General features: G+C 42.5%; 1 pseudogene; it reads left to right on the top strand.

Moving 5' to 3' along the window:
• The first annotated feature begins 46670 nt into the window (after positions 1-46670).
• Positions 46671-71382, top strand: LOC136131904 (parafibromin-like; annotated as a pseudogene).
• The last annotated feature ends 707 nt before the right edge of the window (positions 71383-72089 follow it).

Raw genomic sequence — 72089 nt, 5'->3', positions numbered from 1 at the left:
CTTTTGTCCTAACTAGAGACGGGGTATTGTGAAATGGGTCAGATCACAAAGGCCAGAATGGGGAGTTCAGATAGACTCACGGGCAGGTAGAGACCATGGAGTTTTACCATGTCCAAGAACATCAATGAAGGACAGGCACAGAGGATGCTAAGAACTGTTGAAATTAGGAGATCAATTTGAGGTAAAAGGAAATGTGGCCTATACAGGGCAAGCTGAGGTTGAGGACGAAATGAAGATTCAGGATTTGCATCCAGGTAGGGCAGTGGTTGGCTGCCCAACATCTTCATCAGTCATTAGGGAAATGCAAATCAAAGTCACGGTGAGACACCATTCACATCCACTAGTTTGACTGGAAAGAAAGAAAGAAAGAGAGAGAGAGAGGAAGAAGAAAGAAAGAAAGAAAGAAAGAAAGAAAGAAAGAAAGAAAGAAAGAAAGAAAGAAAGAAAGAAAGAAAGAAAGAAAGAAAGAAAGGAAAGGAAAGAGAGAGAGAAGAAAGGAGAAAGAAGGAGAGGAAGAGAGAGAGAGAGAGGGAGGGAGGGAGGGAGGAAGAAAGGAAAAGTTGGCAAGGATGTGGAGAAATCAGGAGCCTCAGGCACTGCTGGCTGCTGCAGGGGTTGCAGCGCCAGCTCTGGAAGTTGTGGAGGGGAGCTGTCCAGCCCCAGTCCCACCGTCCAGGCCCCCATAAGAGCTCCTTGACCTCCAGAGGCCAAGCCCTTTCACCCAGCAGTCACAAAGGCAAGGCCATTATACAATGAGTAGAAACCGTCCTTGGAAAGAGCTAGCTTTTACTGAACACGTATTCTGTGCCAGGCTGTGTGGCAAGAGGCTTATGTGGGCATCTCACCCAAAGCTTACAAGAACCCTGTGACGTGGGACTGAGAGATGAACAATCAAGATTAGAACGCATTTTGCACATCTTTTCTTCTCGTTCCAAATCCTGTTAGCTTGTTTAGCTTGGTTGAGATTCTGACCCGTTTTGCTGATTCTGATGAACAGTTGGGTCTTGGGAGAGTATCTGTATTCATATTTAATGGAGACATTGATCTATGTCTATATTTCTCTATATGCATAATTATATATATAAGTTATAGAAATGCCTATCTTACACATCCCAATGCATAACACAGCATCTACCATACAACAGAAGCTTCACTGGTGAGCAGAATATCATATATGAGCGTGCATACTCATATATTGTTCTCACGTATTCAAAGAAATTAGGCCATTAGGGAATGGACTCCATTTTGCCTTCCAAATTGATCCTCTTTATCAATGTTATATTTGGATTAGAAAGCAGAACAGCTCTGACTCAGTTAGCAAGAAAACAAAGATAAATGAACTAGCTGTGCTGGTGAGAAAATATTAGGAATTACTAGAGGACACGCGAGGACAATGCCCCTCAAATCTAATATGAGCTTAAGTCAAATGATTTATCCCTGCAGGGAAATATTTACTGCTCACTTCACTTTGCCAAGACCCATCCCCAGTTCCAGGGTTTCTGAATGAGCTGGACAAGGGCCCTACCCTCGTGAAGCTTCTAATCGAGAATGTAAACATATAACCAAGTTAGAAAAATTTAGAAACTGGTCATTGCTGTGGCTGAAGTAAACAGAGTGATGAGACATGGGTCCTGAGGTAGAGGAGAGTGTCTATTTCAGGTAAAGGATGGCCAGGAAAGGCTTATCTGCACTGGGGACAGGCCCACTGACATGTAGGAGATGGAGAGGAGCCAGCAAGGAGAAAAAGCTTTTGCGTCAGAGACACCGAGAGCCAAAGAGGAGAAGGGTGATCCGGCAAGAGAGCAGAGGCTAAAGGGTGTGTAGTGTGTGAAAGAAAGAGTGAAAAAGAAGTTGGAGGAAAGAAAATCATGTCATAGAGTGTGATATGACCATGGTGAAGAGTTCAGATTTCATTCCAGTGAACAAAGGGCAATGAAAAGTAATCAAAGTACTTTATATTGAAACATGTCAGAGTCTTATTTATGTAGCTGTTCTTCCTTAAGAAAAGATCCCTCTAAGTACTGTGTGGGGAAAGGAAAGAGATTTGGTGCAAGGGAAAGAGCTAGGAGTTCATTGCAATAGTCCAGCTACATGAGGGTGGCTTAAAGTAGGGGCCTCAGGGGAGAGGAGAGATGGGGGCAGAGTCTCCCAATTCTTCTAGTATAGGCTTAAAGAAGCTGGTGCAGAGATGAGGGAGAGTTGTTAATTTGGGGACATCTATTTGGATGTCTCTCCAAATGGATACGTCAAGCTGGCAGGTAGCTGTCTGGAATTTAGGGTAAAAGTCAGTGCTGGTGATGGAAATTTAGAATGTGATCTAAAGACTGTATGAGTGGCCACGAGACTGGATGAAATCACCTAGGGAGAGAGAGAAGCTAAAAACAAGGAGGGGTCTGATCTGAGGGTGGAGGGCCAAGGGAGGGGATGTTATAGGTAGGAGATTCTAGTGCATGTTCATAGCTTCAGTAGAGAGGAGAAAGGGTGATTCAGGAAAAAGAAAACGTCAGGAGGAGAGGAGAGGGGCAGGGAGCGCTCCACGGTGCCAGACAGAACGAGCAAGTGGGCAGTTTTAAGCATTGTCTCAAAGGGGAATAAGAGCCTGCAAACGAGGATCTCAAAGAGGATGCGGGGCTTTCCTGGTGGCGCAGTGGTTGAGAGTCCGCCTGCCGATGCAGGGGACACGGGTTCGTGCCCCGGTCCGGGAAGATCCCACATGCCGCGGAGCGGCTGGGCCCGTGAGCCATGGCCGCTGAGCCTGCGCGTCTGGAGCCTGTGCTCCGCAGCGGGAGAGGCCACGACAGTGAGATGCCCGTGTACCGCAAAAAAAAAAAAAGAGGATGCGATGTCGTATGCATGACCCAGGCTGGGAGTTTTAAAGGGGGAAAAATGAGACAGTGACTTGGAAGCGGCAATGGGGAGTAAGGCAGAGAACCTCCTTGCTCTCTGGAAAATGAGACGGCTGTGTGGGATAGGACAGTTGCGTGAAAACATTTACAAAAATATGGATGGACCTGGAGGGCATGATGCCAGGTGACATAAGTCAGACGGAGACAAATACTGCATGATGTCACCTATAGGTGGAATCTAAGAAAATACAACAAACCAGTGAATATGACAAAAGAAAAACAGACTCACAGATATAGAGAACAAACTACTGGTTACCAGTGGGGAGAGGGAAGCGGTGGGCAAGATAGGGGTAAAGGATTAAGAGGTACAAACTATTATGCATAAAATAAGCTACAAGGATATGTAGTACAACACTGGGAATAAAGCCACTATTTTATAATAACTATAAACGGAGGATAACCTTTAAAAATTGTGAATCACTATATTGTACACCTGTAACTTATATAACGTTGTACATCAATTGTACTACTATAAAAAACAATTTTTTTTGGAAGCATTCTCATGTGGAAAAGTCAGTACAGGCCAGTGTTTTTCAACCTTTTTTTCATAATCACCTCCCTACAGAGCCTTTTCAGATATTTTTATCCTCATTGCTCCACCTTCACCATGACATTTTAATACCACATGTATACTATACATCAGTTCATGGGTTAGGGAAAAGGAGTTAAGATATTTTTGTGCCCCCTCCCTAAGAACTACGTTTTGTCCTCTTGGGGGCAATATTGCCCCTGTTGGGAGAATGAAAAGAGTGTCTGAGGTGATCACAGTAGCCCTGTCAAATAAAAACAAATCCAGGATTAATAAGGAGAAACTATTCATAAGGGAGTATTACAAGGGGAGAAGGGACGGTTTTCCAGGAGCACAGGGCTCAGGTAAGAGTCAACATTGTCAGCTCCTTGATAGAAGCCTCCAAGGGAAGGATTTTTAGCTCCATGTAAAGACGTTTCTAAGAGCCAGCATTTTCTGAAAGTGAATGGGTCACTGTTCCTGGTGCTGGGACCAAGCGCTGGGCAAGGACGCTATCCAGGTCAATCATGTGTCACAAGATTAGCTCAAGACATGGACTCAAAGGCCCGTCTGAACCTGGGATTCTGTGGCTTTAAAAGCACAAGTTGCTGAGAACAAAACCATCCACTCTGGAAAGTACCTTGAGGGTGACCTTACAAATAGGTGTCCTCACCAAGCTTAATCTCAAACCCGAGACACAGCACTGTGTTTGAACTTCTTGCTTCCCTTGCCTTGTGAGGGCTGTCTACAGGCTCAGGGGAGGAAGCAGAGACTTCTCAGCCAAAGCATCCAGGAACCCTCGAAACCAAAAGAGAAAAGAGAGCTGAAATGTAAGCAGGTAAACTGAGTCCTGCGTTGAGGAGGGGCGTCTCTGCAGGGTGAGGGTAGGCCTGGGAATCTAAGGGAGGGAGGAAAGGATAATTGCAAATCAAATGAGTTAATAGAGGATAATGGGTGGGCAGAAGCTGTGGACACCCGCCTACAACACCGTCTGCCCACCCACGGAAGCTGTCCTAAGTGGGCAGGGTGACTCACAACAACGCAGGATTGGATCTGTCCTGCCATGCCCTTGGGCACTGTACTTAATTTATCCTCCTGGGCTTCTAGGTCTTGTCTGTCTGTCATATGCCCTAGATGGGCTTGGATAATCTCCAAGACCCCTTTCCAGTTCTAAAGTGCTAGAGTTTTTGGATTCTCTCATCTGCCGAATTCCTTTCAGATTCTTATTCTTCTAGAATATCAGCTATCATTGAGGTGGTTTTTTTTTTTGGAGCCAGACTCTTTATTACACATGGTGAGGTCATTTTTCAGTGTGTTTGTAAACAAGGGTCACAGTATCCTGTGTGGCCTCACAGCCTGTGCCAAGTACTGCCCCGTGGAGGACCGCAAACCCTCTTTTCCCAGTTGGCCTGACCAGGGCGCCCCTCTTGCTTTGGATAAGGACGTCGGTTGTTCCGGAATCCTACTCTGGAATTCCCTGAGCACACCTGTGTCTCCACATTCTGAAAGATCTGAGGAAGACGCCACTGTCCCTCTAGGGCCAGTGACAAGTGTGGTTTAAAGGCAAACGTCGCTGGAAAGGACAATCTCCCACCCGCCTGTGGAAACTGGTTCTGGTCAATCATGTGACCTCCTGACCCGTTGTCACTCAGGATAAAGGGGGGGCGGGTGCTTGCGAACTGTCCAATCAGGGGCGCAGCAGGGGAAAGTGGGTGGGCCACGCTCTGCAAACTGCGTGGACGCTCGTGGCCACGCTTTGCCTGGAATCTCGTCTGCGTTTACGTGTCTCAGGTGTGTCCGCCGCAGTGTAAATACGTGCGGCAGGGGCCGCGGGAGTCTATGGGAAGACGCCGGAGGAGCCCAAAGCCAGGAAATGGTGAGTGTGCTGGGCCAGGTGTCCCAGGACAGGGAGGAGGGACAGTCTGAACTGACCGTGGCGGCACGTGGGCCTCCCGGCGCGGTAAACTTAGGAGTCTGCGGACCCAAAATCGCAGGCGGCGCCGTTCAGACCTCATTCCCTCTGGCTGTGGCAGTGGCGGGGCTGGGTCGGCAGCTGGGACCCCGGGCGTCCTGTCCCGTCACTGCAGGCGGTGACTTAAGCCTGGAGCCTCTCTGGGCAGCTCTGTGCCCACAGCCCCGCGACTCCTCTAGAATGTGTGGTGACCATGGGGAGGGTTATCAGGGGAAAATCGTGATTCCGTCTCCGTGGTTCGTGCGTGGGAGGAGCTGTGGTCTGTGGGGTCCCAGTCCCTCCTTTCTCCCCAGGGGGCACTCGTTTTCTCCTGAGTTTTCCAAATGTTTGGAGAGCAGGGTCTCAAATCCAGAATACAGACTGATTTCCAGATTAGCCCCTCCTAAAACTGCCAATAAATCCCTAAATTTCCACATCCCTCCCTCATTCCCACAGCCAACTTTCCGTCTTCAGTTCAGAGCATCATTATCAACTCTTTGTTCTCCCCGGTTTATTTCAAACAAACCCAATATTTGAATTGTTTATCCTTTTTCTTTGTTTAAAAATATTATTTATTTTTGGCTGTGTTGGGTCTTCATTGCTAAACGCGGGCTTTCTCTAGTTGCGGCGAGCAGGGGCTACTCTTCGTTGCGGCGCACGGGCTTCTCATTGCAGTGGCTTCTCTTGTTGCGGTGCATGGGCTCTAGGCGCATGGGCTTCAGTAGTTGTGGCTCACGGGCTCAGTAGTTGTCACTCGTCGGCTCTAGAGCACAGGCTAAGTAGTTGTGGCGCACGGGCTTAGTTGCTCCGCGGCATGTGGGATCTTCCCGGACCAGGGCTCAAACCCGTGTCCGCTGCATTGGCAGGAGGATTCTTAACCACTATGCCACTAGGGAAGTCCCTATCCTTTTTCTAAAGAGTCACGGGTGGCTCTTTTTAAAGGATTTATACTTGCTGTGGATATTTTCCATGAGAGGAAATCTGAGAATAACCACCAGGAACTGAAACCAACCACCTGGAACTGAAACTGTGTAACTCAGATTGGGACTTGAACCCACCGTCTTTTAACTGAGATTTCACACCTGGTCTCAGGACTTAATGAAGCTCAGGTCCTTGATGTCTCATTGCAGAAAGAATTCAGTGAGAGACAAAGCGATAGGTAAGAAGTGGACACACTCCACAGACAGAGTGTGGGCCATATCAGAAGGTGAGAGTAGCCTATCATTGAGTTTTAAAAGACGCCTTATGAGTACAATAGGATTTATGTGCCCCATTTCTCACTTCTTTTGTGAAGTGTTTTTCCACCAGGATTTTCCAGAATTCTGAATAATTGTGTTTTTCTTTTACTTTTCTTGATTGAAAGAAATTTTGTGAGCTACATAGAATTTGTTTTGCAATTTCATTGTTTGACTCTACTGTCAGTAAAAGAGTTAAATACTGAAAATCCCAATTTGATTTTTGTTACTAAGTATATTTAAACATGTTCTATTTAGTTATCCAAAAAAGAACTCATAAAAATACCTCCTGTATTCTCATAAAAATATTGAATTTTAATTAAATATGGAATCTGGCTTCATGTCATGCATAAAGGGATAAAGCCACATCATAGAAAATTAAAGGGCCAATTTAGAAAAAAACTCTCATGAAGTATTTTTCTTAAAACTTCAGCTCTGAACTAAATATCACTTAATTCCTTTAGATAACCAAAGAACAATTAAACAGAAATTAAGAAAATTGTTTTTAGGAGTTTGCAGTTACGAATCCATTACATGGATTTCACTGGTCTTCCCTTGGGTGTACACAGACTGTTTTAAATGTTATACCTTAACTGTTGACTCAACAAGTGGGTCCCTATTATCTACCAGGCCAGGTGCTAAGAATACAGAATGAGTATAGCTGGTCACTGCTTTCTAGGTATTTACTCTTTTTCTGCTCCAACGAGGCAGCTGGGCAAATGGTTCATTTGGTTGGCTGTAGAGTGATTATCTGAGTCAAATTCCAGCCCCACCTTTTACTAGCTGCAAAATATTAGACAAGTTGTTCACTCATTCAGAGTTTTAATGTCTTCTTCTGCAAAAAAAAAAAAAAGAGTAAGCATAGAACCTCAAAAGAATGTTCTGGCTGAAATATTTGGAATAATGTTTAGGCTATGTTAAATATTTAGAATATGTTTGTGAAGATGTTTTGCTGTGTCAGCTTCGTTAGGCTCTAGCCCCCAGTGATTCAACCAAACACAAATCTAGGTGTTATGGTGACGGTGTTTTGTAGATGTGATTAAAGTCCATAATCAGTTGACGTTAAATAGGAGAGATTATCCTAGATCATCTGGGTGGCTCTGATTCAATCAGTTGAAAGACCTTAAAACCCAGGCTGAGGTTTCCCTGAAAAGAAGAAATTCTGCCCACAGACAGCAGCTTCAGACTGGGCAGGAGAGACCCAGCCTGCCCTTCCTGATGGCCTGCCCTATGGATTAGTGCCCTTGTAAGAAGAGACACGTCCCTTATATGGAACAGATAAAAAGAGTACTTACTTTCTCTTTCTCAGGAAAAGTGCTCTCACCAGAACCTGACGGTGCTGGAACTCCGATCTGGACTTCCAGCCTCCAGAGCTGTGAATAACTAATGTTTGTTGTCTAAGCCACCCGATCTGTGATATTCTTATTATAGCAACCAGAAATAACAAAGGCAGCAGGCCACAAATTCTGCCTGGAGATCCTGTAGCTCCCTTCAATCCCGTCCTCCCTACAGCCTGGTTACTCAGCTATTCTGTGACCTACTCATCAGGCTTCCAATAAGTTCTTTTGTTATCTATAAAAGAATTTATAGATATTTATTGGGCTTCTTTATTGGGCTTGTTTATTGGGCTTGTTTTCTCTCCTTGTAACTAGAGAATTCTAAGTAATGCTCTAGGATTTGGCCTTGAGTTCTCCTCTCTCCTCATTGCACATGACCTTCTGGGCATCCCACCCACTCCCATGGCTTCAGCCCACTCCTCGCTTTTATCTTCAGCCCAGAGCTGTCTCATGAGCTCTGTATCTGCACATGGAATTGCCTAACTGCCCTTCTGCTTCTTGGAGGGCTCCCAGACACCCAGAACCCAACATGTCCCAAAATGAACTCCTGTACTTTCTACTCCTCAATTCTCTAATTCAGGGATTGACACCACCATCCACTGGGTCACTCATGCCAAACACCTCCTCTTCCCCTTTCCCCTCAATGGACTAGCTTGATTCCCATTCTTAGTATCTCTCATATCCATTTACTTCTCCCGACCCCCTTATTCTTGTCTCAGACCCTCAGGGTGGCCTGGGATACTGTGGTCGTCCCCCAACTTTCATCCATTCTCATCTCCCTCTCCATCTATTTCCTACAGTCATACATCCGAGTCTTGTTTCTAAAGCAATCTCCAATCAATTATCTCCCGTCTAAAATCTTTCTCTCCTGTGACCCATATAAAAAGGCAAACTCAGCACGGCAAACAAAGCCTCCCAGAGCTGACCTCTGCCTGATTTCTCCATCCCTCTTTCCTCATTGTAATCCCTAAACTCTCATCATGTTGATCCAAGTGCACTTTACCTAAAATGTTACCCTGTTCTCCACTGTTCCTCCAACCCATCTGCCCTTCTGCTGCTCCCTTTGCCTGGAATGCCCTCCCCCACCCGCCCCCAGCCATCTGCCTGGGAAACACCTACCCACCTCCTTATCAAAAGACTAGAAATACTTTTTAAATTATAAAAATAACACATTTTTGTTTCAAAAAAGTCAAAAAGTACAGAGAAGTAGAGTAAAGAAATAAAGACTACCTAAAAACCCACCACCCAGAACTAAGCCTAGAATTGGGGTGGGTAAACATATTTTCCCATCCTAGCTTTTCAGCAAAGCCATTAGGGTAGAAATAAGGAGAGGGCCTGGGAACCAGCCTTCTAGAGGACCTGCATGGATGAGGGGACGTTAGGGAAGGAGGTGAGAATGATTTCATGTAAGGATCAGGTGTTATGGACTCTCCCTTCTCCTACTCCACTTTTAACATCGTCACTGCACACTTGTGAGTATTTATATTCTGATCGATATCCTTCAGTACCTTTTTCTCTGTAAGCACACACACACACACCCTCTCACCAAAATACTGCTTGATAATCTGCTTTAAAAAAATTTTTTTAAGTAGTTTCCAATTTTTCACTTGTTTCGTAAAACTACACTGTAGTGAATATCTTCACATACATTCTTTTGAGCATTTGTCTATTTCCTTTTTTAATTAAAAATTTAAAAAATTTTCATACAGTTTTTAAAGGTTACTTTCCATTTACAGCTATTACAAAATATTGGCTATATTCCCCGTGTTGTACAGTACATCCTTGAGCCTATGTTACACCCAATACTTTGTACCTCCCACTCCCCTGTGCCGTATTGCCCCTCACCCCCAGCTGGTAACCACTTGTTTGTTCTCTATATCAAAACAGATATAATTTTTAAATGCCAAAGTAAAGCATGTTGCTTTATATAATATTTTCTTTCTTTTTTAAAAACTTTATTGGAGTAGAGTTGATTTACAATGTGTTAGTTTCAGGTGTACAGCAAAGTGAATCAGTTATACATATACATATATTCATTCTTTTTCAGATTCTTTTTTCATATAGGTTACCACAGAATATTGAGTAGACTTCCCTGTGCTATACAGTAGGTCATTGTTGGTTATCTATCTTATGTACAGTAGTGTGTATATGTTAATCCCAAGCTCCTGATTTATCCCTCCCCCCGCCACATTTCCTCTTTGATAACCATAAATTTGTTTTTTATATATGTAAGTCTATTTCTGTTTTGTAAATAAGTTCATTTGTATCAGTTTTTAAATTAGATTCCACATATAAGTGGTATCATATGATATTTGTCTTTCTCTTTCTGACTTATTTCACTTAGTATGATAATCTCTAGGTCCATCCATGTTGCTGCAAATGGCATTATTTCACTCTTTTTTATGGCTGAGTAGTATTCCATTGTATATATGTACCATATCTTCTTTATCCATTCGTCTGTCAATGGACGTCTATTTCCTTAATTTAAATTTTCAGCAGTGGAATTTCCAGTCAAAGTGTACATGTGCTCATTTAAGAATTTAAAACTTATTTGCACACTGCCTTTAACAAAGATTGAACCAATCCCACCTTCCTCCATAGTGTTAGAGTCCCTCTTCCCTCCTAGCCTATCTTTAATTGCCATTATCATTCTTTTTAATCTTTGCTAGTCCAATAGGATAAAAATGAATCTTTCGTGTTTTTTTAACAGTTTTTAAAAACAGTTTTATTGAGATGGAATTGCATACAGTAAACCACACTTAAGAGTATATAATTTGATAAGTTTTGGCATATGTATACACTCATGAAATCATCACCACAGTCAAGATAATGAACATCTCTATCACCCCTTAGTTTCCTTATGTTCCTTTGTAATCCCTCCCCTTCACCTCTTCTTACTTCCTCCATCTCTAGGCAACCACTGATCTGCCTCCTGTCGCTATAGATTAGTTTGAGTTCACTAGAAATTTATATAAATGGAATCAGATTATAGAAGCCATGCATTCTCATTGTAAGAAAACACCAACACACAGGCTGTTATGAGCTGGATTGTGTTATCCCTCCCAAATATAGTTGAATCCCTAACCACTATACTCCGTGAATGTGACCTTGTTTAGAAACAGGGCCTTCGCAGATGTAATCAGTTAAGACGCAGTCATACTGGATTAGGGAGGGCCCTAAATGCAATGACTGGTATCTTTACAAAGAGAAAGAAATTTGAAGACACAGACACACACAGGGGAGAAAGAGGCAGAGACTGGAATGATGGATCTGTAAACCAAGAAATGCCAAGGATTGGCAGCAGCCACCAGAAGCCAGAAGAGACAAGAGAGGATCCTCCACTAGAGGCTTCAGACAGAGCATGGCCCAGCTGGCTCCTGGATTTCAGACTTCTAGCCTCCAGAACTAGGAGATAAGACATTTTAAGCCACTTCTTGGTGGTCGTTTTAAAACACCCAGTTTGTTGTTACTTTGTTAAGACAGCCCTAGGAAATGAATACACAGACCTGAAGAAATCAACACATTGACAGTGTGATGGATATCCTTCAAGAAGGCCCCTGAATCTCGTTTAAGATCAGCCCATGCACTGACCCCTCCATGAAGCCTCCTCTGTGCGTCCATTGGACAGTGGTAGGAAGCACAGAGAATGGGGAGGCCAGCTCTGTCTGCAGGGGCAACCTGTGTTGTTGTGGCCACAAGGTGGTGCTGATTCTCCAGTGGCCGTGGGGAGGTGGGGGGGGTGGAGGTGGCGCCGAGTTGGAACCAGAGTCCTGGGAGGTTGCCGGCGGGCACCTCTCCCTCCGCCCCTCCCTGACTCCCACCACCACACCTCTAGCGCAGCTGCCAAGCTTCCCTCCCTTAGGAGGGAAAGATATTTGGAGACCTAGATCCTGCCTCTTCCCCTGGAGCCTCTGCTGACTCACTGTGTTCAGGGGTGTCTCCCTGAGCAATCTACTACCCAACCCTCCCCAAGCACACGTTCACAGTCGTCCTGTCTGGGTCCGGGAATCCTGCTTCAGTAGCACAAACTCTGAGCCGCATGGCTTTGCCCTCTTCTCCTTTAGAGCTTCCCTCCCGACTCCAGGGTGCAGGAACGCCCCTCTCCGTCAGTTCCTCTCACAGAAAGAAGGGTGCCTCATTCAGGGTGCAGACCCCACCAATTTGCCAGAACATTTATTGAGCAAGCCCCTCCCTCCTAAGAAATGGGGAGGGCAGAACATAGGGGGGTCAGACTTCAAAAGGAGAGAAGGCAGCTGTGTGGGTAGATGCTTTAGGAGGGAAAGGGACTGGAGAGAACTAGGGCCAGTTTCCCTCCATGTTTCATTACGAAACATACAGATGTCATGTCCATAAGTGAGGAGAACAGTAAGTGAGGGTGAAGCGCTTTTGCAGAAAAGGGGGAATGCGGAGGGAGAGGCCTTGTATTATAAGAGTTAAAAAAAAAAAAAGAGAGATGAAGATATATCAGTGAACGAGTAGAAAAAAATCCCTGCCTTTGGGAAATATTCTAGTTGGGGAGGGAAACTAAAAATAAAGAGTAAGCATAATTGATTAGTAAGAACGGAACACTAGAAGGTGATGCGCGCTATGGAAATAGATCAGGATAAAGGATATCAGACGTGTGGGGTGGGGAGCTGTGACTTCATGTCAGAAGCCTTCTTGGTCCTCGAAGACTTGAAGGAAGTGATGGAGTTGTCCATATTGCTGTTGGGGGCGGGTGTTGGTGGAGGGGTCAGGACCAGCAATCCCGCAGAGAGAGCAGCGTCAGCTGCCTGGCATATAATGTCTCCCTTAGAATACGTGGGACGCTGGAACAGGAGAAGAGACAAAAAGGAGATGGTTTGGGCAAGATGGTGCAGGGCAGGTGAGGCAGAGGGATCACGGGGGAGGAAATTGAAGGAATTAAAGTGTGGTTCAGGAAACCGCTGATAGAGAATGATCCTGCGTTCCAGATACCCAAGGAGGGTGGAAGGAACTGGGAGGTCTTGTCGAAAAAGAAAGGAGACTTAGTGGGAGTTGTTGGAGTGGGAGAGGTAGGGAGAGTCTGTGGGTAAGCAGCGGGTGTCTGTCTGGGTTAGAATCTGAGACGCCACGGGTAGAGTAGATCAAAGTGATGACAAAACCAAGACTTGCGCTTTGGGAGTGAACCAAAGATGGCCTGGTGTGGGCAGACATCTGGGGCATCCCCAGGTCAACCGTGTTACCCCTGTGCTCTTCTGAAAGGGCGGCCGGATTATACAGAGCAGTGTAGAAAATGTCTCTCCTACTTTTGCCAATAGAATATTTTCTATACTTTGCACCATAGGATTCTATCTTCTCCCTGAAGAAGTTAGGGATGCCTGCTAGCTGAATGTCTGCTAGCAAATTTTATAGGATGAACAAATTTGCACTTACAAATGGTAGGAGCCTTAAATTCCCCACCGATTCACCCATTTCTCTTATAAGAGCTGGCCTATTTTGTTCTCTTCTAAGAGGGCGAGGCCTGTCTGTGTTTACGTGAATCTCGGCAGTGTAGGGGTGTTGGGCTTGAAGCCACAGACAGACAGACAGGTGGTGCAGGAGGTTGGCAGCTGGCAGCCTCCACATCTCTCCCGCCAACTCCTGACTTGAAGGAAGCGTTGCTGGAAGTGGCAAAGTGGAGGGTGGAAATCTCAACCAAGACCTCTGTGGAGGGAGATGTGAGTCTAGTTTCCTTCATCTGGGAGCGGCTTCCCTATTGCAAGTTTCCTTATCTTTCTCTACCGTAATGCTGGCCTCTCCTCTGCTCTCTTGTGAAAGAGGAGTCATTGTTGGGAGGTGGTGATGCAGGCAACTGGGTGGAAGGGAAATGAGAAGTGATGACTCAATCACTCGTTGGCTACTTCAACAAACATATATGTATATTTAAACTTTATATTTATTTCTGGCTGCGTTGGGTCTTTGTTGCTGCGCGCGGCTTTCTCTAGTTGCGGCGAGCAGGGGCTACTCCTCGTCACGGTGCGCGGGCTTCTCATTGTAGTGGCTTCTCTTGCTGTGGAGCACGGGCTCTAGGCACGTGGGCTTCAGTAGTTGTAGCACGTGAGCTCAGTAGTTGTGGCTTGCAGGCTCCAAAGCACAGGCTCAGTAGTTGTGGCGCACAGACTTAGCTGCTCTGCGGCATGTGGGATCTTCCTGGACCAGGGCTCGAACCCGTGTCCCCTGCATCGGCAAGGAGATTCTTAACCACTGCACCACCAGAGAAGCCCAACAAACATATTGAATGTTTCCTAGGAACGTGGAGGTGTTGCAGGTGTGGGCGACACATTCATGAACACAACAGAGGCCCAGCTCTTTGAGAATTACCTTCCTTTAAGGAGAAACAGAAAATACATAAAGGTGGTAGTGATGCTGAAACTTGGCCTCTGTGCACCAATGCTGAATTGAATCTTGGAGACAGAATTATGGGTGAAGTAGAAAATAGCTTTATTGCTTTGCCAGGCAAAGGGGGACACAAAGGGCTCATGCCTTCAAAACTGTGTGTCCCAACCCACGGAGATTTGGTGAGCAGATTTATAGCAATGGTTCAAGGGAGGGTTGCTGATAAGGATCAGGGTGTGTGCAGGACCTGCATTCCTTTAATCTGGTCTCAGGTGGTCTTCTGATGAGCTTCTGTGGTTCTCGAGGTTATCAAACTGTGACCTTCTCTCTGGAATGAGAATGCTTCATCAAGTAATTAACATTGTCCATTTGTTGGGGCTTTTAGTTCAGAAGAGCTCAGATGTCCTTATGTGTATCCCTGGAGGTTTCAAGTGAGATAAATGACATTAGCTTGGCTTATAAGTACCCCTGAGAAGACATCCTTCATTAGCAGGATGGGCTACAGAATTTGCAGTGGGGTCCTGTGCAAAGTGAAAATACAGGGCACATGAAAAAATTATCAACTTCATTAATTATTAGAGAAATGCAAATCAAAACTACAATGAGGTATCACCTACACCAGTCAGAATGGTCATCATCAAAAAGTCTACAAATAATAAATGCTGGAGAGGGTGTGGAGAAAAGGGAACCCTCTTGCACTGTTGGTAGGAATGTAAATTGGTACAACCACTATGGAGAACAGTATGGAGGTTCCTTAAAAAAACTAAAAATAGAGCTACCATGATCCAGCGATCCCACTACTGGGCATATATCCAGACAAAACCATAATTCTAAAAGATACAGGGCTTCCCTGGTGGTGCAGTGGTTAAGAGTCCACTTGCCAGTGCGGGGGACACAGGTTCAAGCCCTGGTTCGGGAAGTTCTCACATGCCTCGGAGCGGCTGGGTCTGTGCGCCACAACTACTGAAGCCCGTGCACCGCAGCGAAGAATAGCCCCTGCTCACCACACCTAGAGACAGCCTGCGCGTAGCAACAGAGACCCAACACAGCCAAAAATAAATAAATTTATTAAAAAAAAGAAAAGATACATGCGTCCCAACGTTCATTTCAGTGCTATTTCCAATAGCCAAGACATGGAAACAACCTAAAGATGTGGTATGTGTTTATATATACACATACACACATACATATATATAATGGAATATTCCTCAGCCATAAAGAAGAATGAAATAATGCCATTTCCAGCAACATGAATGGACCCAGAGATTATTATACTAAGTGAAGTAAGTCAGACAAAGACAAATATCATATGGCATCGCTTATATGTGGAATCTTAAAAAAAATGATATAAATGAACTTATTTAGATCCACAGGCATAGAAAACAAACTTATGGTTACCAAAGGGGAAAAGGTGGAGGGATAAATTAGGAATTTGGGATTAACATTTATATACCACTATATATATTAATCAATAACCAGTAAAGACAGCACAGGGAACTATACTCAATATTTTATAATAACCTATAAGGGAAAAGAATCTGAAAAAGAATATATATATATATATATATATATATATATATATAAAACTGTGCTGTACACCTGAAACTAACACAACATTGTAAATCAACTATACTTAAATTTAAAAAAATAAAATGGAAAATACAGGGCTTCCTGTTAAAAAAGCAAGCATTTCAAGATGGTGACCACAGAGCATTACATCAGCCAAGGCCAAGTTGCACACCCATGAAGCCAGCCCCTTTCATCAGAGAGTGCCTCAACTCTGTTTTTCTCTAAGGAAAGCTAAAGGCCTCTCAGTGCCTATGGACTGAGTCAAACCAAGTGGAGTTGGTGGCACAATTTAATCATGCACCAGAATCACAGCCCACCACACCGTCCTGTTGTATCTCAGAGACTTTGCTCTCTGGCTCCTATAAATACCATAAAAAGTGCCTTACTTTTTTGTATGGTCTTGAATAAAATTAGAGCCTTCTAAATATATATGCTAAGCTGATAGAAAGAAAAAAGTAAGGAAATGAGGCCATCATTTCCTTGAGAAGAAAATCCTACATGTACTCAGGATGGACAGTTACACAGACCCCACCATTTGGATGGTATCTGATGCGTTTGAAAATGCTCCAAAAACCAGAGTCCTGGGAGATGAGTGATATTTCAGAGGAAACAAAAGTTAAAACTTCACCGTTGGTGGGATTACTAGAATTGGACACCTGGTCACCTCAGCTTCCGGTCCTGCATTTTAAACTAATTTGCAAGGCAAATAAAATCTGGAAATGATCTCGGTCTCTCTACTTGGGTTCATGTGAAAGGTATTAAGAGTCATCTTTCTTTTGGATAGAGAAGAGTTGACAGTTGACCTTAGTTTTCTTTTGAATATGAAATACAGTTCCATAATTGATATCGAGCAGGTCCCTGTGGGGCTCCTGGGCACAAAAACCTTTCTGTGTCTCCCATTTCTTGATTACAGGAAATAGGCTTCATTCAGCCTCCATGACCTTTCCTGAGTTACAATGGACAGGTTCAAGCAGTTGCTAATTCGGGAAAGGATTCCAGACCAGGGAGAAACAAACAGTCAAGAGAAACAATAGTGCAGCCTTGGGACAGGGTCCTGGTTCCCCCTCAAGGGATACACACAACAATATCTTTGAGCTGTTTTGCAGATACTGAAACCCCCAGCAGGTGGGAGAAGTTAACAGTACGCTGCCCACTAGCACGTAGACCCCAGACCGGTTGGAACCTGAAGGTTGACTATGCTGACTCCCACTTACCTCACCACCCACCAATCAGAAGATGTCCACGAGTTGACCACGCCCCCCGTGAACCAGTACTATAAAACTCCTCACTACCCCCTCCAGGTCAGGACACACAGTGTTGAGGGCATCAGCCCACTGTGGCCCCCTTTGCCTGGCAAAGCAATAAAGCTGTTCTTTTCTACTTCACCCAAAACTCGGTCTCTGAGATTTAATTCGGTGTCAGGATACAGAGGCTGGATTAGGCTTCATAATATCAAGCATTTTGTGTATTTTTATGTCTGTGTAGTGTCTCGTTTGAAATGTGAGTGCCTTGAGATATTGGCCTAGGTCGATCTTTTTCCTTCTTTCCTCCCGTCCTTCCTCCCTCCCTCCTTCCTTAACTTCCTTCTTTCTTTCTTCCTCTCTGCTTCCTTTCTTCCTGTCTTCTTCCTCCCCTTTTCCTTCCTTCATTCTACTTGTTTTAAGAATGCCTAGCAAAAAAACCCCCAAAAAACCAAAAACCTAGCATATGCTTTGCATATAAATGTGTTTAGCATGTCACTTTGGGTGTATAGTCATGGTTCTTAGCTAGGGAAGCTTTTGCCCCCAGAGGCCATTTGGCACTGTCTGGAGACATTTTTCATTGTCACAGTTGGCAGGGGTGGGGAATGCTACTGACATCTAGTGGGTAAAGCCCACTACATCGTACATCCTACAATGCTCAGGACAGCCCTCCCACCACCAAAAATGATCTGGCTCCAAATGTCAGTAGTTCCTGAGATGGAGAAACCCTACTGTAGAGGAAGAGGAGGAAACGTGGAATCAACGATTAAGATCTGTCTCTCCGATTAAGAAGAGAAAAAAATCCCTGGCATCTGTTCAGCAGCATCTGTTCTGGGACCTGTTCAAATCAGAAGAGCCATGATGGAGTAGAGGGGGTGTTCCTGCGTCTGGGAGTCCCAGGGTGTCTAGCCCCAGGTGTCAGGAAAACACAGTGGAAGAAGAAAATCAGCTGGTGGAGTTTCAAAGGCAGAAACTCATCATAAATGTGTACAGGTTTCACATATGTTTTGGATCACAGGAGGTTTACTTCCTCCTGTCTGCTCTGGGTGAGACTGGACACGCTCACTGAGGCAATGCCCTGGCTTGAGTTCCAGCTGACATTCTGAATGGAGAAACTGTATATGTGCATGAGTCATGGTTAGAAGCAGGACTGCAGACTCAATATCCTACAGAAAGAGGAGACATAAATATAAATTATTAATGACGGTATCATGGTTAAAGAAACAAACTTCTGGGCATGTAAACAGTAACTAAACCTTCACTGTTCTCAGTCACTATTTATTAGTCTTCTTATTTAACACTATTTTTTATTTGTGCCCGAAAGAAAAAAGAAAAGGGAAGGAAGAGGAGAAAGGAAAAGACGATAAAAGAAAAACTTCACAATGACATGGATTGTTGTAAATACACATGATGATTTATCCAAGCAGCTGGTTCCCTGATGGTTAGTTCCATTAATTTCTTCAAAATGTACTCTCCTGTGTAATTATTTTGATGAAATTAAAGATGTAAATTAAATATAAAATTAGGATTAAATTACGACATCTACTAATAATCTCATTTTAAAATTTGACATACATTTGCCCTCCATAGGGGTTGTCCCAGTTTAAAACCCTGTCTGCCAGGAATGCAAGAATCTGCTTCTCTGCTCATCACAAAACTGAATTTTATTATCAAACTTAAAAATTTTTCCAACATGACTTTACAAGTAATAGCTCGTATTGTTTTCACTTGCATGTTTTTTTCTCTTCAAATATTCAGATATTGGCCATTTGCCTTTCTTCTTTTATGAATTACCTGCTGATGTCTTTTGCCCACTTTTTCTGGTGTTATCATTCCCATTTGAAAGAGCTGTTTGTATAGAAGGGATTATATTTTTTCCCCCTTTTGTAAGTATCTTTCTCATGTTGCAGATTTTTAGTGGTATTCTAGATGTGAATAGCATTTGTGGTTTTTTTTTTTTTTTTTTTTTTGCGTTATGGGGGCCTCTCACTGTTGTGGCCTCTCGCGCCGCGGAGCACAGGCTCCGGACGTGCAGGCCCAGCGGCCATGGCCCACGAGCCCAGCCGCTCCGCGGCATGCGGGATCCTCCCGGACCGGGGCACGAACCTGTGTCCCCTGCACCGGCAGGCGGACTCTCAACCACTGCTCCACCAGGGAAGCCCCCAACACTTGTGTATTTTTATGTGTAAAAATTCCATACCTTTTGCCTTCCTATGTGTTTGTCAATAACATGTACGAAAATATAGTGAAAAACTGGTCCATTTATCACTTATTTGTTTATTAATTCATTCATTTATTCAAGAAGTAGAAATCAAGTGCTTTCTGTGAGTCAGAGGCTGTGTTCGGTGCTGAGAATGTAATGATGAGCACAACCAACTATATCCTCCCCTCATGGAGCTTAAACTCCATCAACAAAACCACCAACACCGCAACCACAATAATAATAATAACAAAATAAAAACAGAACAAAATTCTCAGGAATAATTGTAGAATAAAATGTGCAGGATTATTTTAAAGAAAACGCTAAAATTTAGCTGAAGTACACAAAGAAAGACCGAATAAATGAAGATATGCTATATTCCTGGATGGGGATAGTTACCTTATAAAGATGTTAATTCTAATTAACTATAATTTAAAAGTTAATAAGAATAAATAGGTAAAATATCTAAGAAAAATTTTATAGAAAATGATAATAGCGGATTTGACCTATATGATATTAAAGCAGATTATACTTTCTCAGTATTTAAAATAATTGGGAAAACAATGATTAAATAAATGGTATTAGGTCAACTGATTAATTATGGTGGGGAAAGCCTAAAATTTTACATTATATTTATAAAATATAAAAATATTACATTTTACACCAAATTAAATTCTAGAAAGATTTAAGATTTTTTACAAATATTGAAATTATAAGATTACTGGAAGAAAATATAAAGTACAATATCAAAGACAGAAAGAACAAAATCTATGCAAAAATCTGTATAAAACTGCAAAAGATTTTTGTAACAACAATATCGAATTCAAATAGATTTTAAGTACAAAACGTGTGTGTGTGTGTCTGTGTGTGTGTCTGTGTGCAGAGGGGTGGAACAGAAATTTGCACTATCCCCAATTCGTAAAGTACTCTTCATATCTTCAAGAAAAAGGACAAACTTTTCATAGAAAAATGGGCAAATGACATGAATAGAGAATTCAATAAAAAGAAATACAAATCAACAATACATATATATTTAAGTATTAAGCTTTGGTAGTAATGAAAGAAATACAAACAGTCCAGCAAAGACTAAAAACCAGTGTTGAGGAGCATGTGAGAAATGTACACTCATGTCCACCACTGATGAGACTCTCAATTAGGATTGTATTTTGAGGGACTCTCCCAAGGCTGCAATCACAGGGTTGGCTGGGGGCGGAGTCATCTCAAGGCTCCATGGGGGAGTGTCCACCTCCCTGCTGGTAATCCATTCTTTCTGGTTGTTAGTCAGAGATGTCAGTCTAGGCCACATTCAAGTCCACACATTTGAGGACATAAGAAGCAGAAGTGAAGATTATTGGGGCCCATCTTGGAGGCTGCTCACCCCAGGAGACAGTTTGGCAATATGGGTCAAAAGTGTAAAAACAATGTACATTTCGTTGACACATCAGTTCTAATTCTCACTATCTAAGGAAATAATTGAACAAATGCACAAAGAAAGGAATGCAGGAAAGTTCTTTATGGAATGTCATATAATAGAATAAAAATGGGAACAACCAAATGTCAGTAGTCTTGTTTAAATAAATTAGATTATAGCTTCATAACAAAACAGTAGGATGCAGCAATTAAACTTATGTGGGTGCATACATAGTAATATAGAAAGATGTTATTGGAATATGACTGAATTAAAAATCAAATTTTTAATTTGATTAAAAATCAAATTTTAAAAAATCCTTGAAAATGTTAAATATATACACAGGAAAAAGTCTGGAATGACAGACTCCAAAATACTGACAATGATTATTTCTTTGAAACAATGGAAATATACATGATCTAAATTATTTTTTATTCTGGCTAATTCATATGACTTACACTTTCTACAGTGGAGATATAATATTTTACAGCAAAAATAAGACAATATTTGTAATGAAAAGTAAGAAAACCAAATTTCCTTGCTAATATTTGTACTGTACATTTGCACTGTGTCTTAGCTCAGGCTGCTATAACAAAAACACCGTAGACTTGGTGGCTTAAACAACAGACATTTATTTCTCACAGTTTTGGACTCTGGGCAGTCCAATGTGCTGGCAGATTCAGTGTCTGGTGAGAACCTTCTCCCTGGTTCATAATCTTTTTGCCATGTCTTCACATGATGGAAGACTGAAGGGGCTCTCTGGGATCCCTTCTCTAAGGGCACTAATCTCATTCATGTGGGCTTCACCCTCATGACCTAATCACCTCCTAAAGGCCCCGCCTTCGTACACCATCATGTTGGGGATTAGGGTCCAACATATGAATTTAGGGGGACACAAGCAAGCATTCAGTCCACAGCAGACTGCTTATGCTTTCAACAACACTAGGGAGTCCCCCCTTCACACTGTCAGCCCCCATTTTCCTGAGGTCTTCCCCAGCCACCTGAACACTGTAAGATCCTTTAAGACCCAGTCTCAGACTCAAACCATTCTCTCTCTCTGGGGAAGATTCTACATAAGCCTCTTCCAGGGTATTCATCACAGCAAACCTGCCGCAGCTGCACATCCTAGTGAAGGGGGTTGTCATTGTTTTCTAGGTATAGACCAGTAGCTCATAGCTAACTAGCATGCATGGAAGACCACAGTGGCATGTGGAATGCTGCTCTCTAGAGCCTTCCTTGGACTCCTCAGATATTCATTCAATGTTGACACTCTCCTGTCCTGTCAAGATGAGTCTACAAGTAAGAGTAGTAATTTTTCATTTTTACCATTCCTTTGAAATCTTAAACACATTATTTTTGTTTGGGGAACACAGAGCTCTTATGTTCTCTTAACAAATGAGAATTAAAATACACTACATTAAGTTGTGCTGTTAGGACCTCATTTCCATGAGATTGTTTCTGCCGAAACATTTAATTGGGTATGGTTTATGCATTGACAATAATCAATATATTCTTCAGGGAGCTGAGAATCACATCCCTGTGTTTGAAGGAATCATTTATATGTATGTTATGGGTTCATTAGATAAAACGAGTGAAACCCATAGGTGCACAATATTACCAAAATACTTCACAGAATGCATTGTGATCCCTTTATTGGCTGAGGTAGTAATTAAATTCATGTGCTCTAAAGCAATACAGAAAGCTGTTTTATTCCTTTCTGAATGAAATTCATTCTTTTCAGGTTTAGAAATTAGAACTGGAGAATGCCAGTATTTAAGGCAAAGTGTTTTCAAAATTAATCCCAAGGAGGAGAATTCTTAATATGGCAGCTCGTTGGAAATGTGACGTTATTCCCTGCCAGGCCTTCCTTAAGCCCCAGCCCCCATCCCTTTTATCTGATTCTGGAACGGCCTCAGACATAATTGGGTTTCCTAAGACCTGTTTCTCTCCCTGGACATGATTGTGAACAAAGAGTGCCAAACTGGGAAAATAATTTTAATGAGAGAGACACTGGGGAAGTGTGAGTGGTTTCCTCTGTTTTTTTTTTTGATCTAAAATAATGAATGTTCATGCAGCAAATAGAGCAGAAAGATTACAAACATCTAGTCCTAAACAGAGGTGTCACTTTTATACAATCTAATGAAACCTCCTTCAACAAACCATGTTCACAACTGAGTCTGCTCAAGCGTGACAGAACGTCCTGGGGCTCTGTGTTTTTAATCTTAGTTTGTGCTAAGTTGTACAAAATATGCTCCATCAAAGATACATGGAGGGTGTGCCTGGTTATTTCTGTCTCGTCAGGTTATGGGTGTAGGATATTCTCCTTTAGGAGTTTAGAACCTTCTTTTTACAAATGTTTTCACCTTCGTTTGAAGACTGTCTTACCTGCCCTTTCTTCTGTCATATGAAAGGACTGTGAGCTCCCTAAGGTGGAGACAGCACCATGCTTGCCACTGAACTGCTGTACCTGTAACAGCACTGGTGCACGTGGACTCAGGAAACCTTTGGTGAAATGAATGAGTGAATAAATCACTGATGAGCCCACCACTGAAATGTAGCTACTGTCTACATTTTGCTTTCTAGCTTTCCAGTCATTTATAAGGATGAATATTTGTACTTGGGGGAGGCCATTCAAGAGGGATAAACAACCCTGTCATCTTAGTGGCTCAAAATTTGTTTCTTGATAAAAAAGCCACTGTGGGCCCAGTGGCTCTCCAGAGCAGCTACCCTCCAAGCAGTGACTCAGGGACCCAGGATGCTTATGAAACCAAGCAGGACCCTCTGGGCCCTTCCAGGTGACAGACCCCCTCTCCCCAGCCCGTGTCCTGTGCCTCTTGTTTATAGAAAAGCTTTAGCCTCCTAGGCCTTCCCCGAGTTCCAAAAAGAAAAATTTAATCAGAGAAGTAAAAAAAAAATACAGAAACGAAAGAAAACAGTCAAGCAAGATAAAATAATAATAGTTTAACCATAAAACAAAGTCAAGGACCTTTAGCTCCTTCTCAAGAGCCATAGATAATATCCTGAGGCATATCCCTGAGTTGTTTTGCAGATCCCAAAACCCCTGCCAGGTGGAAGAAGTTAACTGCATGCTGACCACAAGCACACAGACCCCAGAACAGTTAGAATCAGAAGGTTGATGGTTGAGATTCCCAAAACATCACCCTGTTACCTCACCACCAACCAATCAGAAGAATGTCCAAATCTGATCAAGCATCCTACAACCCTCACCCCTACTTTTGCCTTTAAACACTCTTCCCTGAAAGGGTCTTTTGAGCATGGGCTGCCTGTACTCCTTGCTTGGTGCCTCTGATAAGCTCTGTACTTCCCTTCACCATACCCCATGTCAGTAGATTGGCTTTGCTGTGCACTGGGAGAGCGGACCCAAGTTTGGTTTGGTAACGCTTCCATCCTGTGCACTGTCACTTCTACACGTGACTTCCATGGTTTCTGCCAAAGGAGATGAGGGAGATGGAGGAGGGAGAACACTCCCTCCCATTCCATCATTGGTGGCCCGAATGCCCCCATCCCCCAGCTCCGACCGTCAGAGAGACGGGAGATACGGGCAGGCAGTGCAGAAGAGTCTGAAAGACAGCGTGCCTCTGCAGTGGAGCTTCTGTGCAGAACTCAGTCACCTGGCTGCGCCAGGTTATATTTCAACTCGTTATTGTTGGACGTGATGGTCGTTTTCAATTTTTGCATATCATAAATCTGTTGAAGAGGGAAAACCCCAATAATTTATGCACATTTCTGCTTGTTTCAGGATAATTTGTTAGAAACAATTACCTTCCCCAGAGGAGGCCTTCTGAATTTGACAGTATACAATCCTCAACTGGGGGGTGATTTTGCATCCCCCTACCCCACGTGGGGGATATTTGGAAATGAATGGAAACATCTTTGGTTGTCACAACTGGGGAAGTGGGGTGGGCGGTATAGGTGCTACTGGCATCCAGCGAGTAGAGGCCAGAGATGCTGCTAAACATCCTACCATGCACGGGACAGTCCTGCATGATGAATAATTACCAGCCCAAAATGCCAACATGCCTGAGGTTGAGAAACCTTGTCTTAAACTACAAACATGTCCCTGTATGAACGACACAAGCCTTTGTAGTGTGTACATGTTTTCTACCTCCTCATAGTAGTAATTTTTAACATTTTCATGATACTTTACAGTTTCCAAAGGGCTTTCATACATTTCATTTTTCTCCTTCCCAAAGCCTTGAAGGTGGGCCAGAGAAAATAGTCTTCAGTTAACACCACTTTGGCCTGCGAATACTAAGAATCGGAGTGGTTAAGGGATTCCTCTCTACTCCCATAAATGCTGAGGTCTGAACCCAGTTTTCTGGCTCCTATTTCAGCATGTATCCCACAATGCACTGCAGTTTATCCTGGGCCAGCGGGTTCCTCGGGTCCCCTGTGTGCCCGAAAGGTGAGAGTCACCTTGATTAGAGAGAGAGAGAGAGAGGGAGACAGAGAGAGAGACAGAGAGAGACCCTCGGCCCCTAGGGACAGAGTCAGGGTTGGGACGTAGATCAAAGGAAAGAAAAAAGCAATAGAAACAGGAGAAGAAAGGCCACCCTATTGAAAAATACCATTTGGGCACAGCTGTCTCCTTAGAAATTGGGTTCAGGGAATGTCTTGAATTTCAGGAGATAGTATTTCCTTCAAAGCCAAGGAGGAAGAGGAAAGAAAGAGAGGTGTGTTTGAGATGTGCACTCTCGTGTAAAAACCGGTTAGCAGATAACTGTCTGGCGAGGATTTCCCAGACTGGGGGCCTGCCCTGCTGATTTTAAGTGGAGGTGGCTGGGACTTGGGGGTCGCGGTGGGAGGGCAACAAAGAAGGTTGAGTGATTCTGACCCGCAGTCCGTTAGTGGCACCTGGAACTCATTTACAGTTGCTTCCTAAAGCAGTATTTCATTGAACGAAAGCTTCTTAAAACATTTGGTTTAGAAATCAATGCTCACATAACCCTTTACCGTCCTTTTCAGTTTTGTACGACATGTTGGTAGGCTGTCTCTGAACTTGCTAACAGTAAAACTTAAAATCCAATCATCTCACTGGCCTAGAAATTCATTTGCACTTTAACCTAGATAAAATCCAACCAAATGCTACCTTTTATGAATGACTGCTCAAATAATTTTAATCCCGTGGGGGAAACTGTATTGCAGATACTCATTTTTTGTACAAATGGATTCAATTTATCATTCTTACTTTATTTTATTTGTTTCATTTATATTAGATATTAAGAATGTAACAATATTTCAGGAGAATTTAAGTATTTCTTTTTACCCTTACCTTCTCTTTATGGCAAGCAGTCTTGATTTTCCACACAGAGAAGTAATCTATTCTTTTAAAAATTATTTTTACAATAAAATTAAGAAAAACAGGGTCAATTGGAAGAAAACTACTTAATAGTGTAGATGACCCACAGACGTGGTGAAAATTCGTGAAGTTGGAGTTCGAATGAACACTGTTGAGAAGCACTGATTTAGCACCCCAAGAGCCAAGTTTGAGAGTCCTCAGAGCTCGATGTGTACATTCCACTCACAGAAGGTGGTTCTCAACCACGGCTGCCCATTAGGACTACCCGGGAGCTTCCAGAAAACAGTGACGCCTAGACTCCACTTCAGACCAATTAAATCAGAATCTCTGAGTGTGGGACCCAGGAATGGATATTTTTTTAAATTTATTTTTAATTTATTTATTTGGCTGTGCCAGCTCTTAGTTGCAGCATGCGAGATACAGGTCTCCTGACCAGGGATCTAGTTCTCTGACCAGGGATCGAACCTGGGCCCCCAGCATTGGGGGCATGGAGTCTTAGCCACTGGACTACCAGGGAAGTCCCAGGGGTGGATATTTTTAAAGCTCCCTTTCCAGTGTGTGGCCAGAGCCAGGAACCACTGATACAAGATCTCCTGCCTTCTCTTCACTATGAGTTCCAAGATGAACTTTTGAAACGTACATTCTAAGTCAAGTGTACCACTTAGCTAATAGGCCAGGTGAAGAGGGAACTCAGTTTCTGTACACTTGATTTTGAGAACCGTGCTCAGTTTTGACACCTTGCTCTGGGCCGCCCCAATCCCCCACACTGACACTCTGCTCAGGTCCAGCTGTCCCCTCCCCACGAGGATGTCCTCCTCGTCCCACTCAGGCTCTGTGATCTCGCGGGAGGCTGGAATGTTGAACAGTGGCAGTAATAAGAACAAGGTTCTATTTACTGAGGTTCTTATTATATACTATCTTTTGTTGCAATGAATATTATTATACACACGTTTTGCACATGTGAAAGTATATATCTATAGGACAAAAATCTACATGTGTAGTTTACAAAACTGGGATTCCTATATGCATTCTTTAGCTTTTTACTTGGAAACAATCTTAAATTCACAGAAAAGTTGCAGGAACAGTGGAAAGGATTTTTTTTTTCTTGAACCATATACAAGTAAGTTGCTGACAGGATGCCCCAGTTCCCCAAATAATTTACTATATATTTCCTACAAACAAGGACATTCTCTTGTACAGCCGTAAACTTCAAAATTCAGGAAGTTAGCATCGATACACCATTCATCTTAGATTCCATTCAAATTTCACCACTTGTCCCAAATGTGCTTTATAGCAAAAGAATCAAGTCCAGAATCACATGTTGCATTTAGTTTTCTCTTTCGTTTTCTTCGCTCTGGAAGAGTTCCTCAGATTTTCCTTGACCCTCACAACCTTGGTGCTTTTGAAGATTTCAGTTATTTAGCAGAATGTCCCTCAGTGGAGGTTAGTCTGCGGTTTCCTTATGATTAGATTCAGGTGTGCACCCTTCCAGCTGTCACAGGGGCGTCACTGCAGTTTTCTCTCTCGTTCTGTCAGATGGTGCGTGATTTCAATTCGGCGTATTAGTGCCCATTTGCTTGATGAAGGGGATGTCGACCAGGCAAGTGACTCTTTTTCCCCTTATAATAAATATTTTGTGGGAGGTATTTTGAAACCCTGTATGTATCCCACTCCCCTTCAGACTTTCACTTCAATGCATTCATTCGTATTATTATGAACTCATGGATTCCCAGTTTATTCAACAGGTTACAATCCATTAGTATCAATACTTATTTTGCTGTTCAAATAATCCAGATTTGGTCAGCGGGAATCCATTTAAGCCGGCTTTCTATTTCATACATAACCCCATCATTATTTGAGCACTTCCTTGGTTTTTTTTGCATAACAAGGTGTTCGGGATCAGCTTTTACTTTCTCTGCCCCAGCCCTGGTATCAGCCATTTGTTCAAGAATCTTTGGTTCCTTTGAGTACAGACTGGTGTTTAGAAACCAACATCTAGGCACCAGGTGTGTTCATTGCTATTGACGTGTTGCAGCTCCCAGGCCTCCCCAGTGGACGGAGCTGGAATCCATGTGTACACACACACACACACACACACACACACACACACACACACACACTGATGTATATTTATGCCATACTTATTTCTATAACTATCTTTACAAACCATGAGTTCACACCAATATCCTCCATTATAACCCAGCAGCACAGGGTTTACTCTAGTCTTCTCCCTTCCCACGTCTGTAACCCTGTTCTCCAACAGTGAGACTCCTGCCTCATGTTATATACTCAGTATATTTACTGATTTGATACCCTGCCATTACCCTCTCCCAACCCCCCATGGACTGACTCCCTCCTCCATTCATAAGGATGCTGACACTCTGCACTGGATCTCCACTGGGTTTTAATGACTTTTTCTGGGCCACCCCTCCCCCACAATACGGCCCCTCACCCTACTTGGGCTCTGAAACACTGTACCAAGCTGCCCCACACCATGCAGATGTTCTCCTCATCCCTCTTGGGCTCTGATGCCCTACAGTGGGCCGTTGGGCACTTGGACGCCCTTCTCACCCTGCTGTACCCTGACACCCAGGGTCTGGTCACCCTCTTCTATGGGCCTCCTCCTCAACTTGCTCAGATGGCCCCAGCTCCCTCACCCCTACCCCTGTGCATGGAGACTTACTTTCCTCAGCCCCACCTAATGCAATACAAATTTTTTAAAATTTTGAAGTGTTTTGACAAATTTATACCCAGAAAGACCATCAATTCATGTCCTACCATTAATGTAAGAGAGCCTCTCCCCCTAACCCTCAGCAATGGAATGTGTTATTGTACCTTTAGATCTTTGCTAACTTGAGAAGTGAAAGGTTTATCTTATTGTAGCTTAAACTGTATTTAAGGAAAAATAAAGTATTTCTACAAAACAATCAGAGCTCACACTCTCATTAACACTCCAAAGTGTGATTCCAGTAGCACTCTTAATCTTTAATAGTAAACCCCAAACTTTGTAAAAGAATGAAATTATCTCACTTCTGTAATAGCATATTTCCCCCTCTTTAATAACTAAACTGAGTTCTAGAAAACATATTTTTGGTCCCAGATACAACTGAAAGGGATAGCAAATTTGAATGTCTAATGGGACAAGAAACCTAACACACGAACAGTCTGTTTTGACTAGAACAGTTGTCCAATCAATAATTAATTGTCACTTGATCTGAGAAAAGCATTGAATTAGAAGGAAAAAATAGCCCTGTCACATCATAATAATGGAAGGTCTAGGTGATTTGACCTTGTGTCCTAAGGTTTTGGAGGAGGTCAGAGTGTCACAGCTTGCCCTCTCAGAGTAGCTCCCAGCTGGCGCTTCCCGATACCTGTGGTCGTCTTTATGTTCATCCGGAACCGCATCTTTCACTCGGGAGCCCTTGGTACTGGAAGCACCTACCAGAAGCTCTGTTGCATTTACCCTCACCCAGTGAGCAGCATGGAAACGTCTACTCAGATTTCCCTGTAGAGGTCCATGGCTGGCTCAGGGCCATCTGATGCACTAACCTGGCCACTGTTCTCCTTTTCCAGGGTGCAGTAGAGGTAGGCATGTAAATGTTAACAACCTCTAGAAATGAAATGTAATATGGTCCAAGGAATTATGACACTTAAAATTAACAGACTCCTAAGGAAAAAAGAAAACCTTAGCGATAGCCTAAGTTTTGTATAACTTCCTACGTTTCACCAGGTATCCAGAGATTGCCCGGCATCACCTGCCACAGGGTAGGTGCAAAAGAAAATTAGGTGAATAGTCCAGTAAGTCCATGAGTGAAAGATAAACCCAGGAACAGTGAACACACACCGTCATGATTTCAGGGCATGTTACGAGCCACAGTGACCGGCCATAGGTGGGTCGGCCCTCAGGACGGCCTCTTCCCTTCACCACTCAGGCTCCTGAGCTTTGCCTGGTGCTTTTGATTCCATCTCATAATACTTTCATCTCAAACTCCCAGGAAACCAAGCTTGTCAAGTTACTAATCATAATACTTGGAAAAAGCAGCAACAGGATTCATCACTTCCTGGGGAAAAAAATGATTGAGGGTCTAGCATGTGGCTGATTGATTCATTTATTTTCACCCGATGTTGATTGAGAGTCTAGCATGTGGCCGGTGCTGTTACGGGTCTTGGGAATTCAACAAAGTTCTCACCCTTGTGGGTTTCACATTATAATGGGGATCAGACGATAGATAGATGGGTGCTTAATAAAGAGTAAGACTGTGATGAGAATGGTGATGGCAAAGCAAGGTAGGAGGCTTGAGGGACAGGGAGGAACGAACGTTTCAGGCAGTCCAGAGAATGTCTGTCAGAGGAGGTGACTTCTGAGAAGAAGCCTGTTTTGTCCCTTGTATGTCAGACCTGCAGCTTCTATGATTACAAGTTGATTTGGTCCAGAAGCCATCTTCTGGACTCCCCTGAACCCTCTTTCCCGTAGTCATTTTACTGCCTGACCCAGTCCATTTTTAATGTAGTGGTGATGGCCTAGACTGCGGGGCCTGAAAGCCATGTCCTTTCCTAAATTTCTTCCATCAGGTAAGGCAGGACCCTCTGTTCATTCATTCATTTGAAAGATATTTGTGAGAACTCACTACATCCTAGAAACTGGCCGGGCTTTGGAGATACGGACCAAAATGAGTAAGTCATGGCTGCAGCCCTGAGTGAGCTTCCAGATCAGTTGGGATAGTACACATGTAAACAAATCAGTGCAAAAAAAAAGTGTGCCAGGTGCCTTGAGAGCAGGATAGAATGAGGTCTCCTTATGGAGGTCTTCAAAGTTATTGTGGAGAGATTAAATAGTATATTCATAAATCATACTTGACATATATCAAATATATCAATATCAATGTTACATTCACATATATGTATACAAGGGTACAAGGTTTACAAGGCAGTATGGAGCCACTGAAATTGTTAGTGCCCACTGAAAAAAATGCACAACCTAAAATTTGAGGATTATGGTTTATTCGGCAGATATACTGAGGACTTAAGCCCAGGAGCTAGGCTCTCAGATAACTGAGGGACTGCACTGACTGAAGAGGTAAGGGAGGAACCAGGATATATAGGAATTTGAGAGGGGTGGGGACGGGAAACCAGGAAGTTGAACATCAAAACATTACTGCTAATTAAAGAAAAAACAGACATCTCAAGTTACTGAATTTAGTGCTTTCCTATGTATGGGAAGATGCAAGAGTCTGGGCTTAATGAAATCATTCCTTTGATATGCACCTTAACTATCCAGGGCCAGTATCCTGTTATTATTTTTCTTTTAATTTATTTATTAGTTTATTTTTGGCTGCATTGGGTCCTGGTTGCTGCACACCGGCTTTCTCTAGTTGCGGCGAGCAGGGGCTAGTCTTCGTTGCGGTGCGCGGGCTTCTCATTGCGGTGGCTTCTTTCCTTGCAGAGCACAGGCTCTAGGCACGCGGGCTCAGTAGTTGTGGCTCACGGGCTCAGTAGTTGTGGCTCACGGGCTCAGTAGTTGTGGCTCGTGGGCTCAGTAGTTGTGGCGCATGGGCTTACTTGCTCCACGGCATGTGGGATCTTCCCTGACCAGGGATCAGGAGGATTCTTAATCACTGCATCACCAGGGAAGCCCCCAGTGTCCTGTTTTTCTCCATCCTGAATCCTCTCAGGGTGCACTGTGGTGGGTGGCTGCAGAAGCTGATAGCCTGATGGCTGCAGCATCCTTTGTTTACTGATACGACAGGCAACATTCTTTGAAAACTGAGCAGGTAAGGGTAGGCTGCATGAAGTGGGGACAAGGTGAGACAAGCAGCAGGAAGACGTGATAGTTGAGTGAATAATGAGGCTCTGGACCAGGATATGGCAAGAGAATGAAACAAAAATCACCATCATATAAGAGTGTCAGTGCCAAGGCAGACAAGACAGGACTGGGAGATTGATTGGATCCGACACGCAGAAGTGAACAACGTCCCATTCAGAGGCTCTGAGAATAATGCATCCTAGCTCAGGAGCTTCCATTTACATGATATTAGTTGGATTTTTTTTTTTTTTTTTTTTTTTTTGCGGTACGCGGGCTTCTCACTGCTGTGGCCTCTCCCGTTGCGGAGCACAGGCTCTGGACGTGCAGAGCTCTGGCCATGGCTCACGGGCCCAGCCGCTGCGCAGCATGTGGGATCTTCCCAGACCGGGGCACGAACCCGTGTCCCCTGCATCGGCAGTCGGACTCTCAACCACTGCGCCACCAGGGAAGCCCTGTGTTTCTCAATTTTAATAATGTTTACCTCATCTATTTCATAAGCTTATTTGAGTTTGCTTAATACAATGTAATTCGATGTGATATGTCAACTCTATATCGATAAAGCTGGGGAAAAAATTAATACTCTGTGAAACAGAACAAAGGTAAAAACTGAAAACATAAAGCAATGGTTCTCAAAGTGTGGTCTAGCGATCTCTGGTGTCCTCAAGAGCCCTTTAGGTTTGCATGTCCATTTATAATAACATTGTGATGGTATTTAGCTTCTTACTTTCGTTCTCTCACAAGAGAACAGTGGGGTTTTCCAGAAGTTTCATGGGGAGTGATGGTACCATTGTTCTGATGGCTAATACAATGTGTGCTTGTGTGTTCTCATGTTTAAAAATCACTCCATTTTACTTTCAAATACAGTAGATGATAAACATTACCACATAAGCACAATCTCTTTGGGGTCTTAAATAATTTTGGATAAAAAGGAGCCCTGAGACAAAAATGTCTTAAATAATTTTGGATAAAAAGGAGCCCTGAGACCAAAATGTTCGAGAACTGCTGATGTAAAGGGAACAGAGGGACCAGATGTGTCCAGGTACTTGAAGGAACTATTCCCAATGCTGGGGACCAAACCTGCTTTTCGGTTATCTGGTAGCAATGCATATAGGAAACATGAGGGTTACGTATAAGTCATCTTTGGGACCTGGGGTGTGACTTGGGTACAAAGTGCAAGAAGACCTTGTATGTAGTCAATGGGTTTATCTATGTAAGTTTTATCTATGTAAGTTATGGTACAAGGGATGCTGGGTAATAAAAACAATACAACATCTTTAGTGCAAGGGTGGGTATTAGCTTCCTGTTGCTGCACAACAAATTACCTCCCACTTAGCAGCCTAAAACAACACTCATTTATTATCTCACATGTTCTCGGTTAGGAATCTGGACATGGTGTAACTGGGTTTTCTGCTCAGGGCCTCCCAAGGATGGAATCAGGCTCTTGGCTGGGTTGCGTTTTCATCTGGAGACTCACCTAGAGGAGGATCTGCTTCGAAGTTCCTTCAGGCTGTGGGCAGAATTCATTTCCTTGTGGCTGTAGAATTCACAGCAACTTGCTTCTTCAAAGCATGCAATGGAGAGAGGACAGTCTCTGCTTCTTCAAGTCTGTATTTTCAAGGAAGTCATGGAGCCTCTTGTAAAAGGCTCACCTGATTAGGTCAGGCCCACCCTGGATAAACTCCCTTTTGTTTAACTTAAAGTCAGCTGATTATCAACCTTAATTATACCTGTAAAATCCCTTCACCTTTAATATATAAAATAATACCATCACAGAGTGATACCCTGCATCTTTGCCATATTCTATTGGGTAGAAGCAGATCACAGGCTTCACCCACACCCATGGTGAGGGAATTAAGGGTGTGACTCAGGGGATCACCCTATGGTGTGTCTGCCATAGGTGGGGAACAGATTCAACCATAATAAGAAGGGTTTTGATACAAAGACACCTGAGAGTTAGCACAAGAGCATGACTGAACTGCCAAGCAAAGACCTTGGAGAGAATATCCTTTCCAGCAAGATCCCCACATGGGTGAACAACATTGCAGACTTTCAATCAAAACAGTAGGGTGAAAGAAACACAGACGTATGGAAGCATCACCTTCCTGGGTAAATGAAACAGTAACAAAGAAGATGATGTAAAAGATGATGACACAGAATTGTAGGATGTACAATACTCCTAGTTGGGTTGGTGGATTTGGCTGCTCTAGTCTAATCACCACTGGCTAATACAAATCATACTGTAAAAGCTAACTAGCGTTAAGAAGCGTTATTCTGAAGGGAAAGGGGATGTGTATGAGGTTTTTTAATCCCTGTTATATGTCTTTGAATCTGTTAGACTGTGTTTTGGAATTTTCCTAAACTTTATTCCTGAAAACTGTTGAGAGAAAAGCTGATAGGATTTTTCAAGGAATATCCTACAGATATCCTACAGAGGAGATGACCTACTGAAGGAATTTTCTAGAAATAGACTAGCCTGTAATTTGGGAGTGATAAAGATTTCCCTCTATAAAGATGGAGGGATGTGGCCACCCTTTGTACCCACGACGCAGAAACAAAACCTGTAGAATTAATCAGAGGAGGTAACCCAGTAAGAAAATGACGACAGAGGTCGTAATTTAGGAAGATATAACTCTGATAGGCCCACCAGGCTCTGTGCACAGTCTGCTCTCAAAATGGTTGACTGAAGATGAGAACCCTCTGAAAGGATCAAAATCCTAAACCTTAGTAGCTGGCTCTGCTAATACCTTGGTACCAACCAAGGCCATATGAGATGTGACACAGGCTTGGCCCCCCCAGATGGGTAAGGGGAGAGGACAGCGTGTAGGAGAGGTTTCTGCCAGGTTAGGGGCACCTTGCAAGGAAGGTGGAGGGCCTCAGAGGCAGACTTCACTCATTTTAAATGTTTCCCAGGTGGTTGCTCATTTTTGTTCCAAAGAGTTTGCTGAGGGCAAAAGTGGATCTTTCCCCAACAATCTTCAAGGAGTAGAAAACACAAAATTCCATCTTTGATTTTCATTATATCCTGTAATTTACATCAGTTGGGAGGCATTTATCTCTTCCTCCTCCTACTTCCTCTTTCTCTTCTTTCTTCTTTCTGGTATTGCTTAAATACAATGGAGCAAATCAGTACCCGAGTACTTACCAAATATTAACAGGACCATTCATTAACAAACTCAGTTATAAGATGAAACTAAATCCTGGTAAAAAATTTTTTTAAAAACCTGTAATCAATTAATGACAACAATCATTTTTTAAAATCTGAATTCATAGATATAGTAACATGATATCTCGAAAAAATTTTATGTTAATTGATTGGCTATTTTAAATGTTAATTAAATGTATAAATTGCAATAATTGGTAATCCAGTACAATTTTAAAAAAATGAATCAAAACTCTTGCTTTTCTAGTACTTTTTAAAAAAAATTTATTTATTTTTGGCTGCGTTGGGTCTTCGTTGCTGCGCAGGGGCTTTCTCTAGTTGCGGTGAGCGGGGGCTACTCTTCATTGCAGTGCGTGGGCTTCTCATTGCAGTGGCTTCTCTTGTTGTGGAGCACGGGCTCTAGGCACGCGGGCTTCAGTAGTTGTGGTGCACAGGCTCAGTAGTTGTGGCTCACAGGCTTAGTTGCCCCGCGGCATGTGGGATCTTCCCAGACCGGCGCTCGAACCCGTGTCCCCTGCATTGGCAGGTGGATTCTTAACCACTGCGCCACCAGGGAAGCCTCTAGTACTCCTATATAGAGTTAAAAATAATCTGTTAATCTGTTCCTCTCTGTCTTACATACTTTCATTTGTTTCCATGCCTATCAAAAATTTCTAAAAGCTGCTATAAGGTTGGTCATCTCAATGATTTCTGCTCTTCCTCCGTTTAAATGTGTTTTTTCAAAACAGTAGCCATGGGGCTAAAGGTAGGTGAGTCAGTTATAATAAGGTAGCTACAGTAATTAAATTCATAAGCTGCCGCCTCTTGAGCTGTAATTTGAAAGGATGGAAGCTTAATTTTTCCATCAACAAAGTCAGTTTCATCCAAGCTGTTCTTCAGAGTGCATTAAAAAATTACATGTTTAAACTAATCAGGAGAAAACAGAATTTCAACCCCTCATCACAATAGCACGGATGGACTGTGTATGTACGGAGCATTTTCACTCTAGAAAACGAAGTCCATTCCGAACGCACTCCTAAGTAATCAGGCAAACAGAACAGTAGAGATGTAAAAATACTCCCTGTGTGAGCTTGAGGCAGAAAGGGATCTAATAAATGAGAGTAAATAGCGGCCGAATTGTCCTCACCGAGGCTTACCTGTTCAGCCTAGCAAGGAAGAAAAGTTAGCATTAATTGGCAAGCTCAAAGCTGTCTCAAAGGAAATGGCACTTAGAGCAATTAAGTCAGACGTGGAAAAACAGCTCTGCATTGAAAGCTGACAGCAGGACTTTGGCACAATACAGCAATGAGCGTCTGAGGGTTTTAATGGATGGAACCTTGGAGACTAATGGACAATTAATGTAAAACAGATGACTTCCCTTGCAGAGGACAGTCTTTTGAAAGATGCTTTACCTTCTGCTCAAACTAATGTGGGTAACGTGAAATAATAAAGGGAAGGCGGTCTTACGTAGCTGGGCTAGTGTGGGTATCAGTGTTCCTGCTTTCTCCTTGAATATTTTCAAAAACCAGGTCAGGAATTTAACAGTTTCCTGCAGCTGGTGGTGCAAGCCTCCACCCACCACTCTCTCGCTGTCCAGAGGGGCCCGGACTGGCTGTGTTTCTGAAGCCATTTTCCACAGAGCTGCCCTGGGGGTTCACCTTGTTTTACAGGGGAAAGAAGACAGGATACATCATGGTGTTACAGCCTAGCTTTTATTTTATTTTATTTTTTGAAGTATAGTTGATTTACAATGTTGTGTTAGTTTCAGGTACACAGCAAAGTGATTCAGTTATGTGTATATATATATATGTATATATATATGATTTCAGATTCTTTCCCATTTTATGTTACTATGACAGCGACAGCAGGTCCTTGTTGTTTACCTGTTTTATACATAGCAGTGTGTACATGTTAATCCCAAACTCCTAATTTATCCCTCCCACCCCCCCGTTCCCCTTTAGTAACCATAAGCTTGTTTTCTATGTCTGTGAGTCTCTTTCTGTTTTGCACATAAGTTCATTAAAAGCCTAGCTTTTAAAATGACCACAAACCACCCCAGCACAAGAATTGTAGTAAATACATTTGAAACCTCTCTTAGAGATTTTGGAGCATGGTTACTTCCTGGTTCAGCCACTCTAGTTGTACTTACTGAAGTCCAAAAGCCAGGGTCCTTCAAGTTTGAGCTTTATTAACCACATAACGTATCCTCCTGATAAGTGGTCAGACACCAAAAGCATATACTGAAATCGGTTGTTTGGAAAGAGAAATCCATCCCCCGTAGAAACAGAACTGTAATGATATCTAAATTTCCATGTGATCCCCCAAAGTCTCTTTAACCTGTAATGAGGCTTAACACACATCACCCAAGCCCTGGGTTCCAAGGAAAAGAAAGTGGGTGTCCTTTCCCACTTGGTGGGAAAATGGGAATGGACTGACCTATAATTTTGAGATACAAGCTAATCTTCAACAATTTTCTGTCTTCTAATGCCCTCAGGAAATCAGTGCCTTTATGTAATTTAAGTCACTAAGCATTGCGCCCTAATCCCTGCTCCAAATGTACCTATTTTAGTAATTTTCCACTCATTCTCCTCTAATTTTTCTTTCATTTGCTCAGGACAGTGTATCTCAACTTTAAGAAATTAAAGGAAAGCAACCTGCGTGGGCTAATTTACACCCTTGGGTGATGGCCCAAACACTCTCAGAAGTTTTTGCATGTTTTTTTTAAACCAAACTGCTTCTAATATCACATGCATCTCTAACTGGCAGAATGTCTGTGAGAAAAGTCAAGTGAAAATGTCGGGTAGTTGAGTAATTCCATTTCTAAGTATCTAATTTGAAAGTATCTACAAGGGCAGGAGAAATGCGCGGGGATATTTGTTAAGGCGGTGAAAGGTAGAACTCACGTGAAAGTCAACAGGAAAATGCATAAAGTGTAATATATTCATGATGTAATATTATGCAGGAATTGTGTGCGCACATTAGAAAATTAGAAAACGTCACTTTTTTTTCACAGTCTGACTGGATTTCAGCCCCTGGTGTTGGGCCGGGCAAGATTTGCACAGCTGTTGGAAGAAGCCCAGCTCCTCCCTCCCAAGTGAGACCCAGAGCTTTGCAGGGGCAGAGCTTAGTTTGAGGCCTCAAATACTAATGCATGTGGATTATGTGTTATAAGTCTGAAACTTGTGTAAGTGGGTGTGGTATGGACTCAAAAGTTGGGTAGGCAAGAAATATCTCATTGCTTTCTTCAAATCAAATCAAATCTGACTGCCATTCCCTATGCCACTGAATTTGTAACAGAGAAGAGCAAACCTGACTCCATATTGGATCTATTCCTTTAGCTCTAACCCTTGTGCTCTGTTGCTTGTGCTTAGCCATGCTGGCTCTGCACCTTTGTAAAGGAATGTTGCCTATATAGCCTGATATATACATGATAGAAAGGTATAACAATTTTCCATTCATATAGAGATGAAAAGTTGCAGAACAGAGAATAACATTTGTCTTGTTGGAGGTTTACAGGAACGTTGTAAAAATGCCAATTCCTGGACTCCACCCCAGACTTGCTGAATCAGAAACCCTGGGAAGGAGCCCAGCATGCTGTGTCTTAAGCCCTCTTGGGGCCTGAAAGTAACTTGGGCTTTCTGTTCCGACCTCACAACCACCACGCAGAAGCAAGAGATCTTCAAGTCCCAGCCGCCTCGTTTAAATGGGGGAGGAAAAATGGAGAGGTAAACACAAAACAGCTCTTGTTCTTTCAGATCCTTCAATAGCAACAAAATAAAATAAATACTGATGACAAACTGCAATGGTAACGCGGTGATCACACTTCAGGCAGACAAAAATGGAGCTGGGCAGCTCTTGAGGGTCTGGTCTGACACGTCTCTGCACCACTGAGAACTTCAGCTTTCTTTCAACTGTACCAGACCCAAGGACACCACCAGCCGTATTCAAAACAAAACCTGTCAGCTGCAACCTTATGGTCTCAAGGTCTCCTCTTGTAAATATGCAACAATTTTGGACCCCAACAAATCCTTACTTAACAAGCACCCTTACTTCTTGCCAGCTCCAGTGATAATTCTTGATAAACAACTCATGTAACTAATTGTAACCTTGTGGTTTTTGCCTTTATATGGGGTTTTTCCCCCTCCACTTTGTAGTCCAGTGGACTACAGCACAATTCAAGTGCTTCTTGAATCTGTGTCTCCCGGGCTACAGTCCTAACAAACCCCAAATAAACACCTCTTAATTTCAATCAGGTCTCCGTTTCTGAAATTTGCTTAATGATACCTTACTTAATTCTCTTTCCCCTTTTATATGGCACCGTGCAAAGCGCAGTCTGGATTTATAAAAAATGACGGAAACCTGAGAACACATCTGATCCACACCTCAACAAATCCTCACCCGCAAGTGCCAGGTTTAAGAATTCAAGAGGCTTTATCCTGACAGAGAAGCATGCTGAGAAATAAAGGTCAAGTGTTCAGATGAGGCTGTTCCACATCTCCATGGAATGCACAAAGGTGTGAACACCCTTAGAATTTCAATTGGGTCTCCCTTTTGCAAAGATTTTTATACTAACATGGATCTAGCACATAACTTCCTGTAGTAAAGAATTCTGTGTTAAAAAAAAAATGCAGTATCCTCCCGCAATATATTATACCAGATAAATGGTCATTTTTATCACATCATCTTATTTCAACTTCGTTATAAGGTTTGCTTCATGCAAAAGTGGAGTCATCACTTTCGTTCTTAAGCCCAATTAAATGTCACCATTTTCAGTTTCTCCTGCTGCCACAGATACTTCCAACATATTTCAGACCTGAAATTTTCTGAACTCCTTTTCCAAGTCATTTTAAGAACCTACCATTAAAACGTAATGACATGACTGGAAAATACTTTTGAAGCCCACTCAGTGTGACTTTTTTAATAGTGAGGTTTCCGAATTGCAGGCCTCGGAGGAGGATTTTCCAAGCTGTTGTATAACTCAAGAGCATCTCTGCAGGCCCATTAGTCACCTTACAGAATTACATGAACTCTTTCAAGCCTCCCAGGGTAGCAGAAACTTAGCAATAAATGAAGGGATTATGCTTCATACAGTCATATTTTTAGACAATATATGTTAACAACCAAGACTGCTGAGCAGTTTTTGGCTTCTGAGATTGTTAGTATGAAATACAAGATTCACTTTCTACAGAAACAAAAAAATGTTTAAAGCCGCGTGGAGAATTGGTCTCCAAGTTTTACTCGAGGAAATTCAGGCCAGAGATCAATTCAGACCTTGATCAAGGTCACAACGGCCGGTGTCAGGGCAGCAGCAATTGGACCCACAGTCCCCACTGCTTTCCTCCAACTGCCAATCACCATTTCAGCCAATTCTTAATTTTAACTGACCAAAAATCCAGCTCATTACCGTCCAGCACACGACTGCCACCTGCTGGTGACAATGGTCATTGCTACTTGTGCAAAGCCTGAAATCTTAACTGCCAGAAAGGAAACGGAATTAAGAATTATTTCGTCTTCTGATATCACTTGTATGTGGAATCTAAAAAATACAGCAAACTAGTGAATATAACAAAAGAGAATCAGACTTACAGATATAGACAACAAACGTGGATACCAGTGGGGAGAGGGGGAGAGGCAATACAGGGGCGGGCGAGTGGGAGGTACAAACTATTGCGTTTAAGATAGCCTCGGGCTTCTCTGGTGGCGCAGTGGTTGGGAGTCCGCCTGCCGCTGCAGGGGACACGGGTTCGTGCCCCGGTCCGGGAAGATCCCACATGCCGCGGAGCAGCTGGGCCCGTGAGCCATGGCCGCTGAGCCTGCGCGTCTGGAGCCTGTGCTCCTCAACGGGAGAGGCCACGGCATTGAGAGGCCCGCGTACCTCAAAAAAAAAAAACAAAAAACCTCAAAGAGGGGCTTCCCTGGTAGCACAGTGGCTAAGAATCCGCCTGCCAATTCAGGGGACATGGGTTCAAGCCCTGGTCCGGGAAGATCCCACATGCCACAGAGCAGCGCAGCTAAGCCCATGTGCTACAACTACTGAGCCTGTGCTCTAGAGCCCGCCCCTGCTCACCACAACTAGAGAAAAGCCCACACACAGCAACGAAGACCCAATGCAGCCAAAAAAAAAAAAACCCTCAAAGATGTATTGTACAACCCGGGGAATATAGCCAATATTTTGTAATAACTGTACATGGAAAGTAACATTTAAAATTGTATAAAATTTTAAATAAGAAAGTAAAAAGACTTTACGAAGGAAGGAATTCAATTCGTCTCCAAAAAAAAGCATTCCGTCTACTGTCCTTCTAGGTGCTTTAATTATGTTACCTTATTCGATCCTTTCAACACTATGAACTAGGCATTTTTCTCCATGAGGAAACGAGGCTCAGGTGAAGAAACTTACCCTTGGGAGAAACAAGTTCACACAGCCTTGCTCCTACCAGCAGCAGCTGCACCACGTGCTTCTGTACACCCCTCACTCCGCGGGCTGAGTCTGGGTCCTGTAACTCTGACCTGTGCCTGGCTGGGTTCTCCCAGCTCTTCGCAATCCTCTCTGATTGGTGCTTCCATGGGCTGCAGTGATGAGTTCGGGGACAGCCAGTAAAACCCAGTGACACGTTTGCCAGCCCAGGTGAGGGAGAGGAACGTGTTCTTTTCCACTCCCGCAGCTAGTGGTGTAAACAGCGCAAGCGGAGCCGAGCGTTGTCAGGTCACTACAGTGCAGGAAAAGCTGAGAAACATAAAGGAACTGAACCAATTGTGCCCCCAATTCCAGCTGTGTTTGAAACCAGCTCTGCTCCTGGTGTTTCAGTTCTGAGGGCAATAAGTGCCTCTTTAAGGATTAAGCCAGTTTGAGATGGATCTCCTGAATCTAGTGCTGAAGAGTCCTGACTAATACCAATGGTTTGCCCTTCCTGCCTGCCTTCTTTTTTCCTACTTTCAGCTGTCAACAAATCAATATTTATATTGTGCCTATGCTTACAAGGCATGGTTCCGTTTGCCACTACCTATCATACTATTCTTGCAGTTACAGTACTTAAGTAAAAACATCATTTGGAAATAAAATTTTTTAAATTGAGGTATAGTTGGTTTACAATATTGTGTTACTTTCACGTGTACCGCATAGGGATTCAAAATTTTCATAGATTTTACTCCATTTAAAGCTGCTATAAAATACTGACTATATTCCCTGTGCTGTACAGTATATCCTTGTAGCTTATTTATTTTATAGTGTAGTTTGTACCTCTTAATCCCCTACCCCTATCTTGCCCCTTCCTGCTTCCCTCACCCCAAGGTAACCACTAGTTTGTTCTCTATATCTGTGAGTCTGTTTCTGTAAAAATCATTTTTAAATGAAGTTTTTACATAAATTTGAAAACGTAAAATACTTTAAAAATCTTTTATTTCTCATCCTAAATATCAGCTTCTCAAGAGCAACCAGGAAATCTACTATCTAAAATAATTAGTTCTTTCACTGAGGCAGGAATTGAAAGAGACTAGCCATCTGTCCAGGATTCATGTCATCGTGGCTTAGAGGAGTGTAGTGGTCTTTCTCAAAGGAGACATATTCCCTTGATAATATCAGAATATCATACCTTTATTTAAGGTAAGGTCAATACACATAAATACTTTGGGACAGGTAGCCCTATGAATCAGTATTTTTCAAAATGTTTGTTATTTATTTTTGGATGATAGGAGAAACTAACTGCTTGAAATTATACATCTCATTCTTAATGTATTATATACTGTCTTTGTTTATGTTCAGATAAGGAATTTGTTACATGCAGTTTTCTAAACCAGAGAATTTCTTGGGTGGTGAACTGTTGACAATGTCAATGGTAAAATAAATAACTTGATCCCAGAAGACAGCACCATGATCAGAATTTGCTTCCCCAATGTTCTTGACTGACTACCAACTTTTGGAGACTGTCTTCTGATTGGTTAAGGATTGGCGACCCGGCTGACAGCTGCCCCAGGCAATATGCAAATACTTACCATAGAGCAATCTACCAGAAATATTTTGGCTACAGCAAAGGGAGTTTTGGGGTTTTGCTTTTGATTATTTGAGGCTGCTATATCAATGAGAGAAAGACATTTTGCAAGTAATGTTTGGAGCCATGAATAAACACTGGAGTTAAGTGCTACTATTTTTACTGATTTATTTCAGCAGTGTTTTAAAACCCTTTTAAAAATTGTTGACTAAGAAAGCTCCAGCCTGCCGGCTCCTCACATCCCCACACCACCCCTGATTTTCACTCTGTTCTTCCAAGAGCCTCAGGAGCAGCTGGAATAGGGCCAAGTAAGGGTCCCTCTACCACCACCACCACCAGTTCCCTCCCCCAGCTCCTCACGTTCAACCAGAGCAACTTTGCTCCCAGCTCTGTTTCTTTTTAACATCTTTATTGGGGTATAATTGCTTTACAATGGTGTGTTAGTTTCTGCTTTATAACAAAGTGAATCAGTTATACATATGTTCCCTCTGTTTTTATGTATTGGGCTTCCTTGATTTTCTTTCACTCATTCAACAACTGTCTCTTGAAAACCAACTATCTTCCAAGCATCTGACAGGCATTGTGATACTCCTGGAACAAGGAAGTCAAACTACCCTATGTTTACGTTCAGGGGGGAGGGGGTGGGAGGGTACAGACAATACACAAACAAGAGAATAGATAAAATAATACCGATAGGAGGATGATAAAGAGAATAATGTGATCATGTGATAGAGGGTGGCTGGAGAGGGCAGGCATCATTAGAAAAGGGGGTGAGGAAATGCCTTGCAGAAACAGTGATATTGGGTGATGTATCTGAGCCATTAGAAGGTTTTAAACAGAGGTGTGATATAACCCAATTTTAAAAAAATCAATTTTGTGTGCTCGGTAGAAGGAGATGGAGAGAGAGTAAAAGCAAAAGCGTCATGGGGAAGCAACTGGGATCATCCCAGCAAGAAATCATGGTGGTTAAGGGTTAAGATAGTAACTGGAGATGGAGAAGAATGGACATTTGGAGGCATATTTCAGAGGCTGACAGAATACTTTGGTGGTTTGGATATGATAGAGGAAATAAAGAAAGGAATCAAGGATGACTCCTAGTCTTTTGGATTTGAGCAGTTGGATGAATGGTAATGCCTTTTCCTGAGATAGATAGATAGGAGGAGAAAAAAGTGTGAGTAAAGACTCTAGAAATAAAGTTTTGTTTTGGACAGTTCTGATTTAAAACCTCTCTTAAATATTCAGGCTGAGATGCCAAGTCAGCAGTTTCCTATGGAGTCAGGAGCTCAGAGAAGAGGTCAGGCTCTAAAGATCTAATTTTGAGAGTCATGGATGATACAAATCATTGGGGCAAAAGGGATCGCCAAGAAGTGGACCCAAGACCATGTTCCAGAAACTCAAGGAATTAAATTCAGCAGGGGAAAGGAAGGCAAGATAGAAAAGGTGATGGATTCTTCTGCAAAAGAAATCTGCAGCAATTGCAGTGGATGTTCCCAGGACAAAGCCCACGGAATACTATAGAATCCCCGGCTGAGGAAATCTTGGCCAGAAATTCAGGAAGAAAATCGGGAGAATTCAATGAATTCTGCTGATTTTAAAAAGCTTACAAAGATTACAATAAGTAATTTAGGGAGAATAATGCCATTCCTTAAGTGCCACACTTTGGGGAAAAAAATGCCCTAGTCTTGGGCACCACAGCTATGGCCCTGTTATTTATACTTACATGGTCATTGTTCCCAAAGAATGCCCCAATACCAGGGTGGCTAAGATTAGAAGGTTCTAGTCTCTGCTACTCTTTTCAGATCAACTCCTCTTCCATGCCAAACTAGAATTTCTATATTGAGGACAGATTTCCCGTCCAGGAGACCCTGTGGTTAGTTTCCCTTCAAGAGTCCCTCCCAACTTTCCTGGCAGAGAAGCTCAGCTAGAGTCATTGGCCATCCATAAGGTAAAGTTTAATAATGTTGGACTACAACAGGGAAAGAATGGACTTCTCCATGATTTTGTTCCCAGGAAGTTCTTCTGACGAAAGAAATTTTCAAATATGCAAAATTTCTCCAGACACTAGATTTATATCCTAAGAGGTGTTATTTCTAACAATAGAAATAATACCAGACCTGTGGCCAGATTTGGTCTGGCCACAGAGGATCTTATTGCACGCTTCCCTTACGTTAGTGGAAAACATTTTTCCTAATACCTATTTTCATTTCTTGTTTCAGATCTTTTACTGTAAGCAAATCGCCTTTTGTGGTCTATTTGGGTCCATATTTTTTGCATTTTTGTGCATTTTGTTGGTGGTTTCCCCTTTTGTTGGCGATTTTAAATGCCCCCAGGTGTAATGCTAAAGTGCTGGCTAGTGTATCTAAACACCAGAAGGCTGTGCTATGCCTTACGGAGAAGATACGTGTGTCAGACAAGCTTCCTTCAGGCATGAGTTAAAGTGCTGTAAGCCGTGAGTTCAACGTTAATGAATCAACATGTATATTAAATAACTTTTCTTTGAACAGAAACACACATAAAAGAAAGATGTGTATTGAACAGTTAATGAAAATGTTGTGACCAGAGGCTCTTAGGAACCTAACTCTGTATTTCCCCTAGGAGCAATTGTTGAATCTTCACTAATACAGTGTTTGCAGTGACTTTGTAGAACTACCATGAATAATGAGAGCCATTTGTATTTACATCATCAAAGGGACACCACTCAATTGACTTTCCTAAAGGAAGACGACTACATCAAGGTGACCAAGGTCTCTGTAGGCAGAAAAGTGCAAGGCAGCCTTTAAATGGCAGATCTTCGTTTAAAAAGACAAAAACAAAACAACAACAAAGAGAAAAATCAAACAAAACATTTAAAGCATTGCTTAACCAGTCCCCATGCCTCCCTCAGTGTACATATGTACTTATGTATATCTATATCTATATAAAAAAGAAAAAAATACATAAAAGAAAAAACTACACACCAACTCTACAATAAAACTGATATGTAGGAAAGCACTTGGAGCAAATCCTGGAAGATCATATAAACGTTAGTGCAATATGTTCAAATAAGGAAATTGCACAAACACAGAGATAGTTATTTTGATACTAAATATTATTAAGAATTACAACTAAACATATGCCAAATATTAATATATCACTTCATTCCTACCTCACATAATTAGGTGAAACATTTTCTCAGACTGAGATATAGAAAAGTTTATATTTTCTGTTTCTTCCTTGGAATATCAGTTGGAGATTGTTAATAATGATACAAACACATGATAGATTATTATATAACTATTCATGGTCATGTTTTAGAAGAATACTTAATATGGGACAGTGTGGATCTAGAATGAACCTACAAAGTTGTACACATACTATGATCACAATTTAAAAAAATTACCTAATGCTACAAATATAATGAGAAGACAATAATATTTGAAGTTGTAAACTTCAGCTCTGATGTTAAAGGTAATTTTTATTTTTTCTCTACTGTTCTGTATTTTCTACATTTTCTCCAATAAGGATATTACCTTGTATAATAAAAAACTATCATTAATTATGATTTCTATACTTTCACACTGTTTTTTATCATTCAAGCCTAAGAAGTATTCACATATGTTTTCATATTAAAAAGCTACACTTTTGTCACCTAAGATCTCAAATAATTAACATTTCTCTAAGCGTTCCAAAATCTGAATGAAATGCAACAATTTATATGGTCAAGTCTCCAGTTTTCTGATAATGAACGACAACATGAACAAGTCCGTGCAAACAGTCCAAAAACTCTTTTGGGTTTGGAAGCGTGATGCAATTTTCATGCAGAAAGTATATCTTTCCAGCGATGGACGTCAAAATGAGCCTGCCTTCCTGGTGTACCCTCCCGCTAGCAGGAGGCTGTCAAGCTTCCAGGTGACAGGTGAATGCTGGCAGTAACTTGCAAGGTAGATAACCTTCTTAGCCTAAATCATAATTTATGGTATAAATTGCAAGGAATAAAAAAGAAAATCTCTCTAGAGAAAATGGTCTAGACCCACATGGCATGAAGACAAATACGTAATATCTCCGTACCCATAGCACACCCAGCAGCAAATGGTATTCAGCAGTTACATGAATCGTGTAAATAGGCTGAACAATGTTATTTTTAACGACAAAATGGTACATATTTTGGCACCTGTTTGGAACTCAGAGTTGAACCTCCTATGGAGCAATAAAAGATTTCATAGTGAATACTGAGCCTTTGTTTTTACACTGACTATAAGCTCACAATTTGTAATGGATCTTTAGTGTTAATCCCTTAAACTGTATACTTGGAGATGCTCTGGGTTCATTTTGAATTTTTAAAAATAAGCATGGGCTAATTTTCTCTCACTCTTTATTTATAAACAGCTTATCTGAGACTTTGTAAGCCCATCAGTTTTGGGCCATTGACTTTTGTTTCTCTGCTCCCTTTCGTTCCTGTACGTGCTCTCTGTTTTTGTTCTCTCTGATGGTCTCCTTGTGTTGTATTTGTTTTTCTCTCCAGGGCTGGTTTCGTTCGAAGGACACACCAGAGAAAATTCTGACTCAGCAGACCTCTTCTATTCTGAGGGGTTGCGGAAGGTAAGTGAAAGCTACTCAGACAGCTTTTGAGGACGGATATTATGTGAGGCTTTGAGATGCTACTTGGCAGGACACAGCACCAACATGAAATGAAATCATTAAGCCAGAGAACACAGAAGTGGTCCCACAGCTCCAGGCTGTGACCAGAGACCCGAAAGATCCCTGACACTGCTCTTCCTTCCTTCCACAATCCCAGGCTTTATCTGAGATCCAGGATCAAGGGTGAAAGAGTAGTTTGTGCTGGATGGGATTAGTTCTTTCCTCTCATATTCATTTTCCGACGCTTTTGGAAAAGGTAACCCTCTCACAGAGACCTCCCCTTGACTGCGTAGCCACAGAAATAAGTCTCCCAACTGGGAGTATCTGTGCTGACCCTGGGGTATCTGTTGGTTGGGTGATAAACGTCAGCATCTGTCCTGACCTCTATGGTGCTACGTGGAGGGGAGAAGACTACAGACTCATTAACAGGCCCAGTTCCTCCCTATGATACCCGCCAGGGTTCTTGGCCTTCCCCAATGAATAGAAATTTATTACCGGCCAGACAAGAAATTCAGGCAAGGCTTTACTGGGGCCCCTGCTGTAGCAGGGGGGAACGAGAACAAGTAACAGGTTCCCTTGCTCGCTCCCCAAGTGGCATCGGGGGGCGAGCTTGTTCCTTACATGGGGTGAGGGTAGGGGTATGTCCAGGGGTCGGACCAGAGGGGTGGCTTAGTGGTTTGCCCACCCGTTTGGTGGTGTTGAGTGCAGTACCCTGTTTTTGCTCCCAGCTCTTCAGAAGTGACAGTTGGGTTTTTTTGGTCTTTTTGTACCTTGTCCATAATTTGCCCCAGCTGTGCACGCACGCAGTTATTTTTAGTCCCTTATAGCTTCTTTGTATTTTGTTGCTCAAGGAGACGTGTGTCCAGGTGCAAGCATTGCAGCAAAGGGTCCCAGGTCCCAGGTCCCAGCCTGTCTCACCTATACCCAGCCTACGGCAACCGAACAGTCTGGAACGAAGGTAAGTGATTTCCCTGGGGAAACTGAGAGTAATTGTACTTAAGATCTCAACTAGGCAGAAGACAAATGCTCAGTAAGGTAGCATATGTGCTGAATGTTCAGCTTTGTTTGGAAAAACTTTTGTAAACCTTTATAAACGTCTACATGGACCTAAGATTCTTGTAAGCTAGAGGTTGACCTCTAAAGTTTTTTTCCTCTCTTCTCATTTTATTTTTAAGTTTCCTGGTGTTTCACTAGTACTCTGACATTTAATTATGAGTTGTTAGAATTACCCTAGAAAGAAAAGATCTCTGTTCAGACTTCAAGTACGAGTATGATAATGCCACTTGCTTCATTAAGTCTTGGGCATTTTAACCTCACAGCATAACCGGCAGAGAACCAACAGATTCACTACAGTGGCGTGCAGTCTCTGTTGAGATGATAAACAGTACCCCTTCATATTTGAAGAGTCGTTGATCATGCCAGGCCTAGGAAGAGTGAAAAGGGGAAAAGTTCTGGTTACTTTTGAAGGAACGAAGTAATGGTTTAAAAGACTGCTCAAGGAAAGACATACATTTTAAAATGTGGAGTCCCTGGAGAGTTTTGCTGAATGCCACGAGCTTGGGAACTGGCAAACCATTTTTACTTCTGTGTAAGACATGCTCTGGGAACAAACTAGATAGTTTGCCGGGGAGCTGCAAGACAGTTTGATTAACTTTCTTTTCTAGGACAAAAGGCTACCATTTAACACGTAATCCTCAGGAAGCTGTGCGGAATTGAGTGATTCAGGCAATGATATTTATTCCATTTGAATTCCATTTGAGTTTATTGATTCCTTCATCTGGGAAATAGACAATCAAAAAGAAGCATAGAACAGCTGCAGAGGCAGTAATCCAGGTGTTCCAGATTTTTGCTATAAATCAGGGGAAGGGATATGTCTAAATTGCTCCCATTTGTAAATGCTTCTAGGCTGTTCTTTATGTGAAAAATGACTTATCTTCTAACTCCTCTTTCTGTCTTTTGTTAAGCTAAGACAGAAGCCTGATGGCTAGCGATAAAGAAAATTGTATTAAACAATTAGAAAAAATTCTTTCCCAGGAGACGAACTACATAAAAATATGTTGGGTTTTGTAATCAGCGTGAGCCGTGTTCTTAATATCTGAGGGATGGGCTTTTGGACAGTGCAGACCTGGAATGCCAGCATTTGCTGGGAACCCGTAACTGTAGGGAAGACAGATATGATGAATGAGTCCACAGCACCCCAGGTCTGTGGAACAAGAAGTTCACTTGCATTTCTGTTTATAAAACAGATGCCTTCAACCTTGATATATTTTTTCCAAACTGATTCCATTCATTAATCAAACTAAACCATTATACTAAACCCCAAGGCTAATATGCTATAATAATTTCCCATATACGGTGAGAACGCGCTGATTTGTGGTTGGGATGAGAAAAGAAGGATTATCTTCTGTTTCCTTTATTTCTCCAAAGCTTTGTGTTTAAAACACATAAAATTCATAATTTAAAACCCTCAGTTTCTTGAGTTCGTAACACCTGATTGCTGTTCGAATAGTTACTGATATGTAAAGGGCCACTGCTATGGTCTGAATGTGTGTGTCCCCCCCAGATTCATACATAGAAATCCTAACCCCTAAGGTGATGTTATTAGGGGGTGTAGGCTTTGGGAGGTGATTAGGTCATGAGAGTTCTGTCGTCAAGAGTGGGATTATTGCCCTTGTAAACGGGGTTCCCTTCCACCATGGGAGGAAGCAAGGAGAGTCTGTATCCCAGAAGAAGTCCCTCCCTCAACCATGATGGCACCCTAATCTAGGAGTTCCGGCCCCCAGAACTGTGAGAAATACATTTCTGTTGTTTATAAGCTACCCAGTCTATGGTGTTTTGTTATAGCAGCCTGAACAGACTAAGACAGCTACACTCCAAAGAAACTGTAGAGAAAATTAGTGTTTCCATTTCTAAGCACATGAAGAGAGATGAGGGGCTAGGAGTCCACTGAGAACAGAACAACCTAACATATGCACGTGGGAAACATCCCTCTAGCTGAAGCCAGAAGGTGTACCGCTATCACCCAATTAACCTAAAATTCTAGAAATTGTAAGTGGAATTGAGAAAAGGAGGAGGTTATGCTCCAGGTCTAAGCTGCTCTATAAGCTTCCCTGGTGCCTGAGCTGTGTAATTGTCAGGGTTCAATCAGAGAAGCAGATGACTACTCGGCATGTACATACATGTATGTTTTCAATATAAATAATATATATAGCTAAAAGTTAAAACTCAAAATCTTCTAGAAGAAAACATAGAAGATCTTTGTGACCTTAGAGATGGCACATTTCATAGACAGACAAAAAATGATCATTCTAAAACATAGTCCATCAAAATACAAAATTTCCGGGGCTTCCCTGGTGGTGCAGTGGTTGAGAGTCCACCTGCTGGTGCAGGGGACATGGGTTCGTGCCCCGGTCCGGGAAGATCCCACATGCCATGGAGCGGCTGGGCCCGTGAGCCATGGCCGCTGAGCCTGTGCGTCCGGAGCCTGTGCTCCGCAACGGGAGAGGCCACAACAGTGAGAGGCCCGCGTAACGCAAAAAAAAAACCCCAAAAAACCCCACAAAATTTCCATGCATCAAAAGCTATCATTAAGATGATAAAAAGGCAAGCCACAGCTGGGAGAAAATATTTGCAATACAAATATTTCATAGAAGAGTCATACCCAATGTATATAAGAATTCCTATAGTGAGTAATAGAAAACGAGCTGACTTTTTTAAAAAACTGCAAAAACTGAAACACACTTCACAATATAATTATATTATAAATGTAAATGATTATGTTTATATAATTATAAAAGTGGCCAATGCACACATGAAAAGATGCTAAACGTCAGTGAAATACAAATCAAAAGCATAATTTACACTAACTGGAATAGTTAAAATTGAAAAAACTGACAATACTAAGTATTGGGGAGGGTTACAAACGTAACTCTCAAACATTGCGGCTGGCAATGTATGAAGATAAGTACTTTGGGAAACAATTCAGTAGTTTAAACATATACTTTCCATATAACTAAGCAATTCAACTTCCAGGGAAATGAAATTATATTCATTAAAAAAAAAACCTGTACAAGAATTTTCATGGCAACTGTTCCATACCTGTCAAAACCAGAAGAGAAAAACAATTAAGGAAATAAATTGCTAAATTATATGGTGGCATATCCATTCAATGAAATTCTACTCAACAAAGAAAAGGAACAGACCACTGTGTATCATTGTATATGGTGCTATATAACAAATCACCTCAAAATACAGTGACTTAAAACAACAACAGTTTATTATTTATCACATTTCCGTGGGTTGAGGGAGTGGCACTTCTACTGGCCTTGCCTAGGCTGACTCCTGCATCTGTATTCAGCTGTTGCCTGGCCAGGGCTGGAGAGTCAAGAGAGCCTCACACACGTCCTGGGGCCTTGATGCTGGTGGTGGTCTGGGCACCTGCCTCCATGTGGCCCCCTTATCCAGGTGGTCTTCCCATCCTCTAGGGCTTCTGTCTCTCTACATGCAGTCTGTGTCTTTAGCAGGACAGCCTGGACTTCTTTATTTGACTGTTGGTTTCCAAGACATAAAGTAGAAGCTCTAAGCTCTCTTAAGGCTTAGATTCAGAAGTCAAAGAATATCACTTCCGTCACATTCTGTTGGTCAATCAAGTCACAAAAGCAGCCCAGGGTCATGCGGTAGGATATAAATCCTGTCATTTGACGGGAGAGGTAGCAGTTTTACATTATAAAGGGACAAGGTACAGGAAAGTGGGAATCATTAGGAGGCTGTTTTCACCACTATCCCATTCCATACATACAACAACATCGAGTATTCTCAAAAATAATATTTTGACTGAAAGGAGGCATTCGCAAAAGGTAAACAGTATATTACTCTGTTTATATTAAACCCTAGAACAGTAAAACTAAGCTATGAGTCAAAAATCAGAACACGGTTGCCCCTGGTTATGGGGCCAGGGGTGGGGAGGTTGTCTGAAAATTGGGACAAGGAAGCTTTCTGTAGTGATGGAACTGTGCTATGAATTGTAGCTTACCTCCACTGATATTAGTGTCTCTTGTCCAATCAGCAAAGCATATAAATCTTTCTTCATTGTTCATATAATTCATTCTTTTCCATTAATTGGATTAGCAAACAATCAAATACGCTATTTATTACCTCTATTAGAAGGTGAGGAAACAAGACAGAGAGGATAAATGATTTGCTTATGTCACACAGTTTTAGTAGAGGCTCTAGGACAACTTCTGTGAAGAATTCAAAGAGATGCAAATGTCTCCTTGTCCAGGCAGGGAGGATACATAGGAGGAGCCATGCTTGGAACGGGACCAGTCGTTTACTCCCTAGGGACTGGGGAGACTGTCTTGAATTGGAGAGCTCAAGGCCATCTAAGGATCACTATTCAGACCTGGGGGATTGAGGCCCTCTGGTAATCCTAGCCCAGACTTTCTGATTTTTTCAAGAGAATATAGAAATATAAAAATTTGAGTGTGTGTGTGTCATCTCCTAATTGTAAGATATTGAATCGATTTTAAAAAAGAAAAACAAGTGGGCCAAACAAAAGGACTGTGGTTCTAGCCCTCCTCCAAGGCCAGGAGTACTTACCCACACTTAGTTCTTTGCAAAAGTGCAAAGTTTGGTTTTCTACACATCTTTTTCCTTTTTCTACTCAAAGTTTTGTAGCTTGTTACTTTCACTGCCTAGCATTGTGCTTTTCCCAGAGCAGATGCTTAAATAAATGAAGTCAGGTTTGTAAGATTCCCTGAGTCAGAAGCAGAGCTTGAGCTGTCTAATCGGGATGCTTTGGGGGGCCGACATGAGAAAAGGTAACATACAGCAACATCTGACCGTTCGCGGCAGGTGATAATTTAGGTGGTGCTATCTGTCTTTAAAAATATATTAATTTTCCCTCTGGTTACTTTTTTAGTCAAGTGTCAGATCGACCTAGGAGCAAAGAAATATAGCGAAGGACATAAAATGCTGATGACAATCTGTAATTAACAGTCATAAACATTTCAGGCCCCCAAGGCACCCGTCCTACTTAGCCTCCGCCATACAAAATACGGAATTGCTTTCTAAAAGGACACAGCCAGCTCCTTCAGTAGGATCCCCAGCAACCTTTGCCCCAGTTATCTTGCAGCCCAGAAATCAACATTGTTAGCAGCAAACCTCAGAAGTAAAACTTCAGTACTCATGCTGTAGGCAGGTGTAAATTACTGAAAGCACAGTGAATTCCGTAATTTGATGGTTTCCAGCCACTTCATTTTATTTATTTTTCTATAAAATTTTGGTTTATGTTTCATACTCCAGTGACTAAAGGCTCATGTCAAATGGTTGAGATTATTGGTTCCAGAAATTCCAATAAGCTGGCTTTACTAACATCTGCGTGCTCTGATTTTTGAGCTCATTGGATCTGTGCATATCACCGGGGTTCATAAATATCATATCTAAAGCCAGCCTTTCAGACGTGGAAGACAGAGGGAGTCACCTCCTGTCTACCTCCTCTCCTGCCCCCAGTGGCCTCAGTCTCTGCTTCTGTCATTTGCATATCGGTCTGTTCTATTTCTTCAGCCCAAGTGTGTGATTACACACTTCTGGAGCCTTTCCAGCCAACTCAGGAGTTTCTGGGCTTTGGTGTCTATCCCCTAAGGCAGCAAACTCAATCTACTTAGAGAGCTGTTAATTAAGTGACTTACGTCTGGTCAGGTGTTTATGAGCAAAGAAAACAGGAACGGAAATGACACAAAAAGACTGAGTAAGCTATATGTAAATTAAACAAACAAAAAAACCCAACCCAACCAAAAGAACCTCTTTAAAAGGATTTTTCCTCTAGTCTTCCGTTTTGGTTTTCTCCTTAACTCAATTTGACAGAATACACTTGTTCTTTAGTGAGATCATTCTCATTCCAAATATGCTTGTAAACTTGGGCAAAATGCAGAGAAGAGCTGAGAGGAATAGAAATACTGTGTATTCCCTTTACAAAACCGTTGAAGGAAACGCTGTTTACTTCGAAATAGTGTTCCAGAAAGTACGTCTGCCATCTGTAGTCCAGATGATGATGGTTGTGGTGATGAATTAAACATTGAGAAATAAAAGCTAACTGTTGTTTCTGTTTTCGAGGATAAGGCAACTGAAATATTGTTTCATTACTCTTAATGCGCAAAATAGCTAGAACTTGTTTATGCGTTATATAGTCATAACTTAGAAGACATTTAAAGAAAGACACAGGACTGTGGATTTTTGAGAGTGTGGCTTGGCACAGTTTCTGCATAGGCTGTGGTGCAGGCATAGTGTGCTAAGACGTGGAGACTGCCAGGAATTGGAAAGCGTTCCTATCATCACCATATCTTACTCTTCAGTGAGGGATTCTGCTCTAAGATAGATCGATCGTTTCATGTACTGTCACTCCCAGGCATGATTCTACACCTATCAATCAGTTCATCATAAATGTCCCCATCCTTGAAGCTATGATAAGGCATTTAGAAAGCTGTTCATGATTCTTGGCTAAGTGAGGTGCAAAGAAAACTAAATGGGTATGATTTCTGAGCGCTGCCCATCAAGAATAGGCAGTCCAAAAGGGACTTGTAAAAGAACAGGGCAATGCGAATAGCCAATACATTCATAAAATATTCACAAAATCAAGGCCCGTACATGTTTTTTGATGTTATTCTTTTTAAACAAAAGAGCAAATTTGATTTGGTTGGTGGGCGCTGAAGCAGAGGAATCAGAGGATGGTGGTGGAATCATCACCTTTCACCCAAAAGTCAAGAGACAATTCCGGTATGAATTGGGATTTCAAAGGTTTTTTGCACGATCAAGAAGGCTGAGAAGGAGACATATAGGCCAGAAAATGAGTGACTGAAATCAAGCTGGACTTGGGAGGTGGCGAGGCATGGAAATGGCCAAAGGAGCAAACTACAAGAATATTAAATTGGGGCTTCCCTGGTGGCGCAGTGGTTGAGAGTCCGCCTGCCAATGCAGGGGACGCAGGTTCGTGCCCCGGTCCGGGAAGATCCCACATGCCGCGGAGTGCCTAGGCCCGTGAGCCATGGCCGCTGAGCCTGTGCGTCCAGAGCCTGTGCTCCACAACGGGAGAGGCCACAACAGTGAGAGGCCTGCGTACCGCAAAAAAAAAAAAAAAAAAAATGAATATTCAATTGAAGCAGGCTATTCACCTGCAACTCAAGATACAATACTTAGTAAACGTTTCTAGGTTCTGAGGAGTTAAGGAATGTCCCAGTCTTCTTTCTGGTCTATCCACTCTTTCTTACAAACCTCTGTACTTCTCTGCCACTAACCAAAACAGCTAGTCATTCCAGTCAAACAACAGATGTTCCCGGTTGAAGATACTAGCAAAGAAGTGGTCAAAGTGATCCTGTGTGGGTTCAAGGCTGGATGGGGAAGCTTTGGGTACCAAAGGCAGGTTGAGAAAAGCGTCCTATCCAATGGTGTCTGAAGTCAGCTCCTATAATATCATGGGAAAAAATTATTAAATGATCAGGGATTTTGCAAGCCAGTTGTTACACTCATTACTAAAAATTATATTAAAATACAATTAAATAGATTATATTAGAAACAGAGGTAATTTTTTAAAAAGCCACTACATTTTACTGTTATCTGTGCTCTTGAGGTCATTTTCTTACACTGTAGCTGTATAACGGAAGTACCACAGAATGATGTGCTCCTGGGTCTCTCTCCCCAAGGCTGCCCTCAGCGCTAACACGCTGGCAGCTCGAAATCAGCTACATCGATAAACATTTACCGGCACGTCACTGGTCTTTGCTACAATGCACCATCCCCAAGAGTGAGCCTGCTTTTTACATCAGAGCTGGTTTTAGAGGCAAAATAAAATCCCATTAGAAAGTAGAGTCACAGATGTAGAAAACAAACAAAACTGATGCTTACCAGGGAGGAAAAGGCAGTAGGGGTGGGGGGAGGGATAAATTGGGAGACTGGGATTGACATATACATACTATTATATATAAAATAGATAACTAATAAGGACCTGCTGTAGAGCACAGGGAACTCCACTCAATACTCCGTAATGACCTATATGGGGAAAAAGAAATCTAAAAAATGAGGGGATATATGTATATGTGTAACTGACTCACTTTGCTGTACAGCAGAAACTAACACAACGTGGTAAATGAGCTATACTCCAACACAAATTTTTTAAAAAAAGAAGAAAATAGACGCAAGAAATCCGTTAAGTGTAAAAAAGAAGTACCCGAGCCAACATTTCTCTGATCTTGTTGTCCATCATTTTTGACCATTGAACCGTTCATTTAGAGCTATTTATTGAGCACTTTCTACCACCATGCTAAGCTCTCTGAATACAATGAAATAGAAGATGAAGTTCCTGCCCTCAGGGGGCCCATGACCGAATGCATCACCAGAGGAGCACATGGAGAGTGATACTAGAGGCTGGTATGGGAGGGAAGTAGGGGGAGCACGAGAGCACAGAGGAGGGAAACAGAGTATCAAGGCAGGTGTGGGATGAACCCCATACACAAAACAACAAAACAGTACTTGGTGCCCACTCAAGCAGGTGATTGGGGAATCTTATAGGAAGGGAGCGTTAATGTGCGTGTGGTCTGTTAGCTTTGACCACGTCTTGGAGAAGCATGAGTTGTACTCTGCAAGCAAGACCTCACACCCTCTGCAGCGGATCTTGTTGGGGAGGGAGCAGGTAGCACCTACCAGTGGCCTGACAGTGGGAACTGGGTGGCCTTCCAGTCTGAGGAATGGCCTTGCTGGTAAGAAGAGCATCCCGGTCCTGGAAGTTTGCCCATTCCAGGTGACAGGTAGCCTTGCAGCCCTTCCTGCCGGCAGCTCGATGCTAGGCTACCTGAGGATATCTATTTCTTCCCATTCACCCAGAAGGAGGGTGTCTGGAGGGGAAGAACGGTGTTTTTAGAAGGAGGCCTCATCTGAGTCTTGAAGGGAATAAGGATGGAAGGAAGGACAAGCCACACCCAGGTGACAACTACCCTGACATCATGGTTAATTCCCCTCTGAAAGGGAGCTAATTCTGGGATGTTTAGAAATTAACTTGGACATGCTACTATACATAAAATAAGTAACTAATAAAGAGCTACTGTAGAGCACAGGGAACTCTACTCAATACTCTGTAATGACCTATGTGGGAAAAGAAGCTTAAAAAGAGTGGATATATGTATAACTGATTCGCTTTGCTGTACAGCAGAAACTAACACAACATTGTAAATCAACTATACTATACTCCAATAAAAATTTAAAGAGAAAAAAAGAAATAAACTTGGAAGGTAAGAAGAAAAAGGAAATAAGAAAGTATAGGAAAGGGATAAATAGCATTGCAGCTCAATTGCTGATAAGATGTTCAGTTGGCCCCTGAGATGGGCCTGGAGCTCTGAAATGATGATTAAATTCTCATCCAATTCCCGGGCAAATACTTCTAATATCAGGCAACTGAGAAGTAAATTGAAATGACATTATTAGAAATAAGTATCTATGTATAATAATTTGCAGTCTCTTTGCCTGAAAGAAGAAATTTCATCATCTGTATTCATTGCTTTTGAAACTGCTAAACTGAAGCTGATATTTCTTCATGTTAAATTGAAGGCTGTAGTTATCAAAACGCTGACAAGTGGAGTTACTGGCTCTTTTCAGGGTCCGTGCAAAGAGTCTCCCATTAATAATGTTCACTGTGTACATTGATAGCAGAGAATTATTTAGAGCTATCAAATGTGTTATTACAACTTATCCTGTATGCCCTAAAGAAGACGTTTTTGACTTGTGGGGGAAAAGAAGGATATTTGCAGGGAGTTGACAAATGACAAAATATCATTGCCTATAATAGGGGAAAAGATGTAGCAATGCTATTTGTAATAACTCAGTTATAATCTTCCACTCCCTCTTTTTTGTTTTGTTTTTCAACAAGGCTTACCGTGGTCATCTCACAAAAGAATAAATAAATTTAAAAAAATAAAATAAGAGGTGAAACCAGAAAAGGAGAACTCAGAAGAAGAAATTTGTTTAAAATGCTGATTTATCACGTGGGCTTAAAAATCCCTACCGAGAAAAAAAAAATTGACCATTTCCTTTATTTTCTACTAAAATTATCGCGAACTGCCAGTTTAAGGATACAACAGTGTATTATGTGCCGTTAAGGAAAAAAGAAAGAAGATTTTTTTTAAAGTTCTGATTTTAAATATAAAGGCAGAGACTTCCCAGGCAGTCCAATGGTTAAGACCTCACCTTCCAATGCAGGGGCTGAGGGTTTGATCCCTAGTCGAGGAGCTAGGATCCCACATGACTCGTGGCTAAAAAACCAAAATGTAAAACAGAAGCAATGTTGTAACAAATTCAACAAAGACTTTAAAAAAGTGATCCACATTAAAAAAAAAAATCTTAAAAAAAATAAATATAAAGGCACTGGTGCAGAGGTGAACATGGGGTTATTCCTACAGGGTATGGAAGCCTTGTCTGCCCAATAAGCACCTCACACTTCCTTTTCGGGATGTGATTGTCTGCAAAAATAGTTCTCAAGCCTATTGTATATTTCAGACCGTGAAGTATTTTGACAGATTCACTATGGACCATTTTGGACACATCCCTTCCTACATGATGCTACACAGATATAACTATATTCCATCCCCCCACAATACAGAAACACACATGCACAGCCCAAGAACGAATGGAGAAATGACGATGCCTTTCAGTGCCCCTCGTCCACATGGTTGACGTGCATGGTATTATTCCTACATCCCAAGTACCATGCTGGGCACTAGGAGAGACACAGGAATAATATACCTAATTCCTGTCCTCAGGAAGGTATCTTCCTGAGAGACATAAAAAATAGCAAGTCACAATATAATGCAGTAATTTTGATACGGAGGACGGTGCTGTGGAATTACCAGAATGAGGACGTTCATCCTGCCCAGAGTCAGGGAAAACTTCACAGAGAAATTGACACTTAAAGGAACGGATTTTTCCAGGCAAGAAATATGAATGCCTGGAATTAATAAATTTCAATTAATTCTAAAAAATAAACACTATAGAAGCACACTCAAAAGTTTTCCTGAATACCAGTACACAGACCACACAGAATACCTTTTCAGAACCCTGAGCCATCCTTCTGAAGTCTTGGGTGGTTTGTTACCACAGCAAAGCCCGTTTTATTCTATCTAGTACAGTTGGGTGATGGTCTTGTTGGAGCCATAGATCAGATCATGGTACATGAAGATGAGGATGGAGTTTCCTCAAAAGGAGAAGCAGCTCCCAGAATCAGTCATCTTGGGAAATAAACAGGCCTGGGATAAGAAGGATTTTGTAAGCAACTTAGGAGAGAAATTTTTCTTTCTATCTGGGGCTAAGGGTCTAAGGCAGGGAAATTTCTGGAGCCTTTCTGATATTGGGATGAGTGTATTGGGGGAGCATAACAGGCATAGAACCAATAAAGGAGAGAGCAGTGCCCCATCTGGGGGACACCAGTAACAAACACCAGCCTCTGCTGAAGGCCGGAGAACAGGGAGTGGGGACAAGGTATCCCAGAGCAGCCTGTCCTTGATTTGGTATCATTCTTTCCCATCTGAAGCATAAGTAAAACTAAAGATGCTAGGCACCAGAGGAAGCCTCTGTCGCTGGCCTACCTTCCTGATCTCAGCGAGTTGCAAGCCGCAATTTCATGCTGCAAATGTTCCACGAGGGTTACTCAGTAGGAAACATGTCATTCTGTCTGCCTGGTTGTCATCAGGTCCTGTTCTGTAACAGCTAGGCTGCAACATTAGCTGCAGTAACAAACAGACCAAGAATCTCAGTGGCATAAAACAGGAAATGTTTACTTCTTATCTACATGCTTAATGCATGCATGTGCATTGGGTGGCCTCTGCTTAAAGCCGTCCTCTTTCCAGGCCCTTAAAGCTCTCCGCCACCAGCCGCGGTGTATGTGACTTCCGCTGGTCCAGAGGATTCGACACACGGGGAAAGGCAGCAGAACAAGTGTGTGTGTGCAGCCTGATGGTTGCCATGGACCCCGCACATCCCCCAGGAAATCTCTTGAGTTCCTCGCTAAAGGGTCTATGGTTTTACCTGAGCAAACGGTAATCAAATTTGAAATGTGCTGAATGGGGCTGTTAGCTTTCCTAACAGAGGAAATTCTGTAAGGACGGCTTGGTGGCAGGTAGAGAAGACAAAGGAGGAGAGGATGAGTGAAGTTTAAGAAGCAAATAGAAATATAAGAGAAATGAAGGCAAGAAGGAGAATCAAGGCAGTGGGTACCACCCATCCTTGCTCCAGGTGGCTTTGGTACAACTTTCTCCTCCTCCGATACTCCCGGATGTTCCTTTCTGTAGGTCCTGACTTCTTAATCAAACAAAGACCCCTAGACAAGAGGAGGCAGAAGGGAAGCGGAAGAGGGTGTGGGGATATCAAAGACGCCTGAGTCTGGACTCTCGAAGGGTAACTCAAGAAATACAAGGAACGATAAGGGGCCAAGGAAAACGGAAACGGCCTGGGAGAGTCTAAAATTCGGAATCTGCTTAAGACAGGGAGACAATGCAGCGGACGAAACTGCTAGTCTGTTATTTCAGCCTTGAAATATCAGATTCTTCCCCTGCCGCTCTCTGCCTGGGGATGATGGCAAAGCTCACTCTTGAGATCGTATCTGGGAAGAAGATGACTGCTTGGGAATTGGTCATCCCAGAATAAATACAAGGGACCCTTGGCGTGGTGCTTTCGGGGTTGGCCTGCCCTGAACCAGGCGGGCTGGTCATGCCCCCAAGCGCAGCCTCTCTCTGCCCATCGTCACGTGCCCAGTCTTATCACCTCGACACAGCCCAGGGCTTTAGAGAACATGCTGGGCCTGCTGGGGAGAGGTGGGATGACTGTATTCCAGAGAAAACCTTGCCCTGACCCATGAGAAAGCTTAAGTTTGTGTAAAAAATAAAGCGTTTACAGCCTCACAAACCTGGTGCTAAAAATACCATGTTAATGTAACCAGAGCTGCTTTCTGTAGCACTTTGCTAGCAGAGACTATCAGACTATCACGCATCTCTATGAGATGTCAGACTGTCTTTTCATGTAAAAACCATGAGACTGTTTAATTGAAATCCGCTCCGTGAGGAGTTCTGAATGGATGTGTATTTGCCTGGAAAAGTAACAAGCCACTCCCCAAGGTGCTGTTAGACCTCAAAAATGGTAGCTGGGTTTTGCTCACATCAAAGCCTCTATTTATCACCTTTCCATGACTTAATTGTGGAATTGTGTTTTAAAAATTTACATGAACTAGAAATAGTTTCCTATTTCTATTTCCACTCACTGTTCTAAGCAAGAAATCTTAGAGCACAACCAGTGGCTTAAATTCTCCCTCATCGTTTATCTTCCCTTTTTCTGAAATTAATACTTCCCTTTTCTTTCTCCATCCACAAATACAGTATTTCCTTACAAGCTGTCATATCTTACACAAGGCTGCCATAAACCTAATCAATGCTGTTGTGTGAAAAAAAGGGATGAGGGCTCATTCTTAGTTACAAGAACAGATGGATTGTTGCCAGAGGAGGGGCAGGGGATGGGTGAAATGGATGAAGGGGGTTTAAGGTACAAACTTCTAGTTATAAAATAAATAAGTCCCGGGGATGCAATGTACAGCATGGTGACTATAATACTAATGCTGTATTGCATATTTGAAAGTTGCTAAGAGAGTAGATCTTAAAAGTTCTCATCACAAGAAAAAAAATTTATAGCTATGACAGTTATCAGCTAGACTTACGGTGGTGATCATTTCACAATATATGTAAATATCAAATCCTTACACTGTATACCTGAAACTAACGTAATGATATATTTCAATTATACCTCAATTTTTTTTTTTAAAAGAAGGATTCAGCCCAGTGGGTGCCCAGCTTGACAAGCCCCAGTGTCTGAGAGAAACAAAGGGCATCCCTTCCTTTGGGAAGGTTTCTACTCCAGGCTGCATGGCTTGGTGAGCAGAGTATTGGCTTGATTTCAAGCCCCACATGTCCTTTGGGTAGACACCTGTGTGAAATACACAAACTGCACAACTGTACATGCCAATTCTTACATGTTCTTACAGGATGTGTCTCCTTGGCTACATCTGATTGGTCCAGGGATGGCTTCTTATATAAGCCAGGCCAATCAGAGCTCTTCTGTGGAATTTTTTCCAACTAGACCCAAGAGAGTCGGACCTTCTCTGTTGGTGAAAGTCAAAAGATGAATTTCATGAGCTATTGGAGACTGAGATTCCTGCCATTTGAAAAAAGCCATCGGTAGTGAACAAGAATGAAGCCAATGCACAAGGAAACAAAGGCAAGGGACGGCAAACACTCACCTGGTTCCAGCGGTGCCTGAGACCAGTAGCATCCCTGTCCTTCTCGTGGTGGGTGGTTTGGTTGTTCAGCCGTCGCTTGGATTCCATGAGTCAAAGACATCCTTTTTTGCTTCAGCTTCTTTGACTTGGGTTTGCGACATGGCAACTTGAGAGTCATGAAAAAATGCAGCAGGGCTGCAAAGAGCAGCCGTATATCATGGCAGCCACTGCATCCAGACGTGCCTCCAGCCTGCCCAGGTCACCTGTGGCCAGCTCCTGCAGCCTACGCACAGAGAGGTCTGTGCTTTTTACATGATTAGGAGGCAACAACTCCCTATTTCTAGCTGTTGGAGCTTCTCCAAGCCTCTAGACCTCAGTTTCCACATCTGCAAAATGGGAATGTTAATAATTCCTATTTTATAGATTTTTTTGAGAGGATTAAATAAAGTAATGCGTGTAAATATTTAGGACAGGGCCTGGCATCAATAAATGTTAGATCTGATTATATTATCTTATTATTTCCAGTGTCATATGGTGCATGACATAGGATAGGCACTAGTAACACTAGCCACACTAGCTGCAGTGGCTACAACAATCTCATTTCAGCCTTAACCCCGTGGCTAACATTCTGTGACCTTAAGAAAGTTATATGTTTATTTTTTTTTTGAATCTCAGTTTTCTCATCTATAAATGGGAAAATAATAATATTTTGGCAGATTAATTGAAAGATAACATGAAATGATGTGTATAAACAAATTTCATGAACTCAAACTCTATCCAATTATAAAAGATGAACGATTAGAAAGGTGAATCTGTTTGCTTCTTTACAGTGATACTAATATATCAGTATTTTAATCGCTAAAAAAGAAGTGAGAACTTGTAAACTGATATCTTCTATTGAATGCAATAGGTACCATATGTCCTAAAAATAGAGATTTTTTTCTCCATTGGAATCAATAAAACTGTTTTTACTTTGGGGAAAAAATATGTCCTTTAAACATTCTTGTTTTTCTTCAATTAGCCCTCATGCACAAATTCTGCCTTCCCCTCAGGAAGACTGTCTGAGAATTTTGATAGTACCCCAAGCTCAGTCTGGGAAAACAACAATTTTAAAATTTCAAATCAAATCTTGGCATGATGTTTAAAACATTAGCCTGCCTACAACAAAAGAAGCCTTAGATCGAACCATCTGTTTTCTAAGCATGCTAGCCTTTGATAAGTGGAGATTTTGAAAATAAAACTGAATATAATCATCTCTGGACCATTTTGGTGAGAGAGTAGCCCCACCAGAAGAAAAAAAAATCTATTGCTTTTTTCTAGCAAGGTTGCAGATCTGAATGAAGAAGACGGTTAGCAGGGTAAATTCAAGTTAAAGAATTAAAAGCATGAGACCATATAAGAACAGGCAAGTTGAACACAATGCTACAACATCTCGTTTCTGTTTTAATTTAGAACATCACCGTCTGTTCTCTGTCACAACCTCCTCCCCTCTTAACCTGAACATTAGCAAGAAAGAAACTGGAAAGTGTGGGGATTGGAAAGAGCCCAGGTGTCTGACTCAGGTATTTTCAAGCCTGGCCATAGACCTGCTCAGGGCAGCCCCTTGGTGTTGTGGTTGCGAGGTTGAGGTAGACACCCTCCAGCTGCACCGCCTTCCAGCAGCACTGTCCCTTGCTTCCTTGCTAGCAAAATCTCAGTTTTGCTCAGGTCTCAATATGACTAATCCTAGGCTATAACTCAAGATTGGTGTCTGTCAACTCTTTGCTACTAGAGGGGGTGGAATGACGCAGTCCTGGCCAATGTGATGTCAGGGGATATGCTGGGAGCTCTGGGAAAGAGTTTCCTCTCAGACAGAGGGCGAAAGGCCCATGAGTCCAGCCCTCTGTCCTCCCCTTCCCCTTCCTTCTTTGAACACTTTCGTGTAGATCTGATGCCTGGAGCTACAGCAGACCACTGGGGAGCCGCGATGGGAAGACAAGACAATCAGAGAGACTGAGGCAGTGGCCAAGCCATGTTGAGCTGCTGACACACTCTTGAAACTCCCACCTCTAGACTTTTTGTTACATGAGTAATTAAATGACTTTACTGGTTAAAATACTGCTAGGTGTTTCGTTACGTGCAAGGAAAATCACACAAACAGGGAATAGGGTTTTCCCCAAAGAATTTTACCAGCAATGTTACCTCTTCTTTGTCCCCTTAATGTTGCTATACATTTAGAACCACAGAACATCAGAGCTGAAAGTCACTCTGTGTCTCCAATTAACATGGTCAAGAAATTCAGACGTGGTTCCTCTTTTTTTTTTAATATTTATTTATTTTTGGCTGCGTTGTGTCTCCATTGCTGCACGCGGGCTTTCTCTAGTTGCGGGGAGCGGGGGCTACTCTTCGTTGCGGTGCACGGGATTCTCATTGCGGTGGCTTCTCTTGTTGCAGAGCACGGGCTGTAGGTGCGCAGGCTTCAGTAGTTGTGGCATGCGGGCTCAGTAGTTGTGGCTCGTGGACTCTAGAGCACAGGCTCAGTAGTTGTGGTGCACGGGCTTAGTTGCTCCGCAGCATGCAGGATCTTCCCGGACCAGGGATCAAACCCGTGTGCCCTGCATTGGTAGGCGGATTCTTAAACACTGCACCACCAGGGAAGTCCCCCAGACGTGAGCCCCCCTTGATTGAAGTGAAGAATCTTGTTAGCGTAAATGCCTACGGAAAAGGAGAAAGACAAATTAGACATTTGACCTTTGGTGTGAATGACTCTATCAAAATCATTCCCAAGAAGCAGGTTTGCCTGTGGACAAAACACATTAAGCGTCAGGAAATTGAGGAGGTTATCTCTTAGAAGGAGAAAGGTACAGAAAGGGGAATCAGAGGTTCCATGATCAGTATCTTCAATTTTTTATTATTTTTTAAATTTGATATTGGAGTATAGTTGATTAGCAATGTTGTATTAGTTTCAGGTGTACAGCAAAGTGATTCAGTTATACATTTCCATGTACCTATTCTTTTTCAAATTCTTTTCCCATAATATCTTCAATTTTTTTAAGGCCAGACCTGAGGTAAAGTTTTCCACGAATGTCATGTGAGATGAAGAATGCATTCTTGCAAATTGCTTTCCAAAAATGCACAGTAAGCAGCTCCTCCATAGGGCGTGAGACCTCTGGCCTCACCATTCCTGGGCTGCTGGGCCTTGCTCTTGGCAACAGAGGCTCTGGCGCTGGCAATGGGGAGGTCACTAGGTTCATAGAACCTCATGAAAGAGATTTAAAAAAAACCACAGAGCTAAAATAAATACTATTATAGGGGTATCAGAGACCAGTTTCAAAAGCTGCAAATATTTTCTGGACTCCTGCCATCCGATTCTCCCATAGCCATGTAGATGCAACCCAACTATTCAGTTCGTTTGAATTGTTAGTTTACAAGATTTTTCTTGAAATGTTGACAATCCCTTCTACTTTTTCCCCTCAAACTTTTATGAAACTCAAGAGTATTTTGATCAGAGAGAATATGGTCTTCTAACTTAATTATAAAAGTAATACACGGGTACATCCCTGTCTGTCCTCTGCATTGCCTAGCCCTAGCTCTATTTAGCAAAGTGTGTGGAACATAGTAGATGCTTAATAAATATTTGTGGGCTAAATGCGTGAAGAAATGCAGGAAACTTAGAAAAACAGAATTTTAGAGAAACTCCCTCTTTACATAGGGATTTGTAGACAGTCAATTCTTGTTCCATAAATGTATTTTCTATTTATATTTTAAGTTGTCTGTTTCTTTTCCTATAAAGGAGGAAGCCTATGGGACTTGTTATTTCCTGAAAATGGGAATACAGTTTTTGACTGTATTATCCTCCACTATAATAAGGGACAGACGGATGGCAAGCTGCTTCCACAAGTTTACACATTGCTGGAAACAAATCTAAGTTTTCTAACTGCCACTACAAATTCCTCCACTCTGCTATGTAGGTCAGTCTAAGACATTTGGTAGAGATTTTTTTGTTGTTTATTTATTTTTGGCTGTGTTGGGTCTTCATTGCTGCGCACGGGCTTTCCCTAGTTGTGTTGAGCGGGGGCTACTCTGTTGTGGTGCGCGGGCTTCTCATTGCAGTCGCCTGTCCTGTGCGGAGACGGGCTCTAAGCGCATGGGCTTCAGTAGTTGTGGCATGCGGGCTCAGTAGTTGTGGCTCATGGGTTCTAGAGGGCAGGCTCAATCGTTGTGGCGCACAGGCTTAGTTGCTACATGGCACGTGGGATCTTCCCGGACCAGGGCTCGAACCCATGTCCCCTGCATTGGCAGGCGGATTCTTAACTACTGTGCCACCAGGGAAGCCCAAACATTTGGTAGAGTTTTATAGTTCAACTAGAACAATTTTAAAAACTAAAGGAAACAAAGTAAGTAAATAATAAACGTTCTCCTTCAATTTCTATTACACGGGGCAAATGTAAGTCATGACATGTTTTCTTTGCCCACTTGCAGAGTGATTTATGCCCTGATGTTCCCAAGCTTGTTTCTGGGGCTGTTGGAGTTGGACGTGTAGCTCTGGAAGTAAATGAAGAGTCTGTCATTGAAACTCCCTGGAAATGTCCTCATTAGCAACATAATTTGGCAAATACGATACTGATGCCGCTGTACCAATCCCAGGTCGGTGTATACACCATTCCAGTAAATCACCTCCTGCAGACCCTCTGCATGGTCAGGGCTGGGATTGTTACTCAGAAACATTAGGGGAAAAGAACTTAGATAGAGTTTAGTTTTAAATTGCGTCTGGCAGACTATTATAAAATGTTATTACAACAGTCCACAGGGAGCCACAAAGGGATGCAACAGGACCTGAGTTCAAATTACAGTCAGTTTCTGAACATGGATGTTCCCATTATTTGTACACTGGATTATCCTTACCTTTGGCAGAATTGTCCTTGGGAAGAAACAGAGAAATAAGGACAGTTTGAAGTTCCAATTTTCCCGTCTGATACTGGGTCACCATAAATGATACGATAAAAAATAAAGAAGGGTGAGGTGATGGGAGTGACATTTTATTTTTTATTTTTTTTTATTTTATTTTATTTTTTTGCGGTATGCGGGCCTCTCACTGTTGTGGCCTCTCCCGATGTGGAGCGCAGGCTCGGCGGCTTTGGCTCACAGGCCCAGCCGCTCCGCGGCATGTGGGATCCTCCCGGACCGGGGCACGAACCCGTGTCCCCTGCATCGGCAGGCGGACTCTCAACCACTGCGCCACCAGGGAAGCCCGGGAGTGACATTTTAAATAGAGTTCTCTAGAGGAGAGGTGTCTCTGAGCAGGGAAGTGGGTGAATTGAGGATCCAGCTTTGGGCTGCCTAGAAGAAAAAGCTCCAGGCTGTGGGAACAGCAGGTGCAAAGGACCTGGGGCAGGCTTGTACAAGAGCAGACACAGGCAGGGGAGTTGTGAGGACCAGCCAGTGTGGCAAGCAGAGTGAGCAAGGGATTGAGTATGTGAATCATGTCAGAAAGACACCTAGAGACACAGTTGTGCAGGGCGTGGAGGCCCCAGGAAGGACTTTGGGTTGGTCGGTGCATTTAGAGCGTATTGGCAAAAGAGTGACACAATCCCAATTGCCTTTTAAAACTCTGGCTATAGTTTAAAGACTAAACTATGTGTGTGTGTTTTGGGGGGGGGGGACGCTAAAAATAGAAATGGGAAAACCACATAGGGGGTTATTATAGAAAACCTCCCCAGAGATGACTGGGTTTGGACCAGAGACAGGATTTCTGGCTGGGTTGGATACGGGGTGGGAACAAGAGAAAAATGAAGGATAAGTCTGGTTAAGATCCTCATCAACTGAGTAGGACTACAGTGGTCCCTCTTATTTGGGGGGACCTGTTCCAGCACCCCCGAATGGCCCTGCAAATACCTGAATTCGAGGATGCACGAATCCTTTATATAAAATGGCATAATATTTGCATATAATCTACACACATCCTCCTGTATTCTTTAAATCATCTCTAGGTTACTTAAAATACCTAATATAATGTAAATACTATGCAGATAGTTGCCAGAGTGTGGCAGAGTCAAGGTTTGCTTTTTGGAACTTTCCGGAATTTTGTTTTCTGAATATTTTCGATCCACGGTTGGTTGAATCCACAGAGGCAAACTCACAAGTATAGAGGGCTGACTGTATTTATTAAGACGGGAAAGGTTGTGAGAGAAGCAGGTTTAGGTGGACATGAGCAGGTCGTCCAGAGGCCAGTTTTAGACAGGTGAAGTGTGAAATCTTTGGAGAACCCCTCTTGGTGAAGGTGATTGCTGTAGATAGGCACTTTGGACCCTGCTCTTATAAAAAAAAGTGACATCAAGAGGGAAAAGGCCTAGTAAGATGTTCTCATGTGGCTTTCTGAGGCCTCACAGTGTGGGACGCTTGGAGGCCCAGCTGCTATCATAGGCATGGCCAGCTGTTAGTACCGCTGGTTCATTGAGGTGCTGACGCCAGGGGAAGACACGTGTGCTCAGCCTCCTGCAATAGTACAACACCCAGGAGATGGTGCTGGAGGCCAACACAGTGACTGTCAGGCGTTCTAGCAGCCCAAGGATGCCGAGACCAACTCTGTGGCCTAGGAGACTGGAAAGGAAACCAGCCCAGAGAATCCCACACATTGGAATCTATCTTATTCCTACTTAATAATGTGCACTTACCTCGTCCTGCTGTTCATGTCCTACTGCAGCCCCCGAAAATATTCCCACGGTTAGAAGACCTGACTGGAAAGACGAACTTGGATATCTCGTGGTGAACCAGCGACATCAACAAATATAGACAGACATGCCCCCTAGCAATAGGTGTTTGCGGATCTGCTCAAGTTAAACAAGCAGCAGATAAAGTTTTAGCAGAAGCAGAGGAGCTATGAATTGAAGATGAAGAGTGGGTAACCTTGATAGAGATCGGCCCACATAAAAAAGAATGAAATAGCAGCAGCACGGGTGGACCTAGAGATTATCATACTAAGTGAAGTAAGTCAGACAGAGAAAGACAAATATCATATGATATCACTTATGAATCTAAAAAAAAAAAAGGATGCAAATGAACTTGTTTACGAAATAGAAATAGACGCACAGACATAGAAAACAAACTTATGGTTACCAATGGGGAGGGATAAATTAGGAGTTTGAAATTAACATATACACACTACTGTATATAAAATAGATAAACAACAAGGACCTATTGTACAGCACAGGGAAATATACTCAATATTTTGTAATAACCTATAAGGGAAAAGAATCTGAAAAAGAATAGATAGATAGATAGATGACAGTCATTTTGCTGTACACCTGAAACTAACACAACATTGTAAATCAACTATACTTCAATTATAAAAAAAGAAAAAAACCTCCTAATCCAAGCATTCATTTTTCTCATCCTTAAAAAAAAAAAGATAGATCGGCCCAAAGTATGGACTGTACAAACAGAACAGATGAGGTCTTTGCAGCTAAGTCTGTGGAAAATATTGCTGCAAAGTCAAAATTAGGGCTAAGAAAAGATCTCTAATCAAGACTGATCTAGATGATGATGTAACTGCCCTAGATCAGAGGTGTTTGGGGGATGCTGAGGTGGAATGTACCTGAACAGTGGACTGGCCCAAATACAGCACCTGTGGATCCCGTGTTACCAAGTACCCTTTCCCAGCTGCCCGAAACACACAGGACCAGGAAAGAGTCCAAGGAAAAGAAGAAACACAACGCTTCAAAACTGACGCTACACCACCTCCCGCAGGAGGCCACTGAAACCAGTAACAGAAGAGGATGCCTCTGCCCATGAGACTCAGGGTCCTGAACGTGGTCAGCTCCGAGACCAATTTCTCAAGCCAGGCTTCCCTCAAACCAGCAGAAAGGATGTCGAGCATCCACCACCCTAAGTCAGGCAGCGATACCACATTGATAACCATGCTTAATGCAAAAGACTTTCTACAGGATCTGAAATGTGTCCCAGCAGATGAAAAGCAAAAGCAAGGCTGCCAATGAGAAAATGAAACTATAATTCAGAGAAGGAAAGAGAGGGTGTGGCCAGAGGGCAGGACAATTATTGTCCCAGTTCCTTATGGAGTAGTAACCAGACCCTCAGGTGCATTTCTTTTTTAATTAAAAACATTTGTTTTTTAAAAAATTTCTTGGCTGTGCCGCACAGCTTGCGGATCTTAGTTCCCTGACCAGGGATTGAACTCAGGCCCTGGCAGTGAAAGCGTGGAGTCCTAACCACTGGACCGCCAGGGAAGTCCCTAAGTACATTTCTTAAGAGTAGGAGACCAGGTTGTACCAGTTTGGGTTCAGGGTCCCTCCTGGCACTTAAAAGATTGGCTGTGGCTTTTGCCTGATGGTTCACTAGTTGATACATTTGCTAAAGCGAAAGATTGTCTCAAGGATGACGAAGTGTGTCTGGACCCAAATGTTCAGCAACGTGATATAACGGTATTAGAACGCTCAGCTATCACAAACATCCTGTGGATAGATCACTCTTCTCACAGCTCTGAGAAACCTTTACAGCTACACAGTAAGGCACACATCCCACCTGAGATTCTGAATTAGCTGGTTTTATCTTTGTCTGGAAATTGGGATTAAGAAACATGGATATATTTTATACGGGGGATATATGTATACGTGTGGCTGATTCACTTTGCTGTATTGCAGAAACTAACACAACACTGTAAAGCAACCATACTCCAATAAAAATAATAAAATAAACGTTTAAAAATTTAAAAATTTTTAAAATTAAACACACGGATATACCTTGACCTAAAGGCTAAGAGTCAAGTTTTATAAATTGACTAAAAACTTAAAAAAGATGAAGGTCACAGATTGCTCTCTTACAAGACCTAATTTAACCCTTTGTGGAGAACCCTGACGAACATACTTAGGTTCTGTGACTTTTATCTTTTCCCGTTACCTCCCCCAACTTCTGGTAGTCTTTATTTCTTCATCGTCCCAGAAGTCCCTCCTCTCGTCCCGCCTTGGGTTCTGGGCCTGGCACAGAGTAGACGCTTCTTCCAAACTACCACCACTGTGATGCTGTGGCACAGGGAAGCGCAGCTTGAGAAACAGGATATTGTTTGTTGTTCTTATTGCAAGTTTTGTGATGACCACGATTGCCATTTAGAACATGTTAGCCTCACCACTAGCCCGTAGTCTTAACCTCTGAATGATCTGTGTCTAATCACAGAGCGGAGTGGCAGGGCCGTAAATGTCACCCCACTCCACGGCTCTGATATGTGCCCTCGTTAAGGTCGAGGA

Source organism: Phocoena phocoena, chromosome 12 (assembly GCF_963924675.1).
Source record: "Phocoena phocoena chromosome 12, mPhoPho1.1, whole genome shotgun sequence".
Classification (NCBI taxonomy): Eukaryota; Metazoa; Chordata; class Mammalia; order Artiodactyla; family Phocoenidae; genus Phocoena; species Phocoena phocoena.
This window is presented reverse-complemented; position numbering and strand designations above follow the sequence as displayed.